This window comes from Mixophyes fleayi, chromosome 7, assembly GCF_038048845.1.
Source record: "Mixophyes fleayi isolate aMixFle1 chromosome 7, aMixFle1.hap1, whole genome shotgun sequence".
NCBI lineage: Eukaryota > Metazoa > Chordata > Amphibia > Anura > Limnodynastidae > Mixophyes > Mixophyes fleayi.
Genome location: NC_134408.1, coordinates 143,370,527 through 143,442,615, shown reverse-complemented (window position 1 = coordinate 143,442,615; position 72,089 = coordinate 143,370,527). Strand labels below are relative to the sequence as shown.

The 72,089-nt window shown below is 40.9% G+C and overlaps 3 protein-coding genes across 6 annotated transcripts in view; 2 read left to right on the top strand and 1 right to left on the bottom strand.

The window, feature by feature from the left end:
• The first annotated feature begins 3,056 nt into the window (after positions 1–3,056).
• Positions 3,057–25,095, top strand: CCNT2 (cyclin T2). Of its 4 annotated transcripts, none has more exons than XM_075180958.1 (10): positions 3,061–3,305; positions 4,604–4,685; positions 6,635–6,763; positions 7,420–7,480; positions 7,702–7,764; positions 8,026–8,071; positions 10,493–10,656; positions 11,256–11,326; positions 11,780–12,908; positions 24,926–25,095. In XM_075180958.1, the coding sequence occupies exons 1-10, from the start codon at positions 3,148–3,150 to the stop codon at positions 24,946–24,948; spliced, it is 1,926 nt and encodes a 641-aa protein (XP_075037059.1). In that variant the 5' UTR covers positions 3,061–3,147; the 3' UTR covers positions 24,949–25,095. The 4 variants fall into 4 exon arrangements, 3 of the variants coding, with proteins under 3 accessions (XP_075037059.1, XP_075037058.1, XP_075037057.1); XM_075180957.1 differs by lacking the exon at positions 24,926–25,095 and adding an exon at positions 13,004–13,197; XM_075180956.1 differs by lacking the exon at positions 24,926–25,095 and having other exon boundaries at positions 3,062–3,305; positions 11,780–17,900.
• Positions 25,096–32,569: 7,474 nt separating this feature from the next.
• Positions 32,570–60,476, bottom strand: MAP3K19 (mitogen-activated protein kinase kinase kinase 19). The gene is made up of 14 exons (XM_075181404.1): positions 60,249–60,476; positions 57,020–57,319; positions 55,246–55,437; positions 54,819–54,973; positions 53,005–53,120; positions 52,751–52,866; positions 48,583–48,640; positions 48,079–48,157; positions 46,932–47,185; positions 46,456–46,490; positions 42,824–45,034; positions 40,116–40,250; positions 39,261–39,958; positions 32,570–32,657 (listed from the first exon to the last, which is right to left on the bottom strand). Exons 2-14 carry the CDS (start codon positions 57,200–57,202, stop codon positions 32,591–32,593), a joined length of 4,299 nt encoding a protein of 1,432 aa, XP_075037505.1. The 5' UTR covers positions 57,203–57,319; positions 60,249–60,476; the 3' UTR covers positions 32,570–32,590.
• Positions 60,477–67,151: 6,675 nt separating this feature from the next.
• The window catches only part of LOC142097084 (rab3 GTPase-activating protein catalytic subunit-like), a 12,755-nt gene continuing 7,817 nt past the window's right edge, over positions 67,152–72,089 (top strand). The window contains exons 1-4 of the mRNA XM_075178677.1: positions 67,152–67,232; positions 71,484–71,539; positions 71,729–71,804; positions 71,952–72,089. The exon at positions 71,952–72,089 is cut by the window's right edge and continues 1 nt beyond it. Coding sequence (XP_075034778.1) covers positions 67,215–67,232; positions 71,484–71,539; positions 71,729–71,804; positions 71,952–72,089 — 288 coding nt within the window. The 5' untranslated portion in view covers positions 67,152–67,214. The remainder of the gene's footprint in view (positions 67,233–71,483; positions 71,540–71,728; positions 71,805–71,951) is intronic.

Genomic DNA, 72,089 nt, shown 5'->3' with positions numbered 1-72,089 from the left:
TCCCGCTAGTTGAAAAAACCGGAATATGATACATTTACCCCCTGATCTGGTTTGAAGAACATTTCTGCATATTGTACCGTGGTCATAAATACGCCCCAAGCATTTAAAATACGACTGTTGAAAGCGAAGTTGGATGATGTTTGCAAAAATGTTTAATCAAAATATAAAGTGCCCATGATAAGTTTTATTTGGAATATATCTAGGACCTTTCATTTATGTGACACCTGTGGCTCCCTTGTAAGGCCACTAACTTGCATTTAAGACTTGTGAGAAAATCATTGAACAATTCTGCAAATATTCACCATATATAGTATTTAGAAGGGCCACAGGGGTATCTACTGAATGTGAACCATTCTGTCCATGTAGGGTATAAATATGAGAATTATAAATATCGCTAAGAACCAGTTAAACAGACGATTTAAATAACTTTAAGAAACACCCAGTCCTGGGAATAAGATGGTTTTTGAATTGTTACATAAAGATCCTCAATCTAATGTTTACACAATTAAAACTAGCATCTGCATTACAAAAGTATGTTAAATGCCCTAGTGGCTGTAATTAATTAGTTTCAGCACCACTTGTGCAGTAGGTCATGAATGTTTTATATGCAACAGTGCTAATCAACTTTATAGTATTGTGTTTATCTTCAAAGTAGCAAATGTTTAACAAGTACCCCCCCACCTCCCGCTTTCTCAGTTTATACCTAAACAAGTATTCATAGTATCACCTAATTTTGTTTTTCAACAAACTTGACTCAAAAACAATTTCTGTTTAGGAAACCTTTTCTGCATGGTATACAATTACAGCTACTGAATTATTTTTATACATCTGTAATATTTAATCCCAGATCAGCAATTATCTCTCCGAATCACATAAACATATTGTATAATTGTAAGTTTAAATAAACAGTATTTCTGTGTCTTATCTGGATTAGCGCTATTGTTTCATATAATGGAGCCTAGAGGTTGGACAACCATACTGACAAAGGAGAAGATGATGGAGCGTTAAAATTCTAGGTTTAGACAAGTCATGGTTCTTGCTTATGGCATAACACAGTGTAATGTGCACACACTGGAGAGCTTGGAAGAATCAGTCACCCACATTGAGTGCTTAATCTAAGATATCAGGATATAAAGTACCCATGATTAGTTTCATTTGTAATGTATCTTGGATCTTTTCATCGCACTAAGTGAATACATGTAACACCTGTGGCTCCCATGTAAGGCCACTAACTTGAATATAAGACTTGTGAGAAAATCATTGAATGCCACTTGCTGCAGAAAAGACAACGTAATATTCTTCCTGTTCATGCATACCAACCCCTTGTACTGACCGAGCATACCTTACCCACAGCAAAAGCAGAGCGGATACTGAGATGCACATCTGCGTATTAATGACATTGACCCAGGAGAAATTACATTTTCCTACAATTTACTGTTTACCAGTAAGTCTCTAAACATGAAAGGGAAATTAGTTGGTAGTTTAGTTAAATCATTAGAATCTGTTCCATGTGACCAACAGACTTATTGAATAAGGCAACAGATAAGCTTAGTGCAAACATGTTCATCTATATGGGTCCATTCACTATGTAGTGAAAAACCCTACTAGGCCTCTATCAAGGGCTATCCCTATGTGATTGCCGGGTTAGCCGGCTAAGAAATTTTCCGCATGTCTCCAGAGAAAGTTTCCCGGGAGAAATTAATTAGCATTGTGGTCGGTATATGTATTTTTGTATAAGTGCAACATCACACACTTGTGATCCACCAAGTTGGGTCATAGATGCATCCAGGACTTACTGATGAAATGGTACAATTACTCTTACCGCTCAATATCCTTAATAACATATCAGCAGACATTTTAAACAAGAGTTATAGCAAACATATCTGACAATACAACAGGAAAGAGCTTGGGGCAGCAGGTGAAGACTCTCTTGTTCTTTCAACTGTTTTGTATACATCCAATAGTAAATTATCTAATTTCCTGTACACCTTAGTACTGCAAACCTTCACCATTTACAATATTAAGCCAAGGGGGGGGGGGGGGGGCAGAGGGGTATCTACTGAATGTGAGCCACTCTGTCCGTGTAGGATATAAATATGAGAATTGCATTACCAATATTTTTAAATAAATTAAAATGAATGTATATATTGATATATAAAGCTCAAATGAATATGCTTGGATTAAATGCACAGAATAAAAGGAACTGTATTGAACAGTTAGTCAGTATTAAAACCTAGTAATATTTCTGGGGTCAGAAATATTACTAGATTTTAGTTTCGGCCATCTGTGGTCCGTGTGCCATGTTTGGCACGTGTATCATGTCTGGCACGTGTGCCGGGGGTTGCCAACCTCTGATGTAGGGTATAAATATAAGAATGACATTACCAACATTTTTAAATAAATTAAATTGATGTATTAATAAAGTTGAAAGGATGAGGATTGGTAAAAATACACAGAATAACAGGAATTGTATTGAACAGGTAGTCAATATTACAATTGAGGAATATTTCTGGAGTGAAAATTTTAAAACCTTCGACTGTTCTGGAAATTAGGAGCAATAAAAGGCTCTGAATTCAGTTTTAGGCTGATTTCTATAAATGAAACATTAATCCAGCATATTAGTCTGTCCCCCATGTGCATAGCCTGAGGTGGGCTTTTCCTACACAGGTAGAGGAGAGCATAGGGGTAGTAAGGACCCCCTATAATTCATATATTGGAATATTTAATGTATGGATAATTCGGATTTGGGTGAAGTTATTATGTAATGATGTTGTTGGGAGTAATACTGTGACACTTTGAATTTCCCATTAAAATATACAGTTGATTAATAGATTGAAATGCATTTAATGTGATTATTACCACAAACTATAAACATGATTGAATTACTATAGACAGAATGAAGCCTATTCACATCAGTCCTTTGTGAGGTAGAGCTCCGCCCAGTGGGCGTGGCCTCCCTTTGTTGTCAGGGGTTGCTATGTATTCCGGCGCCCCCACAGCACCGCGGACTCCTACAGACAGAGGAAGAGAGCGACGGTCACCGGGTCACGTGAGGAGCGCACTTCCGGCTCAGGCTCTACGGCATTTCCGGCGATTGTGACGCATCGGGTTCGGCGGCTGACGCTCGGCTCGGCTTTGGCTTGCGGCATGGCGGACGGCCGAGCGTCGACCTCCGGCTGGTTCTTCAGCCGGGAGCAGCTGGAGGACAGCCCGTCCAGGCGCTTCGGGCTGGAAGCAGACAAGGAGCTCTCCTATCGGCAGCAAGCGGCCAACCTGATCCAGGAAATGGGGCAGCGGCTCAATGTGTATCCTTCTCTGTCAGCCGGGCCTAGTGCCGGCCGTGCTGTGTGGTGGCTGGGGGGAGGCGGGGGGTTCTGTGAGGGCTGGGGGGAGGGAGGGCTTGTACTACAGGGGAGGTGGAGGTGTCTGCGGCCTAGTAGCCCTTTGTCTAAGCTTCATCCATGAATGTGTCTGATGGGGTTGTGTGTGGGAGCCGGTGGCCTTCTCCTAGTACACCGGGCCCTACACCAACAGGGCCTTCTCTTACCCCCGGTGTCCTATCATAATTGTGCCTTCTCCTCTTACCTCCGGGGTCCTGTACCACTGGGGCATTTACCACAGGTGTCTTTATCCTCTTACCCAGGGAGGCCTCACCCAGAGGTCCTGTACCAATGGGGCCTTCTACCCCAGGGTACTGTACTAGCAGCTCATCTCCTAGGGGGCATGTCTTGTGTCTGGGGTAGATGAGTTGCTCTCTGTAGAAGATTAGATATTGTTTTATTTAAGCATTGTATAATTTAGATTCCTGGCTTTTCCAAAACCATTGATTACAGATTTATTTTTACTTGGTGTGGTGGAGTATAGGTCTCTAATTTGACTTCATTGCAGTATGATTGCAAATTTATTTTTACCTGCTGTCCTGTGGTGGAATATAGGTCTCTAATATGGCTTTATTGCAGAATGATTGCAAATGTATTTTTCCCTGTTGTCCTTACTAGTGGTGAAATATAGGTCTCTAATATGACTTTATTGCAGAATTATAGCTTCTCGTTTAGTTGAGAAATCTATAAGTACAGTGTTGAAAATGTATTACTGTGGCTTGTGTTCAGATAGGGTAGTGTAATTCACTCTTTTTCCATGTCCCTTGGTTTTGAAGTAATTTAGCATAGTGTTTATCAAATAATCTTATTTAACTGTCATCAAGTTATCATGCTTTTGGCTTTATAACATGTTTAATAGTTAGCTTACTGTAATAGTAATTGTTTTTTTTTGCTTTGCATTAGTATTTCAAATATGTGCAGTGGTTTCATTAATATTTTTATTTTTCAATGGATTAATTTTACTTCTAGCATTAACCAGACCTTGTATTACAATGTGATGGTGCCACAACACTTGGATCTTTAATGTGATTATTGTTAGACACTATAGACATGATTGAATTGCTATAGGACCCCATGGAAGGATTGTTTTTATTCTATTGTATTAAAAACCTTTTTTCACAGGTCAACTTAGCATAACAATAATATGCATGTGTGTGTCTGGGATTCTTTTGTTTATGTTGTTTTCAAAACAATCTGCTAATTTCCTTGACACAAGTCTACAGTTCTCAGCTAACCATCAACACTGCCATTGTTTACATGCACAGATTCTATATGCACCATTCTTTTACCAAATACCACAGAAATGTAAGTATACCTTTTTTGTTTCTTTGTGTTGATGCATTAATAGCCTCTCCCAAGTATGCTTTCAGACATGTGTTCAAGGTTTATTTCCATTTTATTAGGTGGTAAGGGATGCTCTTATCTATCTATATACATGTTGATGAGATTGCTGAATAAAGCAATATAATCTGACCTGTTAATGTTATTTTCTTAGTGACTGGCAGGAAATTACATCATGTAGATAGTCTGGTTTCGTTTTTTATTTTTAGCTCATTAGAAATGCACAATAAGCCCAATTTCTCTGCATTCATGATTTACAGCGCATTTTGTCTAGACACAATGTAAACTACTATTTTGTTGAGTATTCCATCTATCTATTTAAAGGAACCAGTGCAATAAAGGTGATCTATTCTTTACTATAATTAATGGGTGCCATACTTTCTCATGTAGGCTTTGTGAAAAAATATTCCCCTTTGGTTATGCAATGATGTAACTCTTGCACTGATTTTCAATAAAAAATACTTTGAGAACTCCTTTCAATCTAATTTACCTGCAGGACTATTCCTGAAATGCAAATTGCCTTTAAAAAAAGAATGGATGGTCTTTCTTTATAAACTCTTCTAATTTCTTTTTACATCTTTTAGGGGGGTATTCAATTGTTGCCGTTAACGCGCTAAAACAAAAAAAACGAGCGCTCTAAAAATATTAGCGTTAATACGGTAATCACTCGCTAAATTTCATCTCGCAGCGAAATTCAGCGAGTAAACTACCGCATTAACGGTATTTACGCGCATATTACCGTATTAACGCTAATATTTTTAGAGCGCTCGTTTTTTTTCTGTTTTAGCGCGTTACCGGCAACAATTGAATACCCCCCATAGTGTCCATCTAATGTCCACATTGCCTATAATTTTGGATTAATTCAGGACTGCATATTTGTTTCGCAATCTTGTACCAATTATTGACCTTGTGTAGTTGCAACGATTGTAGACTACTTCCATTGTTGCATCACATTTATTTTAAAGGCTTAGGCCTTAAGATGCAAGTTACATTTAATAAGACTTACAAATCTATGTGAAAAATAGCCTTACTTTGTCAGTGCTTGATATGTTTGGTATTGTATTTACATCTGCTATGTGTCAGCCATATAACACTCTCAGGAAATGGTAATGAATTAACAGTAATAATGGGATTTATGTACTTGTGTTAATCCGTTTTGCCACCCCTGAGGACCAGATCACTAGGAATAGGTCTTGGACAAACACGCTATGGGGGCATCCACCATTAATGGGTATTCTCATTTGTCCATTTTTACACTAGACACGGATGTTGCGTCTGTAATTTGCATGATAACTGAAACCTATGTTCATATTTTGTTTACATTTCACTAACAAGTATAGGAATAAGGGAACTACAAGTCCATTGCTGCCTCATCCTGAGGGGAGAACTTCACTGCACTGTGGTAGTTGAGGTGGAAGTAGAATCCCTTCTAAAGGGATGGGTTATGGACTGACTTTGTTTCCCGAGCTTCTCATAAACACCCCCCCCCCCCCCCAGTAATTCATATAAAATAAAACACAATAAAAAAACTTTGTATAGACTGGCAGTGCAGCTAGAGGTATGAGGTCCTGCAAACCTCAGACACATGATGTAGAAAGGAAATCCACCAGTGCTGATCTAAGTCAACTAAATTAATATATGATCTTCAGCCAATGCAAAAACCTCTAACAGGGCTTTAATGCAAATAAGACAGGTATAAATACTGTTATAAAGGTATTACTTGGCATAGAAATAATTGCTTATTATAGTATTACGATTGTAAAGCTATTCTTTTAATGCAGAGTAATACTTTTATACAACCCTGTGAATATGTATCTGCATAGCAGCTTGTACTTTATGTTCGGTGGCCTTCAGCTGTAATGAGGACCAGTGAGAGAACTGCATTAATCTTGCTGTGGTCCTGTGTTTCACAGATAATCTCTCCCACTGCGTTGTTCCTGGCCGCCAAAGTGGAAGAGCAGCCTCGTAAACTTGAACATGTCATCAAAGTGTCTCATGCTTGTCTTAATCCACCAGATCTACAGCTGGACACAAAGAGCGAAGTGAGTGCATTGCCTTTCCTTAGATCAGACCTGTCCAACCTGCGGCCCTCCAGATGTTGTGAAACTACAAGTCCCAGTTGATAGCTAGAAGGGAATCTTCCAGCTATCAACTGGTTGTCTACAAGCAAAGCATGCGGGAGCTTGTAGTTTCACAACACCTGGAGGGCCGCAGGTTGGACAGGCCTGCCTTAGATGAATACTTATCAGAAGCCAGTTAGTATGTGCTTTTAATACAGGCACAAGTCCTCCTGTTGGAGTAATGAAGCCTGTAATTTAGATCTTAATTCTCCATGCTTTCAGAAGTTACGATGCAATAATTAGTTGATCCTGTAGCTTTGTTCATATGATGAACATGGTCAGTTTCCACTTCTGCCATCTCTACTTTGAGGTTTCAGCTTTTTGACCTGCAGTTTCATTATTGTAGCCACTGTCTAATGTTTGGGGGATGTGGTGTAAAGTCTGGGCAAGACTGACAGTACATTTTACTATGGCACAGAGTTTAGTTGCCCTTTTGCAAATTACTTTGTAATTGGGAAGTCTATACTCTTATGCATACTCTTTGGCAGTATGGCTTATATTGGAAGGGTATGGTACATTGGAGATGTCTTCTGTTTAATGACTGCTAGATACATATAACCGTGGTCTTTTATTTATAGGCATATCTACAGCAAGCTCAAGAGCTGGTAATACTTGAAACTATACTGCTACAGACCTTAGGTAAGTACTTGTAACCTACTGGGGTGTATTGTTGTGTTAACTGGTTATGGAATTTTTATTGTAAACAAATTTAATGTGATGGTTGTATGTTATATCCAGGTGACTCGCCGTGGGTCCACCTTCTGTTAGTAGTGATGCAAAGAATGAAAATGGTATGAAGTCAACAAAGCGTTGTCGTGGATGACTTGCTGGTCTAAAATCTATCACCTTTTTGTCCTCAGGCTTTGAGATCACTATTGAACATCCCCATACAGATGTCGTTAAATGCACCCAATTAGTGAGAGGTTTGTAATATTACTCTTCATTTCTTCCAACTATTCTTTAGTGACAATGTTATATTATAGTGTTAGATTTTATTCAAGCGATTGCTGTGTGAGGCTAAGCTAGCAGCCTGTATGTTCAAGATAGTAAAGTCTGCTCCTTTATATATGAAACTTGCATGAAAATAATTTGTCATGCTATGTAAAGATATTTAGACATTATGATTTTTTATTTTCACTGTAGATATATAACTCTCGTTTCCCTCTCTCTCCTTTCTCTTGCAGCAAGCAAGGATTTGGCACAGACCTCCTATTTCATGGCTACCAACAGGTGGTTATCCTGAACCTTTATTGCACTGTCACAGCACACTAGTTTTCTTTACTGCAGGGTCTCCTTCCTGTGTCTTACTAGCCTCAGTCCATGGAGGGTTGCCGGGCTATATCTGTGGCCTGGTTTCTCCACTGCATCTTGCGTTCTGTAATGTAGACAGGCCTTCGACACACAGGGGAGGATTGCAGAACAAGAAATGTAGTGTTGCTTTCTGATCAGTTTCTTGATTCTGAGTGCATTTACTATATTGGTAGCCCCGAATAGCATCTAAAGAACTAAACTTACCCTAGAACATTTTGGTAAGTATAATGATACTTAAACTTATAATTTTATTTTAAAAAATAAATAAAAATAATACATCACTATATATATATATATAATTCAATTCTAAATAATGATACAATTTGAGAAATTACATTCTCATACTTCACCTGGCATTAATATGCAGAAAGATTATTTTCAAACCAACTATACAACAAAGATGAAAGCTTGATTAAAAATTCTAAAGTCATCTTGCACATATTTCATATCCCACATACTAAAACAAGGGACTCAGAATCCAGATTCCGAATGACAATTTTTCGCTACTGTGTAATTGGCAAAGTATCCTCTCCTTGGGTTTAATAATAACTCTGTTTTGTTTTTCCAGGAGATTGTTAGGTAAAGCGCAGCCATACGCGCTAGCAATGGCTGACGTGGTTCACTTTGGATGCTAAGCGCAATCACAGGACAGCAATCTCCCACAATGCTCCTGTGTGATGGGCTCTGGGCCTGATTCTTGTGCCCCGCTCCCCTTACTTGGGAGCGTGCTAGCACATAGTGTTTTCTCTTAGAGGACCATGGAACAGTTATTATTTTTTTTTGTTCTTTTTAAAAAAATTATTTTTCTAAGGAGCAGCTTTTTTTTTTTATTGTTCCTATGCGGTGTTTAACTATCATGTGTTCTGGTTTTTATTGTACTACTTATATATCCTACTTTATTTGTTTTCCATGTGTTCTGAAATATGTTGGCCTGTTTTTGGTTTAGTTGGTTTGAAATTGTTTAACGTGGCATTTTGTTGTCTTATGTACAGAAAATATAACTCTGCTTGATGATTTTATTGCTTTCCAGGTGGTGTTTGCAATTGGAGCAACTTGCTTCACACACACAAAGTATAGAACATTTTACACACAGAATGAAATGGGTTCATATTGATTTAGAGATTTTATTCCAAGCTAGAGTTTGTGAAATGTTCCTGAATGTTTAAAAATTGATGTGAGCCTTTATCATTCCAAGAAAGGAGAAGTCTGTTCGATATGTGGGCCCCGTAGGAGCCTTGTGAGATGCACTTGACTGGTTTTGCGGCTGAGCGACTCAGACCTAAAACTTAATCTAGATTAATATCCTGGGTGAAATATACAGAGCAGTCATTGTCATTTGCACTGAAATATATTCTGGGAGCCTGAAAATTGTTGCTCCACCATATGCAAGATTGTTTTTCATTTGTCTACTGGTTTGTTTGTTTATTTTTTAATATTGTGTTTATTTCAAAAGCTTTGATTTACCCTTGTTCTGCTGTTTTCTTAAGACCCTTTGTAGCACATTATAAATAATTTATAATAAAAGTACGGTGCTGGGTAGCTGACTCTCATAAAGGTCTTGTATCTCTTATGAAGAGACCTGGAAGTGTGCACATAAAGATTTTTACCAAAAATAGATTATTTCATAAATTAGGACATGGCCCACTTTTCAGTACCCATGTTTCTAGTCCATTGCAAGCTATATATGTGTCTGCATCAGTGATTAATGTGAGCTGCTGTCTCCCAGTTCTTAGAAAACGAAACATGGGTGATTCAGAGCTGTTTGTGTGCTAATGGCCTAGGAGCCAGATTGGTATAAAGGCAGACTGAGTATTCCATTATGAATAGTGCAACATTTCAAATGTACAACTTTATTAGTTTATTTTTTACATATATATGTGAATTTGCACCCTTCCATCTGTATTTTAAAGGGACTCCATCAGCATTTTTTTTATATATTTGCAATGAGTCTATTTTATTTTTCTCTGTATATCCTTGTTGGAAATACAGTTCTTACCACAGCATTTATTTTGTGTCACGTGACCATTCATGTTTTTCTCTGGTATTATGGGGCACAGTGGGCTCAGTGATTGGACAAATGGTGAGATTGTGGTGGCCGACTTCTGTTTTCCGCCAGTTGCAATAAGTACAAAATAAAAATAGGAACTTTTTGTTTTTTTGTAATGCTGATTACAGAACCTCAGAAAGGAAAAAAAAATCATGATGGTGTCCCCTTAAAATCTGTTTCTTTGAGTTAAAGTACGTTTTTACAATTTTTCAATGGAGTGAAATGTTTCAACTAACATTCTTTCTTTTTTTTTTTTTTCTCTCTCCTTTCTCTCACTCTCTCCTTATCTGCAGCCTGCACCTTACAACCTTCTGCCTTCAGTACAAGCCTACAGTAATTGCCTGTGTGTGTATTCACCTGGCCTGTAAGTGGTCCAACTGGGAGATACCTGTATCAACGGATGGAAAGCATTGGTGGGAATATGTAGACCAGACGGTTACCTTGGAATTGCTGGATGGTAAGAAGAATGCTTTTCCTTTGTTGCATTTTGGTGCAGGTTTCTTTGTCCTAACATCTGTGATCAATTAAATACAAGGTAGTAGTTGTGTTTCTAGGAAGGTGATTTACTTCATTGTTGATTAGACACAGTACGTTTACAGTGTTACACTTCCAGTCTTGAGCTACACACAGTGGATGCATAGTCTGCATTCTCATGTATAGTAGCTCCATTCTCCACTGTGTAGGTGACAAGTGAACTTTAAACAGGAAATTAGATCCAGAACTGGTCATTACCATTTTCATTGTGCTGTTATGAAACAAGAATACACATCTAAGTGCTTTGTAATGCCAGTGCCTTTTAAATGTAAGTTCACCATGCTGAAATGATTTTGTTTTCAAATGTTCATTAAAACAGATATATTTGAAGATCATTCTGCTCATAGAATTTGCATGTTTCCCTTTAAGGGCAATACATAAATTGGTGAAATTAGTTTGTATTTCTGTGACCGGTTTCTTAACATTCCCCATGTTGCTCTAACTTCACTGTTGTACATTTTTGGAAGACCCAAGCGTCCCCTTTTTGTTCAATCTTTTTTTTCTTTTTGTGTTTCTTTCCAGAACTAACACACGAATTCCTGCAAATTCTGGAGAAAACACCGAGTAGATTGAAGAAGATTAGAAACTGGAGGGTAAAGAGATTTACTAAATAATGTGAACATTATAATTCAATTTAGAGACCACTTTTCATTGTGGGAGCAGCAATAGAGAAATCACAAGTCACTGTGCTCCCAGACGTCTGTCTAGATCACCTAGCGTGTGTCCTATTAGTCTGGTCAGTTGATGTGACCACAGTTATCGTGGTCACCGGCCCACTGCTTTTCCAGACGCACTGGACGTCTACCGGTACTCGGTGGAGGCTCGTGCGCACAACTGATTTTCAGTAACTATTTGTCTGTGGAAATGGCCATGTTTGCTCTTCTTCAGACTTTAGGTTGATAAATTAGGCATTGTTTCCTATAGAGCTTGTCACAAGAAGTTTTGAATAATTGGTTTTCGGGCACTCCTGAACAAATTAACTTTATTTATATTTGAGTGTTTTTTTCGTTTGGTTTGCTAAACTATTTACTTCTTTCTTAATTAAGGCTATTCAAGCACGGAGACCCAAGTCTGACGGACAACTTGACAACACTCTCCTTGGCGGCTCTCTCCAGAATTCTATTTTGATGGACCCAGTTTCTGGTATTGCTGCAAGTGCCAGTTTTCCCAAGACGACGTCCTCTGCATTTCCTGCACCGCCGGCTCTGAACTCGGGGAGCATTCAGGCGCCCCATAGCAAAGAGGAACTGGCAATATTGGCAATCCCTGGTACATCCTACACGATGCCATCCCATCACGAATGGCCTCAACATCAGGAGCAACAGAGGACCGATCAGGTGTACAGCCAGAAGCAGGATGGTTCCCTGTCGTCTGCTCAGTATAATATGTCTGCCATTCCCCTCCACTCTGGCTTACATCATCGATCTGACAAGGGTTCAGAGCATCCGGTTAAACAGGATCACGGCCATAAGCCATCGAGCAGCAAACACCATGGACAAATTTATGTTCCGTCAATGGCGGCGTCTCACAAAATGTCTTTGGACAAGTATAGGGAGAAGCGCAAACTTGAAATCGTTGACGTGGACATCCGGGACCAAATCCCACCAATCCACGTGGATCAGCAGCTGCAGCACAAAAAACACACACAAGCCCTCGGCAGCAGCTCCGTCGCCTCCCCTCTCAAAATGAAAATTCCACTTTCTAATGCCGAAAAGACTGAAAAACATTCTTCTGAAAAAAAGGATAAGGGCGGTCCGCTGAAACTTCGGATCCCCATTCCCCCAACGGAGAGAGGCTCCAGCAAAGATGACCTGAGAGTGAAAATAAAAGTGTCTTCCGGGGACCGTCACAGCTCATCTGACGAGGGCAGCGGGAAGAGCAAGCACTCGAGCCCGCACATGAGCAAAGAACACAAAGATAAGCACAAAGATCATTCTTCCAACCGACACCATGGTAGCCACAAACATTCCCATTCACACTACAGCAGTGCAAGCAGCAACAACAACAGCAATAAACTTTGTATGGACGGGATGCAAACAACTGTTTTACGGAGCCCTGTTGGCGTGCCCAACGATGGTGGTACCTCGAGCTCCAGCTCTTCAAGAAAGAGGCCGCATTCCAATGACGCCTCTTACAACCACCACTCCAAAATGAGCAAAAGCTCCAAAACTTCAGGTAGTTCTACTAGTTCTTCCTCTGTTAAGCAGTATATATCCTCTCACAACACTGTTCTTAACCATCCCTTACTCCCTCCCCCTGTCACATACCAGGTGGGCTACGGGCATCTCAGCACCCTCGTGAAACTGGACAAGAAGCCAGTGGAGATCAACGGCCCTGATGCCGATCACGAGTACGGTGCAAACAGCCAGCATATGGACTACAAAGATACATTCGACATGCTCGATTCGCTGTTAAGTGCCCAAGGAATGAACATGTGATTAGCGCTTTTAATTTTATTTTCCTCCCTCCCTCCCTTTTAATGTGTATATAATTATATATATATATTTTTTTTTTAATTTAAAACAGAAAACAAGTTAGTATGGAAAAAAAAAACTTCCTTATCTAACCAATGGTAACGATTGTTGCCAGATTCAATACATTTATAAGTGCTGCTTTTAACCCTCGCTCTAAAAAAAAATAAAATAAAAAAAAGAGGTTTAGTGAAATGTCTATCTCCACATATAATAGTGTTATAAATACTGTAATCGCATGGAAGGTGCAAAATCTCAGTATTTCTACAATTCTATGAACATAAGAATGGATGGTTGCTTCTAAGCCTATAGATTGCTTCAGCCCTTGTGTATTCCGCCTTGGGAGCGGCACAGCCAATGGTTCGTTGACACTTAGGTTTTTTGGACAAGTGTTTTGTTTTTTTTTGTTTTGTTTTTATATATATATATATATATATTTAAAATGTATGTATGATATGCATGTCTCATAGATAAAGGGATGAAAACAGATTATACTGACAACTGTTTACAAGAAGGTGGAGAAGAAAATGTACATACATTTTTGTATGTTTAGATATAACCTTACAATACTCAGGTTTGGAGCTGCTTGTAAGAATAACAATATACAGATTAACTTTATTTTATCTCGTCAAAGTCCATCGAAATACTAAACAAAACCAAGATGGCTTTGTCTTGTCTCCTAAAATCCTTTCTGCGCTACAGTGACCTGCACCTAGCTTGCTGGCCCTTGTGGTGATAGAATGGTTAAACTGTAGGCCTTAATGGGATCAACTGAAAACCACTAACGAGGACATTTTGTCGTAGACCATGAAGCAGACATTCTGTAACTCACCAGAGCTGCAATAGAAGGGAGTCTTTGCCTCGGTTGAATATGGTGACTTGTCTGGCTTATTGCATGGTCCTCGGGGTTTGCAAAGTAAAAGAGGAAAAAATAAATAAAAAAAAACAAAGTTTACATAAATAATCTTTTGCTGTGAAGTGCATTTAAGTGTTCATTGGCTTGATGCAGTAATATAGACAGAGTTGCTACTTAATAATGGTAATTGTAGATTCATGTAAGTTAAAACATTCAAGTTTGTAAAAAGAGAAAAAAACAACCTTGCATAGTAAACTACTAACTTAGTTTCTTTTCTTTTAAAAACACCAAACGTTATTTTAAGAGCTTACTGCATCACGGTTTTGATTAGTGCCAGAATGTACCTGTCTTAATGCCTACTTTATTTTATTTTTTTCTTTTCAAATAAATGCAGTCTTCACACTAAGGGGGGTATTCAATTGTTAGCGTTAACGGAAAAAAACAAGCGCTCAAAAAATATTACCGTTTATACGGTAATATTGCGGGAGAAAAGCGTTAATACGGTAGTTTACGCGGGGAATTTCAGCTCGCCGCTCAGGGAGCAGCGAGCTGAAATTCCGCGAGTAATTACCGTATTAACGCTAAGATTTTTTGAGCGCTCGTTTGAGAGCGTTAACGCTAACAATTGAATACCCCCTAAGAGTTCAGTATCGTCACCCAATCTCCTTTTACTTTGTTTTTTGTTTTTTTTTGTTTCAATCGGAAAATCGATCGCTATCACTGATTTACGTTGTATTTGTGAGATTAGGCTTTGAATTCGGAGGGTACATATTTTGCTTTTTAAAAAGCTAAATTAAAGCCACTCCTCTCCATTTTTACCTGTTTGTTAGACTCATGATATTTCTTGTACATAATATGTGCAGTCTTTCTGTTTAAACACAACTGTAGAATTTTATATTAAAATCTGCTATTGCATCCTGAAAGTTCTCAAACATATTCACAGTAACAAATCTACGTCACTTACTGTATATGTACTCAATGCTGACAGACCATAAAATAAAAGGTATATTTTTTATTCATTAATTTGTATTTGAAAGTACTGTATGCACTATTGTAAGTCACTTTGAAGAACTGGAAATTGTGTGCTATGTTCTAGCTAAGGTGCTGGGCGATTTTTACAGGTCACCAACCCAAAACATAGGCAGCCATTCTGTGGCCTGAACCAATATTCATTAATCTACCGCCTAGCAGTTCCTTAGGAGCTAGCGAAATTGGAGAGGCATAAGGCACAAAAGTTCTCGTGCCTCATAGATCTAAATTGATGCATTCTTTTGGACATTGGATTGACCCACAGATTGGGTGCCTCCCTGTGTAGAAAGAGTTGGTTGAAACAGGTTTAATGTGCCCTATTGCTTTGTAGAACACAAAGTATCCGGACTATAACACTGTATACTTGGGGCAATTCATGCTTCATCCTAATGTTGTTCACCTGGACATTATCTCATTGTTTGTGGCAGTCTGTTAGAGAAGGGCGGACAGGCCCAGACGGTCTGGCAGGTATGCAAACCATCTCATTTTACCCTGGGCCCCCTTTGCTATAAACCAATGACTACTTTAGCCTTACAGTGTATAAGTGTATTATTGATATTGTTAAGCCAGAATGACAATAAATGAAAAAGCTACATTGCGCGGTAACTTTATCTGCGTTGTTTTATATGTATGCTCTCCTTTTAATACATTGACCAATTCTATAACTAGCTGTGCTCTTTATAAAGACATATCTTATGAGCTGTGCAAAATATAGCCACTGGCAAGTGACACTGTCCATTGATCCTTTCACTCCTGGCTGCTTATAACAGTTGCCTCAATCCATGTTATATTTTCTGTAGACTGAGAAACGCGAGTGTGAAATACTGCATTATATCTGTATCCTGGTGCACCCACCATTAGCACCTTTATCTTTTACGTTTTAGAATACCTTGAATCTTAACGGATGTGAATCTGATTACCATACTTTAATGTTCTGCTATTTTACTTCTGTATATTTTGATGACGGTGTAACTGGTGTATATGTCAGTCGTTTGTACTGTAGATAGTCTATGAATGTATAGTCTGTTTGAGGTGATAGATTTCAGATTAAATAGATAAACGTTGAAGTTGTGAACAAATGAGAACTATGAAAACTTTAAGCAGAGGCAGCCAATTTGCAGACCAAAGCAATGTTCGGAAGGCTGAATTAGTGACCTCATGGAGGCGAGAGGCACTTAGATCCTATGGGTTGAGGGGCTGAATATTCATTAAGCCCACAGATTGTCTGCCTCCTCTGTATGTGTGTAGTTGATCTGCCCACTTTAACATGGGAATAATTTGTCAGAAATGTTGCATTTGTCGAACGTTGTACTGGAACACGGTCAAACAAGGGTTATGCAGCTCTAGAAATTATATATAGCTTTTATATATTTATATCTCAAATATGTTGATCAGTGAAGTCTACCTTAAAGTGTAGTTAAAAGGGAATTTGTATATAATAACTTATTTTGCTGGCTGTAGATGGTTTACATGTAGATAAAAGTATGTTGGGTTTTCTAATTTTTGGAATATTTGTAGTGGTAACCTTTGCATATAGTACCACCTCATCCACCTGAACAAACACTGTTAACAGTCGGGAAAGCTAATGAAAGGAAAAATAATAATGCACCGTTAGTGTGATTTTTGTATATGAAATCACACTGATAATGTAAACAGGATAATTGTTTGAAATGTGGGAGGAGACAACTGTTTTGTTGCACAGCTGAATTGAAGATGTCTTGTTAGAACTAGATTTTAAAGAATATGAAATTAAAAAAACTTTTTTCACTGTCCCGAGAAGCTTGTAGTGACGGCTGACTATTCTTAAAAACTATATTTGGCAATGCATGCTAATTTAGTCTTGGGGCTAGATTTACTAAACTGCGGGTTTGAAAAAGTGGAGATGTTGCCTATAGCAACCAATCAGATTCTAGCAGTCATTTATTTAGTACATTCTACAAAATGACCGCTAGAATCTGATTGGTTGCCATAGGCAAGAGCTCCACTTTTTCGAACCTGCAGTTTAGTAAATATACCCCTTGGAGTGTAGTCATGATTGCTTAACCCTTTTGCAGCCCATGAATCATATTGATTGTATTCACAATGTATTCTGTACGGGGAACAGAAGTTCTAGTGCAGAGTAAGTAATGAATTGTTCAGGAGCTAGTCTATGGGCCAGCAAAGAAAAAGGTATCTGCATAAGTTTAGCAAACTAGTGTGCCGAGAGGGCAGATAATAATCAATGCTTAGTTTCACCCAGCTCTTTAATATGTTATCTCCATCCCCAGATTTGTGTCTGATCCCCAAAATTTGGAAGCCATCAGTCATATTTCAGTTGCCTTGCTTCCTGGCTACTAGGGTTTTTCATGGCTTGTATTAAATAGAACTTTAATTCCCCTAAAAGACCAACAAAGAGATTGTTACATTGATGCAGTCTATCACTGTGTTTCTGTCTGTAGTTTTAATGTGTTTGTAATAAACATATCAAGTGGGAATTGCTATACAGTGGTGGCATAAGACCAAAAACGGGACAGGCAATATGTTGAACTTATATTTGGGTAACATGGTTACAATCAGGTGTGTGATTTCCAGGTCCACTTTTTTGTTCTAGATCCAGTGTGATCAATAGAAAGGGTTATAATGGTCTATACGGTACGTGTTGCTGTGCCATGTTAGAGTTTATAAACTAGCCAATACACCTTTCTGTTGAGTATATGTATTTGGGAGATTTGGCGTTGTCTAAAACCCAGTCTTCTTTTTCTTTCTTTTTTTTATATTGTAATTCAATTTTTGAGTTGTGTTTTTGCAATAAAAATATATTTTTCAAAATCATTTGTGAAATTACATCTTTGCCTTTTTTCCCCTTTCTCCTATATGCAGCTACTGTTTATGAAAATGTAATGTTTCAATACTTCCAAGTTTTTTGGGGGCTAACTCCTTAAGGCCTGGTTATGATAAACTTTTTTCCCAAATACATTGTCATCGGATGCTCTTATGAGAACAGACCTCTTCCAGGAATAGTGCACACCTAGGGCTAGATTTACTAAGCTGCGGGTTTGAAAAAGTGGGGATGTTGCCTATAGCAACCAATCAGATTCTAGCTATCATTTTGTAGAAGGTACTAAATAAATGAAAGCTAGAATCTGGTTGCTATAGGCAACATCCCCACTTTTTCAAACCCGTAGCTTAGTAAATCTAGCCCCTAGTGTTACTGTTTGCAACAGATTTTCTGAATTGTCTTCTGATAACTTTTCTATATTGCAACTTTAAGATCTATATCTGCTTTGCTAAGGTGCTTTAAAATAGTTTCTAATTACAGATATTAGATCATTGGCCAGCACAAAAATATAGTTCAGACACCATAGGTCTAAACATATACTGTGGAAAACAGTATTGTTCCATTGTATCCAGATCGTCCCAAAATAGAAACTTGTTGATCTTGCCCACCTGCATCTCTACCCTCTTCCTCCCTTATAGTCCGTCATTGTCACCTACTTCAAAGACAAAATCGACACCATTGAACAAGATATTTCCTCATGCTAAATTCTGCTCACTCTACCCACCACCTTATAACTCCCCAATCTGCCTTCTGTTCATTCTTTCCAGTAACTGAAGATGAAGTTCTGTGTTCCGTCGACCCTATTTCCACCCAACTTCTCGGCTCCCTCTCCCCCACTGCATGCTCATCTCTTTATCATGTCTGTCTCCACTGGTACTTTCCTATCCTTCATGCATACATGCATCTCGCCAGTTGTAAAGAATGCATCTTGATCCATCCCCTCTCCAACTACCGCCCTATTTCTCTCTTCCCCTTTACCCCCACACTACTTGAGCGACTCATGTACAACTGATTATCTCATTCTCCTCTCACTCCATATTCAACTCCCTGCAGTCAGACTTCCACCCCAACATTATACAAAACTGCTCTCACAAAAGTGATCAATGATCTACTTATAGCAAAGTCTAAGGGTCACTTCTCCATACTCACCCTCCTGCTGCTTTTGACACTGTTGCTCACCCTGTTATACACACTCTTCACTCCATTGGCCTTTGTGACACAGTTCTATCCAGCCTCCTTTAGGGTCTACCTTTGGCACATTCTCCCCTCCACTTTCACTATCTGTTGGGGTATTTCATGACTTCCTTGTCCTCTACTTTTCTCACTACTCCTAATGGGCAACTAGTTTGCTCATTCGACCTTCAGGTACCACCTCTATGCTGACTACACTTACACACAAATCTACCCCCCCTGTATCTACTGTACCGTCATGTAACCAACTGTCTCTGCTGGCTCCACATGGAAGTCCCAATACTACCTAATGCTCCATATGCCAAAACGGCTCATCAGTGCCAACACCTCCCCTCCAATCTCACTGCCAATGACACAACAATTTCCTCAGTCTCCCAAGCACGCTGCCTTGGTGTCGCACTTGACTCTGCCCAATGCTTTACTCATCGCATTCAGACTCAGTCCGATTGCCTTGACCTTAGAAGTATTGGCAGAATATACCTTTCTCTTACCCAGGATGGTACCAAAACTCATCTGCCTTGACTATGGCAACCTCCTGCTTTCTGGCATTTCCTTTATTCACTGCAATCTATCTTAAAAGCCACATCGATCTTTCTCTCTGTCGCACCATTTTCCAAATCCCTACACTGGCTCCCCATGTCCTCCATAATCCAATTCAAATTACTCACCCTTACCTACGAAGCCCTCAACAACCACCTTCATACATCTCAAATCTCGTATCAAAATTCTCTTGGTTCTACTACTGAGGGGCACCTCGTCTCTGATAACCACCTCTCACTTCCTGCCTACAAGACTGTTCTCTTCTCCTTACCACTTATGGATTTATCTACTGCGTCTATTTGATTCTCCAACAGCCATCAAATCTAAGCTGTCTCATTTCTTTCTTGGAGCTTACCCTACTCTATGATTCACACTAAGGCACAACTGCCCTGTTATGTCTGCATATAATTTGTCTAGCGACAGAACTGGGAGATTATGATTGTGAGGAGTTAAGCATTGGGCATTGTGACACCAAGGCAGCGTACGTGGGAGACTGAAGAAATTGTGGCGTCCATGGTAGTGAGGTAGAATTGAGGGGAGGTGTTGGCACTGATGAGCTCTGATTTGGACATATGGAGCATTAGGTAGTGTCTGAAAACCCATGTGGAGCCAGCAGAGACAGCTGGTTACATGCCTGTACAGTAGTGTTAGATTATGCATCACTGTGTAATTGTCTCCTGATTTCCTCACTGTACAGTGCTGCAGAGCCCTTTACTAATTTGCCTTAATGTATTAAATGACATGACCGTTTGTTTACTTATATTAAACAACCTACTGACCTGCAAACCAACATTGCTGTGTGACTGGATGGTATAGCCCCACTAAGCACTATATCAGAGGCCCCAGGACCAGGAAGAAGATAATCTAGATGGGCAGCACGGTGGCTTAGTGGTTAGCACTTCTGCCTCACAGCGCTGGGGTCATGAGTTCAATTCCCGACCATGGTCTTGAGGAGTTTGTATGTTCTCCCCGTGTTTGCGTGGGTTTCCTCCGGGTGCTCCAGTTTCCTCCCACACTCCAAAAACATACTAGTAGGTTAATTGGCTGCTCACAATATTGACCCGTGTGTGTGTGTATATTAGGGAATTTAGACTGTAAGCTCCAATGGGGCAGGGACTGATGTGAATGAATTCTCTGTACAGCGCTGCGGAATCAGTGGCGCTATATAAATTGATGATGATATCTTCCCATTGCAATCTGGCTGGACCAATCTGCAATCTATTGCACTTAACCTCATGTGAAATTCCGATCTTCCTACGGGCTGTAAGCTTATGAGAAGGGCACCTTCTTCTGTTAACAACCAGTCTTGTTTTATTACTGGGTGGTATTCTGTTTGTTCCCAATTGTGAAACGGTGCGTAGTATGCAGGCGCTCTATAAATATGGATAAATATGTAATGAAACTAAATGAGGTCATTGAGCAGGTGGTTAAACCAACTTTTGAACACCCATCTCTTTTCCTTGGTAAAAGCCAAAATGATAAATGGTTACTAGAGAGGTGGGGGAGGCATCTGTATTGTATCATTGTCTATTGGCAACAAGAAGGGACTCTGGGAGTTGGTTTGAACCTGCATAGAGCTTCACCCCCCCCCCCCCCCCCCATATTCTGTACTTTTCCCAATGCATACTGTAGACTGACTTCATTTACCTGCAGCATTCACAAATGGCATGGTGGGAAGCCAGAGGGGCGTTTGCCAAATCTCACATTCTAGAGCTATGGTGTACAGTTGAAGTTTATAGCTTCCATAGAGAGTACAGTTTAGTGGGGGAAAAGATTTCCCTCCTTCATATAACTTTATTAGCCTGTGCGTACCATGCTGGATTCTTAATATGTACCTTGCTTATTTCTTCTAAGCGTATTGGTCATGTACTTTTATAACCAGATTCTTTGTATTGCCCTGGGTCTGGCTCTGCTGTTGTATAATGGTTTCCATATTAATTCTATAAATTGGCTGATAAACACCGGATGTTTCTGAAGACCTTAACGCTTAGGGTACACATCTTCTGCGGTCCAGAAACCGTACTATGCTGTAAATCCATAAGTCACAGGAATCGTATAACACTTTGACAGGGTTTGTGTATGAACAATATAATTAAGTGATATCTGTTATACTAATGGTGTGACTGGGTAAAAAATAAATACTTAACAGTCGTTGGACATTACACTTTACTTTGTACCATAGTAATCCTACATGCAGAGATATTTAGTGATGCTCAAGTAATGAGTCTTGAGCAACATGGGGTCTTGTAAGAGCTTGATGAAGCATAACCTTGACGTATAGACAATAATTTTAAAATGACAGATTTGTTGCTTTTCTTAATTTTCTGGTCTTCAAAAAAAAATAATAAAGAGGAAGCAGTATGTTGTCATTTTGGTCCCCTACACCAAAAATCAGAGAATATGTCTTGGGTAACCATTATGCACCAAGAATGGACTTCTCAATTTTGTGTCTTCATCATTAGCTAATGTGCTTTTAAATTGTTGGTTTCAGTTAATGGAGAATGTTACGTAAAAATCTAGGTGTATTATCCTTTAGATAATATCTTTGTAAGCAAACTGTTCAATGTCCTCCCTACAGTGTTCATTCAGAAAACTTGTGCATTGGAAATACGTGCGCACTGTAAATTATAACGGATATTAGAAGTGCCTCTGATTTTGTGATCTGTGAGCATGTGTAAAAATATATAAAAAATACAGAAGTTTTTCAATTTTAATATCCATACTTACAGTAGGGAGTTGGCTATGCACTGTGGTGTCTGATTATAGTTTTGTCTACTATAATAACTATGTTCTTGCTGCTTTGTTCTTTTTTGTCTTCCATAGTTTTATGTTCAAATATTTTTGAGCATTGAATGACCTTTTGCATCAGTCACAATGGGGAATTCAATTCCCCGTGATGAGCAGCCGAACGTCGTCAGTATGCCCGCCTACATTAGGGATTTTCCTGCACACCTCTATGGGATGCAAGGAAAAAAATCTGATGTTGCATCAGAAGTACCTTCATGACCGTTCTGGTGGTAGTCAAAGGCACATCGCGGTGGACTGAATTCTCTGTAGTCGTTGCTGGGACAACACAAGTCTTACACTACTAGTTGTCTTGTAAGAGAATGCTGGTACTTTAGGAATAGGTTTCTAATGTAGGAATGTGTCTGTAAACCGCTTGCTGGTTTAAATCAGTGGGTGCACTATTGTGGCTGCTCAATTTGCCGATTGAAATGGTCTAATTTGACATGAACTGGGATACAGCACTGTTTTTAATTTTTCATGGTATTTGGAAAAAACTATAATAAACTTCTTCTATTTGGAGAAGTATTTGAGGTTGACAAATGTTAATAGTTCCTCCCACACTAAACAAATGTAATTACTAAGGTTTCTTACCAGGAAATATTTATTTAAAAAACAGTGAAGGAGACAAACTAGTAAAGTTGTTTACCAATTGCAAGTTTTTTGTTCGTCGCTACTTCAACTACTTGCTACGTACAGTTTTTTTTTGTTTTTTTTGTGATTTTTCGTGGTTGCCAGGACAAAGGTAATGTCATCTGTGACGTTGCAATCCTTTGAGCTTGGATTCCTATTGGCTGCTCTGGTTGTTTACTTCCTGGTTTCCATGTTGACAAAGACACGGTTGGTTTTCTGACAATTGTGCAGATTGTCGTTTTTCCACCTCAGGTTAGATAGAGCGGCAGTATGGCATCCTTGTGGTGGATATGGGGTTCATTGTGCAGTATAATGTCCACATGGTGGGGAGATGAGCGCAGTACAGCCTTTGCTGTGTGTGTATGCGATAATATACATTTGTACAGTCATGTAAAAAAAAACTAAGTGCACCCTCTTGCAAATGTTTGCATAGCATGACCTAATTATCACAGTACTAAAACTAGATCAACCTAATCTCAAGTGATAACTCATAACTGATGTCACTTTGTCTTTATTCCGCATAAAATAAGCCAACATGAAGAACCCATTTATGAAAAAGTAAGTACACCCTAACTGCTTCAATATCAATACATTTACTTTGACCACAGAGCTGCTAATCAAGTGCACATCATTATTTAGTCAGGAAGCGCTTCCACCTCTTTGTAAAGGTGGTTTGGACCATTCAGGTTTGTGTTAGTCATGCCAAGAAGAAAAGGCATCTGCAATGATCTGAGAGGCACTGATTGCTGCCCATCAGTCTGGAATGATTTCAAGGGTCATTTCCAAATAATTTGAAGTCCGGCATTCCACAGTGAGAGGTTTACAAATGAGGAGCGATGACATTTCAAGTTGCTGCCAATTTTCCCAGCAGTTTGTGTCCCAGCAACGTCATTGAAGTTCAGACTCTCTTGTGCTTTATGAAATTGCAAAGAACACAAGCTGCATCCAGGGATCTACAGGCCTCTGTCTATATGATAAATGTTAAAGCTCATGGCACCAGAATTGACTGTACAAGTTTTACTTTTCTTCAAATGGGTATCCAGGAGAAAAAGTTCTGCAACAATATCCTGTGGACAGACGAGACCAAAATTGAGTTGTTTGACTTCTCTGCACAAAGCAACCAATCTCGGCGTATCTCAACCAGAATCTCATTCCCTCCAATGACAGTGGGGGTGGATCATACGATGCTTCTCTTCATACCAGAGTATTCTATTAGAATGTGTGAGGCCACCTGTCCAAAAAACTGAAGCTCGGCAGAAATTGGATCCTGCAACAAATCGATAAACTGAAGTACATCAGCAAATCTACAACTGAGACTAATTTGCCAAAACCTGGACTATTTTATTTTTAAAAGTCCTGGCATCAACACTATAGAGAGGGCGTCGCGCTGGCTGCTTCTATTGCCTTACCTACTGAAAGGGAAACCATTTACCTTATCCGCTCCAATAGGATCAAAGTCAGATGGAGCACTAGATAGGTAGTTGGCAAGACACTATTAGATTTACTAGCTATATATATTCACTGTGGCATTACAGGTGAGCTAGGAGGTCAGCGTTTGCTGCACTACTAGAATTTTTTTTTTTTGCGGCTTATAATAGACAAATGCAGCAATCCGTGCATGTTTTAATTGCTAATTTCCCTTATTAATTTGAATATAAGGCTAATAGGGCAGCCAGCGTTATTTTAAAGCACACAGTTGTTTTATGGTTTATGGGATATCCCTATTAATATTTTGCTGAATTTATACAGCTAATAAAAGTTAAGTTTTATTTAGTAGTTCCATTTGTTTCATAAGTATTATGAGCCATGAGAGAGCATCAGTGCACCTAATATATCTTCTCTCTTGTTTTTTCTGGACTCAACACTATAGATGCTGTTCCAGGACCTTTTTAAGAGCTGTGCAAAAACGGTCCTCAAATGTCGCTAAACTGAAGCAGTGTTGTAAGGAGGAGCAGTTGATACATACGTAACTGGCGCTAAAGCGTTTTCTACAAGCTACGGAATCATTCGATATATTTTATTTATTTTTTCACACGTTCTTCATGTTGATTTTTTTTTTTTTTTGCTGAATAAATGACCAAGTAAAATCTGTTGTGTTTGTCACTTTGTCAAATTTGAGGACTTGAAGCGGTCAGGTAATTGTCAATTATATAACATAATTAAGACTATAATTTTTAATGACTGTATAGATTCTTAATGGGCATTGTAAGAAAATAAGTTGATCAGGTTTTTGTAATGTATTGTTTTATTATTATTATTATTATTATTATTATTATTATTATTATTATTATCTTTAGGTGTATGACTTATGATGTCCTCAATATCATTAATTCCTTAGTTACAGTAATTAGCGTTAAGGGCTATTTTATTCCATTTACAGAGTGGACACATTTTTAGGTAAATCTACCGAATTGCTAGTTGTTCCCCTATTTGATGTTAGAACTATATTAAATCAAAGCACGGACTTCGTTGTCACAAGTGCAGCACAGGTACGTTGGTCAGGCTGACTCCAATGTGCCCCTTTAGTTGTTGCACATTGGTGCTGGTTCTCTACTCAGATTAGATTGTGTAATTGTGTACCAGATGCTCGATTGTTTTGAGATCTGGTTACTGGTAAGAGCACTTGTCTCTTGAAATCATGGTTATGTTCCTGAATCCATTCCAGGACGTTACCAGTATTATAGCGTTGAGCCTTGGAGGCCAGCCAACAATGGAACTCTGTGTGTCATGAAAACATTGTTGACACCTGGTAGTGTGGATCAATAGGTTCATGCGGTTTAAACCCTATCCTGGCTTCAGCTATTGGTGTGAAACAGTAGGGAATGGTATTCATCCGATCAGCCGATGGTTTACCAATGCCCTAGTGTTTTGTGATCATTAGCACACTGCAATCATGCCACCTTGTTTCTTGCAAAGGACTGGAACTCCTTTGAGCCATATCCAATCTTTGCCAAGGTATGATGTGGTGTTTGTTCTGTTTTTTGTTGTCTGTAGCCCTCACAAATAGTCTACCTCCATTGGACCATTTCATCAATTGTCTGCTGTTGGCTGCATGCTTGGGTCCATTCTCATTCCACCCTTGACACAGGCTGAACACCCCAAAAGTGTTGCCATTCCTGGTGTCTGGTTTATTCGTTAACTTTGGATACCTGTCTTCCTGCTTCAAAGCATTTTCTGCACATATGGTCCTGTTGATGAATAAACATTAAAGTACATGGAAGGGCAGGTGTGTATAATATAGTAGCCACTCTGTGGGGGGTAGTTATGAAAATGTGCTGTAAGGCACCTCAACGTGTCAGGTGTTTGCTATCGTTTTCTAAACTAATGGGAAAAGTAAATCTAATGGAACGCTATTGATTACGTGACTCTTTCTTTGGTTTCAGTGTATCTCATAAATTTCATGGACTAACTCCTTGGTCAGCTGAGCAGAAGCAAGAAAAGTCTCCAGAGGGTTTATAGTGTAATGATGCCTGTTCCTATGTGTTTTTTTTTTTTGGTTTTTTGTTTTTCTTTCCCGTCTCTTCTGAGCATGCAGTGAACGTGTAGAGGTAATTTATTTTAAATATGCAGGCTTGCCTAAAAGTCTGGAGCGATAGGGAGGGCCTGGGGGAATGCTAGCTGTGGACAGGAGTGGCTTCTGGATCACTAGCTATCACAGGTTATTCACTGTTTTCACACAGTGCATAGTGTCATGATGCAGACTGTACTGACTCATTGGGATCATCTGGGTCAGTTGGTGAATGTATTTGAGGAAATTGAATTACAAACCTCACAGGAGTCTTGTTTTGTATATACCAGTTGGCAGAGCAGCACAGCTGGGTACCTTTTTGGAATCAGAACCTGCCCCAAAAAAGCCAAAGTCCATTGACCTTCAGTAAGCCCCTAGTCGAGGGAGTCGTTTTTTGTCTCAAGATTAGTAGTGTCCTCTCCCATTCTGAGCCTGTAAGAGGAATAAATCTTGAGTTTGTAGAGCATGTAATCGGGAACCAGCTATGTTAGAACTGTCTCAATCTGAAGCCAACCAAGTGCAAACTCCTGAGCAATTTAAGGAGTTGGTGAACTGGGCGAGTGACCTTTTGTGTGACAAAGGAAGGGTTAAGGAGAGTCAGATCAGACCTTGTGTGGATCTGGAGGATATAGGATGATCCTCTACTTTTAGATCTTTAGATACGTTAGGGGAATAGAAGTTTTCATACGATTAAAAATTTGACCAATAAGGAATGGCAATAGTAGACTTTAATCCTGTCCAAGGAGTCTTGATCATCTGTACCCTTTCCAGGGTGATGAAACAGCCTGTGGGATTCAGTATCTAAGGTTGACAAAGCCGTAGCTAATTTTTTAGCTAGAAACACAATTCCGCTGGGTCATTGAAAAATCCAATGGGTATGAAGAGAAGAGAAATGGCTAAAACACCTCCTGATTCCTCAGGAACGACAAGTAAGTCTGGAGTGCAATAGTCTGTTTCCAGCACACTCAGGATTTGGACTAATACTCTGCAAAAAAAACAAAGCCCAAGACTGAGTTAATAAAGATTAATCACTCAGAAATATTGATATTATGAAGAAATAGTTGTGTTGTGAAACTACAATCCCCAGCATGCTTTGCCAGTAGACAACCAGTTGATAGCTGGAAGGGCATGCTGGGACCTGTAGTATCACAACACCTGGAGGGCCGCATGTTGGACAGGCCTGCTGTAGATAGTATGGGGGTAATGCTTCTAAACATTCCTTTCATCCCACCTGAGGTTAAGATTCAAAAAATACCCAATGTCTAGGGTTGACGCAACCTCCAGCTAGCCTGGTGGGTATTGGATCTCAAATTATGCCCATGTTTGGCCACTCAGGATTACTTAGTATGGGGCATTATTGACACTGGACAAAATACAATTTCATGAAATACTCAAGGGATATTTTTAGTAATCACAGAAACCAGCTTCCCCAGTGCAACTGAAAGCGTTTCCCAGCATTTTACACATGTTGATGAAAAAGAGTCGCCGGGTTTTACTCAAGATCTTTCTAGTACAGAAATAGGAGATTTTCGAACTGTCCTTGAGCTAAGAAGATTTAATCAATTTGTGAGGACAAAACATTCTTGTATGCAATATGTAATCTCTTTTCTTCATGTAATTAGAGATTGTCATATCCATAGACTTATAGGATCTACAAGAGGCAAGATCTACAAGATCTACCTTCACCAAAGTACTAGTGTTACGTAATGACTGGCCTCGGAGATAAAGAAATTGTAGTCTGGTTCTACCTAGACCATGTTCTAGTGACCGAAGTCAAGGTACATGATCCAAGCCAAGACAGTCAAGATAATTTCTTTTCTACACCCATCACCGGCGGTTTAGTGGTCCAAACTGCCACATTTACTATAGGGCTGCTTGAGGCTTCAATTTAAAATGACTGGCGATGTATGGCGGACTGAAAAAGCTAAACCGCCGGCAGTTTGGATGAAACCGCCATCAAAACCGCCATCCAAAATACAGGACAGGACAGTTTTAATACCTGCTTCAGAATGGCTTGATAGCTTAAACAGGCTGTTTGAACTATTTTGCCATTCAGAACATAAGAGAAAGCACCATTGACACTTAAATTATGTTGGCAATCATTATTTATTGATTTAAGGGGCAAAATGAATTAAATATTAACTTATGAGGGAATAAAAAATTTTCATTATATTAAGGGGATAAATTACTTAATTATTATATTATTTGGACGATATGTAATGACAAATTGTGCAACATAAATAATTATATCCACCATTAACAATCAGTTAATAATATTATATATTCACATTTTCTACATAATATAATGCCATAATAGTTTCCCTTTAAAAAAAAATATATATAAAAAAAAAAATTCTCTCATAAATTAATATTACATTTATTTTGTCCCTTTATCAAACAATAATGATTTTCCAAATGATTAAAATATCAATGGTGTTTTCTCTTATGTTCTGAATGGCAAAATATCTCAAACAGCAGCTGTTTGATCAATCTCGCCTATTGCAACCACCTCGTTCATTTTGGCCGTTTGGATGGCTGTTTTGCGGCGGTTTTGAAAACCCCAGCTTAGTAAATCCGGCTGTTTGTATGGTCATCATTGTTAAAATCGGGGTGGTGGTTTTGAAAAATGTAATTTCTTGCCGTTTTGACGGCGGTTTGGGCTTTAGTAAATCCGCCGCAAAACTAGCCGAAAACTGGCGGTTTGAGCAAACCACCCTTTAGTAAATCTAGCCCCTTGTGTCTTAATAGCTACAATTTCTGGGGTGCAGATGGACACGGCAAAAGTCTCACTGTCAGAAGAAAGTGTTCAAAACCCAAGAACTGGCGCAGCAGATTCAGTCACAGCTGTTTTCTATAGGGGTCTGTCTCTGACTCTTAGGAATCCTCCTCCTTGATATACAATTTTCCATGGATAAGTTACCATATGAGAAACCTTCAGAGGGATCTCCTTAATCGGTGTGATCACTGTCTGAAGACTCTGTAAACACTCATTGATCAGGGAATTACCCTTTCAGAGCCAAAATGAATGATGTTAACAACCAATGTCGTCTCCAGAGACAGGGGTTGCCCATCTGCATACAGAAATGGGGCAGGGAACATGGCTTCAGAACAAAAGGAAGCAAGATGCAAACGTTCTGGAAATACGAGCAGTGAGCAAACGATTCAACACTTTCTGCCTCTTTTTATATCACAACCACCTCAAGATCTTTTCTGACAAGCACACGGTAGTAACATTCATAAATTTCCAAGGAGGCACAAAGAGCAAGTCCATGATACAAGAATTGGCAACAATCATGTCTTGGACAGAAAAGAATCTGAAATTCCATAGCAGACAAGGATCACAAGGTTGGTGGATCATATGAGTCCTTAGCAGTTGCATCTGGCAGTATGGGCATAGCACAAAGTGTGTTGAACCATTGGCCAACAAGTTTGGACTTGGCAACAGAACATGAAGATTGATTCTACTTTTGTCGCAGTGTTCAAACTGAACAGAAGAAATAGATACCCTGCTGAGTTTGCAACTTTCATGTGGGATATTTGTCCCCTCCCTTTCTTTTCACCTCTCTGCATGCACTTTGTGGAAGATTGGGACAGAAGCAGCAGAGGTGCTAGCAGTCCTTCCATTTTGGCCTCGCCGGCCCTGATTTCGTGTCATGGGAAATGTTCTTGGAAAAGCCTTGAATTCTACCAATGCAACCAGATATTCTGGGACTGATGTATGGCACATCATTGATGGCGTGGAGATTGAGCGGTTGTTGTCCAAGTGCTGGGGACTACGGCAATCTGATGGACATAATCATGAAGGCCAGAAAACGGAATTCTTCTATCTATTACCAGATCTTTAAGAAATATATTCTAGGTTTGAATTTACAGGGAATAATCCAGCCTCTGCCAGCTTTCCTTAAGTTCTTGATTTGCTTAACGAAAGGGACTTACTCCTAGTACAATAAATGTCAGATATTGACACTTGGCGTCCTGCTGGACAGAAAGATGGCAACTAACGCTCTTTCAAGCACTGAAGAGAATTCACCCATGTATCTGGTCCTTGTGGCACCTTGGGATCTTAATCTTGTTCTGTAAGCATTGGTGTCCAGTCCTATTGAAGTGTTACAAGAGGCCTCGAGTGGCTAACGTCCAAAGTGTTTCTACTAGGAATCACATCTGCCAGGAGAGAAGAATTACATGATTTGTGGTATGAAGAACCATTTCTGAACATTTTCTGACTTCTTGCTGAAGGTAGTATCCACTTTTCATATTGATCAAAGATTTTACTTCCATCGCTCTGCCCACAACCAGCCATTGAAAGCGAAAAACTGTTACACTCCCTGGACCTTTTTGAGGGCAATTTTGATTCCTCTTCCTCTTGCCAGAAGAAAGAAAATTAGAAAGCAGAACCAGCTCTTTCTCCTCCATACAGAAGCAAGACAAGGACTTTCACCATTTAAAGATATTCTTGCAAGCTGAATCGGAGAATCTGCTGGCATATAGAAGGATAGGATGTAATGTGCCTGAGTGGACACTCAACAAGGGCCATAGTAACACTAGTGGATGATCTCTGTGAAGCAGCAGGATGGTAGTCCTTGTATACCTTCATTAGACATTATTAATTGGATGTTGTCCTCGCCTGATGTCCAGTTTGGAAGGAGCATGCTTCAGGCAGTGGATCTATTGGCATTGCAAATTCATTGTTTACTTATGACTCGCACTATGTTGATACTGCTTGGGTACATCCCAGTGTAAGGGTTGCCATGGAGTCTGAAGAGGAAATTGGCAAATTATGTTGGGTTTACCGGTTAATTTATCATCTTCGAAGACTCCATGACATTCCTGATATTCCCACCCATGTTGTCTATTTATATATTCCAGGGCCAGCTTGGGAAGTTATTAGAAGACCCCTATGAAAAGGAGTCTTCACACTATATACCCTCTAGAGGTGTTTTCTGTTTCCGGTCTCTGCTCAGCTGACCAAGGAGAGAGCCCATTGTAAGGGTTTACCTGGAGTCTTCAAGGAAACGAAAGTAACAGGTAAACATAATTTGCCTATTTCTGACACACTGATGAAACAACTCTTATGAATGGTGTTTGATTGTTAGACTATATTTCGTGTTTTCTTGTAATACCATACCTCTTTGTCCTGAAGGACAGCACGTCAAGCAAAGTTAACAAGGCATGTCTGCTTGGTGAAGATGCATATACATTACAAACCGCTTTAAAGAGAATTTTAAGCGGCTATTTTTCCTCCCATATTTGTTTAACGTGAACCTATCCCATAACCAATAGAGGCAGCCATTTTGTGGTCTGAATCAGTCTCTCTCTCTCTCTCCATGATGTCACTAGTTCTTATTGAGTTGATATGTTTCTTTCTCTTTAATATCGCTTCAGTTTATAAAATGGCTGCCCTCAGTGTATGTGCGCAATAGGTCTACTTATTACGGGTCTACAGTAAATCATAGCAAGAAAAAAATTAAGGGTTGTAGCTAAAAATCAAATGGATTATGTGAGAGAAACACATTCTAAGTATTTCTGTACCTCGTTTGTTTTTTTCACAATTGCCCCTTCTGTTTATGTATGTAAAATAAAAATAGCCCTTAATCATTCTCCATGGTTTAGATGTCAGTTCCAACCACTTTGTTTGTGTCTGGCAGACAGCTGAGAGAACTTAACTACAAAGCCATAGGACACCAAATAACAACCCCACCATGGGGATGGTTTTCAGTGAATGGCTTAACGTTTGAATTAAATTAGTCTTTACAAAGTGCTTGTTGTCGATGGTGTCTAGTGAAATGATTGGTTGCATTTCATAAATAATGATTCAGCCCACAATGTCAGCGGTGCCCCTATATCTGTCTGTCACGGCTCCAGTGCCTGCTTATGTACAATAACGTTTAATTGAAATGTTGAGGACGACCAGTCCTTTACATGGAGCAGGGTCATAAACAGGAACTGTTTTTCATATACAATTTTTATTGAATATTTAGTAGTTTTCCTCTGGATTTTTTTAATTTCTACGATGGCACAGTGGTAGTTTTAAGTTTTCTGCCGAATGAAGGAGTGTTGTAGAAGCTGTTCTGCAAATGGGCGATCTTCCTGATCCCTGTCAATCATAGAGAAAAACGGTTAGTCTCTGAAATAGGAGAATAAACTTCTAGTTAATGCTATTTACATGGCTTCAGTTTCATGCTAACCTGCACGGACAAGGTCGAAACAGGCTGGCTGTAAGAGGGTGTTATGTCGGCGCAAATCTGTCATTGCTCTAAAATCTCAGTAGGTGAAGTGCTTAAGAATGTCTGTCTACTTTATGAATGGTGTTCTCTATTATAAGATTTGTTTTTTTCTAGAGTAGTATTAACACATCATCCTTTGTAGTGCAGATTGGAAATCGGCAATGCTTATATTGAAGTGGTATACAGAAGCTGCCAGCATGATAATTTAGGGCTAAATACCTTTTGTCCCCATATAAAGATCTTATTTCTAGGATACCAGATTCCCCATCCCCAGTGTTCAGATATCCATAATCATCATTTATTTATATAGCGCCACTAATTCCACAGCGTTGTACAGAAAACGCACTCACATCAGTCCCTGCCCCATTGGAGCTTACGGTCTAAATTCCCTAACACACACACACACACACACACACACACACACACACACACACACACACACACACACACGTCAATTTGATAGCAGCCAATTAACCTACTAGTATGTTTTGGGAGTGTGGGAGGAAACCGAAGCACCCGGAGGAAACCCACGCAAACACGGAAAGAACGTAAAAACTCCTCACAGATAAGGCCATGGTTTGGAATCAAACTCATGACCCCAGTGCATAATGAATTTATAACATAAGGGGGGGGGGGTTTAGGAGAATCGGTTATCTGAGAAAAGTTAAATGGCAAACTAAACTCCCCAAAGCATTCTCAAGGGCCTAAAACCAGTCACCTGATCCTGCATATATAGATTTCTTCCATCTTATACTTGGCCCAGTGGTTCCCAAACTGTGCGCCTGGGCTCCCTCTGCCAGGACCAGTAGTAAGCAAAGCAGGGGGGACTACTTGGTAATTTTGACTTGGGTGGTGCCTTGAAAAAAATGATGGATAGCCTAAGGGTGCCTTGAACTGAAAAAGTTTGGGATCCACTGACTTAGCCCTATGAGAGAGTTAATTGCAGAAGTTTTGTGATGCCTGTAGTCCTTTTCTTTGGAGGCTTGTAAAATCTATAGGTCAATCTGCCCTTAATACATTTGGTGATTAGCAAACTGAACATGTAAATCACTAACAAATAAATAAACCTTTTTAATCAACCTGTAGTAATTCTCCCCATATCTATATATTTTTACTGGAGTGCGGTGCTTCACCTGCAAATAAGTGGTTGCCCATATTAAGTGCATTATGTCAGTTTCTTTTCATAATAGGTGTGAGTAGCAGACCCAGGACGTGATTAATGGTTCAGGCCACACTAGGGCAATACGCTGGCATTGCCCTCTCGGCTGCCATGTCAGGATAACGCACAGTAGCTAAAAATGAACTAATCATTTCATATCTATCTCCCTTCTCCCATTGCGTCCCCCCCCCCCCCCCCACACACACACACCAATCAGAACTGTGTGGTAGAATGGAGGCAGGAACAAGCGCTACCGAGGCTGTAGATTGGAACGGGGTAAGGGAGTGTCACGCTGGTGCCTGTTGCCATCCTTGTCTCTCCTCCTCGCACCCACCAATGGATGACTCCTCGTCTTCAGCCTTTACCATGGGAATACGTCAAGATTAAAACCGTCCTACGTTTTCTTTTTACTTTGGAGAACTATTCTTATATTTTAAATTCATTTCAGTTTATGCCTCTGTCACAATATTGCACCCCAAGAATTTTGCGGAAACCCTATTTACGCAGGCAGCCTTTAAGGCTTTGTAGGAAATAGTTTCCAAGCACAAATATACTAAAAGGGGTTTTATTTAGGAAATATGACCTATTAGAAGTAAATTCCACAGCTGTCGCTTTGGAGGAAATCTCTCCTCCACTCATTCTATTACTTTTAGTTTTCTGTTCAATAGAAGGGTAAGCAGGTGCCGTCCACTCTGTTAATTGGCAAAAATAAACTTTGTAAGAGATGAAGAAATATGTAACATGGGCACATTGTTACCTCCGCAGGAAACTGACAAACTCAATGTGGTATTTCAGCTTGGTATTATGGTGCAGTAAGGAAATTGTCATATAAATTATCCAAACAGGGTATCTCTAGATTTCCAGCTATTGAACTACAACTCCCAGCATGTTCTTAGTTGTCTCTAGTCTTATGACTGTACAGGCACAGGATGGATCGCCTGGTGAACTCAGGAGTGAAGTAATAACTTATAGGAACGTCAGACTTATGTAAACTGTCTCTTGTGCTGCAGATTGTTTCAGAAATGCTTAGTTTAGTTATTCATCTGTCTCCTCCCTTCTTGTTTATAGTTGCTCCCTAATCCCAGTGGATTCTATGCAAGAGATGGAGGAGATAGATTCAGCAGGAATTCTAGACTTTTAAAAACATGATTGCTGTAGTTTTGGGGAGAGAGGAATGGAAAGGTAATTACAAAATGTATTTTGTGGTTTGTTTGTTTTTTTCAATCATGGTTCTGACAACAGAATCCTGATTATTCTGCATTTTTATTTTATTTCATCCTTATTTAATGTCCCAAATTGGGGCAGGGGGGCATGGTGATCAGACTATATGGTCATTTCCTGTAACTGCGACCTGATTGGGCAGTTTTAAAAGGTGGGTAAAGTTGTTTGTTTTTTATTTATTTTTTGGGTTTTGTTTTGTGGTTTTTTTTTTTCTCTGCCACTTATAGATATTTCTAGCAAATTGCTATATTTTTTTTTTCTTGACTTGATTTTTATTTATTTTTTACGTTTCAATCTTGTGAAGTCCCCTTTTATTTTAAAATGCATATTACAATTTAGATCTGGTTTTTTTTTCTGTTTATTTTTTTTTTGCAGGATGGTTATAAAAAGGATCTGTAGTTCGATTTTATACCTAAAATCTACAATTTACTGAATCCATAATTTTTAACACTTAAAAAGTGGCAATAATTTAAACGGACATAATTCATCTAATTTATTCAGAACAGACAATCATTAAGGGGGTCACATTTGTAGGGACTTTGTGCCAGTTTTGTCTACAACTGGTAAGATGAAACTTGGCATGTATGCAAATTTGCTTTATTATGTGTTAAAGGAAGAACCTCTAGCAAAACAATATTGGAAGAAAATTAGTCTTATCCCCTTTCTTTTTGTTATATCTACCACTGTTTACTTGCTTTATTTCAGTTCTGTTTCTTGTTTGTTATTATGTTGTCATAGGAAAACCGAGGGGGTTTCCGAGTGCCTGGAAATCCCCCTCCAAGCCTGGGGCACTGTATAATTGAGGTGGTTGGACCCTGCTCCCACTTCACACAGCTCTGCTTGAAAAGGGAGAGCTGTGTGCACCTAACAGTAGTGCACACAGCATTGTCCATGTATATTATGGGGATAGGAAGAGTTGGAGAGCAGCCAAGTACTGTCTATTATAACCACGCCCCCATGCATGCTGGTCACACCCACTGGCGGCGTGGTGTGGAAACCCCCCTCTACAAATCCTGCGTTTGCTCCTGATTATGAACATTGAAAAATAAAATGGTTAACGCAGTCCACTGTCTTTATGTGCCACTGTAGAATAACTGGTTTGTCTATAGGATGGACACTGGTCTCTTTTCAATGTGCTACAGCTTATCAATGATTGGATATTTACTATGTTCATCCTACCCCCCCACCTACTTTTCCTTTCTGTATCCCTCCCCCCAGTCTGTTTGCTGAAATTCTTTAATAAACAGATTACTACAGGAAAACAGTCAATTATTCAATTTGCTCAATTTAGTTTATACGTGTTTTGAGGAACTATTGTATTTTAACGAGAAACAAGATAACAAAAAATTATTAATCACCCAAAATCTGTGATTTTGTTTTATTTCATGATTGATTGTATCATGTATCCAAATGTTTTGCTTTCTGCTGCTCTGTGTTAAATAACAAAAAAATCCTTTTTTTATCCTCTTGTCATCTTTCCTTTCAATCAATTACTTATGCTGACCATTAGCTGAATCCCAAAGACCTACAAGATAGTCAGGCCGATGGGGGGGGGGGGGGGTGATAAAGTGAGCCTGTAAATATTCTGTTGGTCAGGACCTGGTTGAGTTGAGTCTGTCCTAGGTTAATTCGCTCATAGCGCCCCCACACCAGGCTAATATACGGTAGGTAAAAACTAACTCAGCCTTAAAAATTGGCTCCTTCAAACACCCCCCCATAACCACCAATGTTTATATTCCAGTGTTTTCCACACTCTGCTCCACTTGGCTTTTTTTTAAAGGGCCACGGCAATCTGTCAGTCATTTCATGTTCAGTAAAATCACAACCGTAGCAGTACGGAGGAGCGAACAAGCGCTACGGAGATGGTAAAGAGGGAGGGGCTGTCTCTCCTGCCGTTTATCCTTGTCTCTCTTACTCGCTTATCCCGCAAGCGTGTCTCACTGTCTTCAGCTTTTACCATGGGAATAGGTCAACATTACTACATTTTTCTTTAATGTTTTTTGTAGCCTATCGGATAATCAGACCATGTTGCTGGTCTCCCCCATATCAATATTGGGTGCAGCCAAGCTGCTGCAGGGTCCTAGCGACTGCCATATTGGAAGTACACACAGTCAGAAGATTAGGGTGTAAGACGCAGGGGGAATTTCTGTCACTAAGTGCAATTGTGAGCTGGCTCCTCTGCCCTGCATGATACAACCGTCAGAAAAGATCTATAGCGATGTAATGTGTAAATTGACACAATGTACTTGTACACTCTGATATGGATAATTATGCATCGTTAATACAAATATAGCCCCCTCCATCTGCAGCACATAGAGGTGGAAACTAAAAGCGTTTAATAAAAATCAGACTAAGGAACTGCTTTATAACTTTGTATGTTGGCTGTTTACTATGGTGAATGGTCCACTTAATAATCTGTTTATGTAGTATTTGTGCAGCTGTGAGTTCACTCTCTGGGTTATTTATTTTGATTATTAACCAAGTAAAGCTGTTGTTGGAGCTATAATGCTCTTGTTAATTACTCATCTATCTTTTACTTGCTAGGTCATCTTGAGATATTTGAACTGCCGTCCTCTATGATGCTTCCTCCTCAGTGACTTCCTGTAAGTGTTAACGCTCCTGAATTAAGGTTTACTGGGTACTGTAATACACAAACGCTCTACTGCTATCCTTAGACACACGACCCCACTATCTTACACTATTACAACCTACTTATTATAAAAGGTTTGCTCTTGATAGTGCTCCTGTTGCTCTAAGCACAGTGGAGATGTCCGTTTAGTTGTAGTTGGCCGCTCAGAGGCTGATTAAGGGGTCAGGTCACGCTGGGCTAATATGCTTGTAGCGCCAGTTCGCCTTCCAAACCAGTATAATAAGCGGTAGCTAGTAATGAACTCGACCTTAATTTAAAATCCAGCTTCCTTTATCGCCCACCAGTGTTTCATTGTTTTTGAAACTCGGCACCACTTGGCTTTTTAGAGTCGCAGCCATTTTTGTCACTACTTTTTCATTAAAATCAGTAATGTATAGTACTGGAGGTGCCATCCTTGTGTCTCACTAGCTCAGGCGGTGACTCGTTGTCTTCAGCCTATACCACGGCTATACGTAAAGATTAAAACCTTACATTTTTCTTGCTTATTTTTTTATTTTATTTTTTATTTTGAAGAAAAACTATTCTCTAATATTTTAAAATTTCAGTTTATCATTTTCCCTGAAACAATTTTGCAACCCCCCCCTTTCCCCAACCCTGCAGCCTATTGGATATTCGGGGGCTGTGCTCGCTCGGTTTCGCCCTGTATTTTTGGTCTTTTGACTACGTTTTTTAAATACAAAATAATTACTTAAAGTTTAATAAGTAAAGTAAACATGATGGGGATTTAGCGCTAATACATCCATCTAGATAGTACTGCGTATAATGTACTTAGTTTCCCTGAATATTATGTTGGCACCTATAATTTTGCACTAGGTACTCTGTGATTTGGGGCAGCACGGTGGCCTAGTGGTTAGCACTTTTGTCTTACAGCACTGGGGTCATGAGTTCGATTCCCGACCATGGCCTTATCTGTCCGTGTGTATATTAGGAAATTTAGACTGTAAGCCCCAATGGGGCAGGGACATTACCCCACTCCTGCCTCCAAGTCTTCTCTCTACCCCACCTGGCCAGACTCTTCCCCAACCTTCAATCGTTCAAGTGCTCTCTGAAAGCTCCTCTTCACTGCAGCCTATCATATCCTCACCTGATACTAGATACATGTTTGTGTCACTTGTGTTTTGTATGATCTGTCATTTTGACAGTCTACTACTGCAGAGTTGTGTAGAGGTGTTGTCTATACCAACCAATCAGATCCTAGCTGTCATTTATCCAGTGCATTCTAGAAAATGATAGCTAGAATCTGGTTGCTATGGGCAACACCTCCACTTTTCCTTTGTAGAAGGGTTGATAAATCTACCCCTTAGGATGAGGAATGTGCTGTGTGTTCTAATGAAAAGTTTATAACCCCAATGTATTCAGTATGGCTACAACACTGCCCAGGTGGTTTTAATTCTTGACTGACCTCCACATTTTATGTATATAATGTATAATGTCTTTACATACCTGGTTAAACACAGATCAACGAAGGTTCTAGCTCTCTTAGAGAAATGACCAGGGAGAGTCGGCATGAGCCCCTTCTTGCTACCGATATAGAACATGGCCGCCAGCTTATTCATGTGAGCCAAGGGCGGTTTTCCAGTCGCCATTTCAAACACCGTGCACCCAATACTCCAAATGTCCGACTTCTCCCCGTGTCCCGACTCGCAGATAACTTCTGGAGCCATCCAGTATGGCGTACCGTGCATGGACTTTAACATCTCCCACTGGGTCCCATTCATGCTCAAACCATTAAGACGTTTGGCACAACCAAAATCGATCAGCTTGATCACCCCGTTGGGCATCAGCATGACATTGTTCCCCTTGATGTCTCGGTGCACGACCCTGTTCTCGTGTAGATAGGCAATGCCTTGCAAGATGTGACTGGTGTATTTGCTAATGACGCTTTCTTGCAGTGGCCCGAAATGTCTTAAAATGCTGGAAATCGAGCCGCCGGGGACAAACTCCATAAAAATAGTCACCACGGTGTCTTGGAGGCATGTCCCCAAGTAGCCAACGATGTTGACGTGTTTCAGTGTTTTCAGCAAATCCACCTCCTCTTGTAGCTTCTTGTATTCCTTCTCGGCTACCGCGGGGTCTGATCCGTGTAATGTCACCTGCTTGGCGGCAATGAGTTCTCCTTGACTTGTGAGGCCCCGGTACACCTAGAACCAGATTAGTTTTCAAAGATTATCGTATAACTCTGTAAACTAGTAAAAGGGATGTACACGTTCTGTATCCTGCTAGTTAGACATGTCTCCCTTCTCCCATAAGCCCCTTAGTATTTCCCCCTCTAAGTTGTGTTAGAGTAACAGACTTTACCGTTCCGTATGCGCCTTTCCCCAACACTTCTCCCTTGATCCAAAGGATTGAACTGTCATTGTTGCTCCGTTGCGAGTGATTTTCCGTCAGGTTGGTATTTGCGTTACTGTCTTTAAGACTTGTGCTTCTGCTAAACTGAAGAGACGAGAGATATGAGAAAGATCAATCATTTTGTAGAAATAAAAGCAAATACATAGTCAGGTCAACTTGATGAGTATCTAGATCATTATCATCATCATTTATATAGCGCCACTAATTCCGCAGCGCTGTACAGAGAACTCACTCACATCCGTCCCTGCTCCATTGGAGCGTAGTCTAAATTCCCTAACACACACACACTAGGGTGAATTTTGATAGCAGCCAATTAACCTACTAGTATGTTTTTGGAGTGTGGGAGGAAACCGGAGCACCCGGAGGAAACCCATGCAAACACAGGGAGAACATCCAAACTCCACACAGATAAGGCCATGGTTGGGAATCAAACTCATGACCCCAGTGCTGTGAGGCAGAAGTACTAACCACTAGGCCACCATGCTGCCCATCTAGATTATCTACTTCCTGGTCTGGGGGCCTCTGCTCTTTTGAAATGCAATGAACATAGTGCGTGAGGTATGGAACCTTATTTGGGGTTTCTGTTCCGTCACATCAGAGCTTAAACCCCAAAAGGACCCATAGGACAGCAGACATGTGCTCTGGAAGGCCCCTATACACACATTAATTGCCATTTGACCCTTTGAGATTTTGTAAGTATATTTGGTTTATATCAACATTACCTTGATATTCATATTTTTACTATGCTGTTTCATTATACTTAGTACAGTAAACTCTACGTATTTTAATATTAATTTTTTTATCCCCTTAGCTGCACTTATAACGAAAGCCGAGATGGCAACGAAAGTCTTGAAATCCCCATGGGGGATGAGAATGAAGTCAGGGACGCTGACAGGAAGCAGTGACTGTTCCCTGAAACTCTACAGGAAACCACGCGGACTTATGGGCTATACTGACCATTCTGGATTTTTAATTTTTTTGCTTTTTATCACGTGATCAATAAGTCCAAAGAGACGTTTAGGTGACTATTAATTTTTTTTATGTATTTTTTTTTTTTTTTTGGATGGTCCTTGGAGCGGAACACCTGGAGTTATCTTACCTATAATGTCTTTAATGTAGGTCGGTTCAAAAGAAAGAAAACTATGGGTTGTCGGTTTTCAGAAGTGAAAACGGACAGTCTGTCTGCAGAGCTAGCCATCATAGCACAAGCTACCAACTCAGGATATTTGTTCTAATATTTAAAACGTGGCTGATAAAAAGATTAACAGATTTTGGAAATGTTGTCTTGATTATTTTGTTGTGCAAGTGCAGCCGTAGACCTAACACTGTTTGTTCAATGTGTTCCCTGATCCTATGACGACCAACTCGACGGAATCTTCCTGATAAAGTAGGATGAATTGCAGGTCTATTTATGTTTTCCTTATTACTTTGAGCTAATAGGAAACCATTTCTATTACTGGAATATATGCTGCAGGCCTCTGGTTGTGACATGCGTTAAATATCACAAATAATAAATCTCTTGATCGATACATGTGGCAGTACTGTTGGCTATGAGGATTAGTCGCTGACTAGTAGTCTAACAGGTGCTGCCATGATTTCAAGAATCCACAATTATGTTTGAATAAAAAAAATAATAATTCTGGATCTATATATACGTTGCCAGAAAAATAATGCTTTTCCTTTACTGACCTGGAACCAAAAATGTTGTGGTATGGAAAATATACTTGCCAAAGGATAATTTGGCTTTTTAGCACTTTTGTCCCTTTTTTTAATTGTGGTTTTTGTTTTGTTTTTCATATGAACAGTTATGTATTGAACATTAAGGCTTTTATAACCGACTGGCTGTTTTGCTCCCTAGTTGACAATAACAAAAGTTTTTGCTTAAACGGTTTTCAATAACACAATAATGTTCCATTTTTGACTCAAGTTTCTTTATTGTGGATTTCTTTCGTACTGCCCAGGAGTATGGATGATGTTTCTAATTACTTTTATTTACTAAAATACCATTTCTTGGGAACATATCACAAGTAATTTAGAATGGGGTTTCAATTGTTCTGTACCATCATACTGTTCTGATTACAGCAGGGTTTTCCAAATCCAGTCCTTGGGGAACCCCTAAGAGTGCATGTTTTCCAGATCTCCTTGCTACAGCACAGGTGTATTCATTACTTACTGACACATTATAACAGATCCACAGGTGGTACTAATTCACTTGTCACCTGGAAAACCTGCACTGTTAGGGTTCCCTTAGGATTTTAATTGGGAAACCCTAGACTAAGGCCACTGAAAAATGTTACCTTGTTACCACCTTAACGAACTTGCATGACCTGTCCCCTAAACAGTGGGTACTTGATGACCAAAACCAGTTGCAGACTTTAAATTCTTTTTTGCAAATTAAGTTATTTTTTTTTTATCATATTTTGGTATTCGGCTAAGCTTGTTAATAAATTCTTATACAAACTATAATTAGACACCGTGATGGAGGCCATATTTTAGACTGAACGAATATTAATTTACTAGGGCATCAATATCTTGTATACAAACTAAACTGTAAAAGTTAATTTGTCTCAATCCATCATTTATATTTAAAAATAAAATAGTTTATTCCTTTTAAAACCTGTAACTACCATTACAACGTACTGTCTATTGATTTGTACCTGTTTCAGATTTGACGACTGACCGTGGACTTCAACATCTTGTTGGTCATGAACGTTTAGACTTTGATAATCTTCCCCTCTTTGGCTCACCAAAGATTTTGCGTCGCTGGATTCGTTGAGTAACACTAGATTCTTTTCCAGATGAAAAATGAGGTCATCCGTCAACCGTTCACTATCTGCATAGTTGTCAATTCTTTTGAGAGTCTGGGAAAGAGAATTCTCTTGGTCTAAGTTTTTTTCATTTACACTGTTCTCAATCAATATTTCCGTCCAGAAATTTTCATTGGAGGCCAAGTGTACTAAGGTTGATTCTGGAATTACCTCTGATGGTTGCTCATCACCATAAAGATTCTGAAATGATTGCATCAGACTTACTGCTTCGGGGTCTTGGACACCGGGCGCATCGTCTTTCTGCTCATTGCTGTTGATTAGACATGTGCTCTGTTGAATACCACCTGCTTTAATGGTCTCCATCGGGAGAGTGAGAGCTGAAGGTTTAGTTTCAGTAGACTCTACATTATTACAACTCTTCTTCAGCTCTTTAAACATTTTGATGAGGGTTGCTTTGGCCGTCCCGTTAATAGTGAGCGAGTTCTCTATAGTGGCTTCTTTAATTATGGACAAGCCAGAATGGTTTTGTCGGGTAGGGTCTGTGATTCCATTGAACTGACAATTTATGTTTCCACTAAAAGCCACGTTTTGTTTTATGGTTTGGATCTCCCAGTCGGTGCCAGAAATAACTATCTTCTCTGTGTTCTTTTCAACATCCTCTCCAGCCACCTGCTTCGTCACTGAATTTCTGCGGCGATGGCTTGGCGCCGATGGAATTTTTTTGTTTTTTAACTTTGGCTTTTTTGAGGCTCTTGCGCTGCTGTCCCGTGAAGAACTTGCGCTGGTACCTTTAGAGGAACAACTTCTGTTGGATGATGCGGAGCTGGCGTCTCTGCAGGGCTTGGAAGTGTTGACGTAAACTGGGGTGGCGAACATTTGGCTGATTACCGGACCACTGTCCTGTGCTTTTATCTCCACAAACATGTCGCTGTATTCTAGGCCTTGGAAATCCAGGGAAGTCTTTGCTCTAGGAGGTACGGGCGTGTTCACTGATGAGGTTAACCTCTTTGTTGTATAAACCGATGACTGAGTTTGTGAACGTTGCCTACTTCTATGAATACTGCTCGACTCTGAGTGGGTGAACTTTTTTGACACTTTTGACGGTAATGGCACAGAAGAAAATACCATGGCAGGCAGAGGAACACCCTTGTTGCTGATGGAAAGAGGTCTTTGCTTTGTGGCACAATCGGGAGCTGACATGCTCCTGGCCTTTTTACTTTTCTTAGTTTTTTTGTTGTCTTTCAGAGCATGTATGTTGAAACTGTGGCTGACGTTTTGAGATTGAGACACCAGGTTGGTCTTCCGTGTCGCAAAAACATGTCCTCTTTCTCTCTTATTGTCCCCTTGCTTGGAGAATGTGATATGTACAAAGGGTACAGGATCCAGTCTGGGTGTTCTGGATATATCGCCTTTTATGGGCTCAATAAATGGAAGTGTCAGGAAAGGAATTGCTTCAGGATTCTGGACTATGTCTTCTGCTGCTCTGTTTTCGTTGGTCAACCTTCTGCTTAATGAGCTGCTATCTTGTTTCTCCAGCTTGGTCTTACCACTTGGATCTGGCACAAGTTCTCCCTCCTCATCAGGTATGTTTCTCATTATTCCTTCCCTGTCTTCATGTATCTGTAACTGTTCTCCTTGTAAGGAAAACTCAGATTCAGTAGCGCTTCTCATTTGTGTCTGGTCATTAACATGCAATTGCGACATTCCATTTATACAGCTATTGTGCAGTCCAGCACTGTCCAAATTCTCGTAGCGCTCCACGATTTCTTTTCTTCCAGAACCAGTTCTAAGACTCTGCTGTGCGATTCTTAATGAGAGATCATTCACAAGGCTGTGTGTACTTTCACAACCAATTAAACTGGCAAAGCTAATCTGGATTAGATCTTTAGACAAAACTAGGTCTTCTGAATTGTCCATTGCTTTCTTAATGGTGTTATGGCCACAGAGTAGTCCATTGGCTCTCGTTTTAGTAAAAGGATCTGAATTTAGAGCATTGTTCGATATCTTGATTTCTTCTTTACTTCTCAATTTGGTTCTTGATAACGGAGTTAGTCTAACAGACTGAGAAGATCGAGGGGAACGACTTAGTGGTGGATAAGTCTAAAACAGAAAAGGGGGAAAAAAGTTTGTTATAGTACTCTTATTAGTTTTCCTGCTTGTGTGTTTAGGGTGTTTTTTTGTTTTTTTTTATTTTCCCCTCTCGCTATCTTAATGAATGGACAGTCCCATGAATTTCCCCCAAGTCTTCCCACGTCAAGATACATACTGATCAAATTATATTACTCTGCTTATTGTCTTGCATAGTTCGATCTTCCATTTAAACCTTACTTTACTGGTTTCAATTCCATGTAACAATAAACCTTGTTCAAAGGTAAGTGAAGATTTCAGGAGATCAATTAATGGATCTCACGAATATGTCTTTAAAAAGAAAACTAAGAAATGCACTTTTATTTACCACTGATATCATCTTCCTCCAAACATCTGTACCTATATATTTTTACAAAATGAAATCGGTGTTGCTAATATACTCCTTTTTAAGGCTTTACTAGATTCCATGGTGCGGGTTGATAGATATAGATTTTGAAACTGTAGAGGGTGAGAATTTAATCTGTTAAATGAGCGTCAATGTAAAATGACTCTCTAGCAACCGTTGTAATTGTATTAATATGGACCATTAAAAATTCTGGAACTGCCTAAGCCCAACAGCCAATTAACTCTTCAATGGATTTTAATTTAATTTTTAATTTGAAAAATAATGTCAAATGCCAAATCTTTTAAGCACTACAATCTAGCAGTGGTACCAAGTCAACGTTTTGTCAGGGGAAACTGCGCTACGGGAGGGCTGAAGGTTTCCGCATAATATCGCCAGCTTTTTCCTTTCAAACAACATTGGGTAAATTATGAAGTTCGTTCACAGGGTTCTATGCACAGAAAGTGGTGTTGCCCATGGCAACCAGTCCCATTGTGTCCAGAGTACAGTTTTGAAACTCAAACTAAATGTGTTTATTGTTATGGGTAATGGCCCCTTTTCAACTGATAACTCTGGAATAGTTTTCATAAATGTCCTAATTTTCTTTTTTTTTTCCCCACTGTTATGTTTTGTTTTCTTACCATTATGTTACACTGACTAATCTATTCTAATTGAAAACTGCCTTTGAATACGCCTGACAATGAGAATATAACCTGTATTTGCCTCTAGAAGAGGACAAACTACACATCCGATGTCCAGTTTTGGAATGCTGTTAATAACGGTGTAAAACTGCCATTGCTATGTCCTTAAAATCCAGTTTAATTTTGGATAAAAAGCTGTCTTTCAAATACAGATTTGGAACGAAGCAAAAATTTATAAAATATATATATATATATATGTTGAATTGACCATAGCCCCCTGCCATTCCACGGCTAGGCTTCTGTTGCACCAAAACAAAAAACATCCAACGCATTTTATACAGACTGTAGGGTGAGCAAAACACAGACACAGCCAGTGTGTTACTTGTGGTCTGCACTTTAGGTAAACTTACCTGGTTATCCCTTGAGGATTCCGCTGAACCAAGTCCTTTAAAAACACAAAACAATCTAATTTTAGTCTGTAATAGTTATGTTTACAAATCTTATACAGAATAAGTGCTGTCAATCTGCTGTTAGACTACTGCCTTTAACGTACTCTGGAAGAGAATCAAGGCTTTGTAAGGAGGCTGCAGGAGAGAGGAGATGACTGTAGATTGTGCCTTGGGATTTAATCCATGAATCACATTCTATATATTGGTTATTTAGGCCTGTCAGGCTAAAAGTAGATTTGGTTTGATAAAATGCTCAAACAGCCCCTCACGGTTTTTACTTGTTTTAAGCATGAATGCTGATCCTGTTTAATAGACTATTTGTTCCATTTAACACTTTTAATCTTTCGTGACCAGTGTGACGTTGCATGATCCTTCTATCCATTGGATAACCTACGGCCTGTTTGTAATTGTAGATTTATATATAGAAAATTAATTACTTTGCCTTATGTTTTCCTTTATGTATTTTATGTTCCGGAGCGGGTCTGTTCTTAAGTGCAATTCTGAAATGTTGGGTGTGGAGTGAGACCCCTCGACCAGGTACCCAAGCCCCAGACTCTCCATCTGGGAAACATTCTCATCTTTCTTCATGTGAAGAGGCGGAAGTAATGGGTATCTCATGGTGGCTGGCTGTAGGGACAAGTGCTCTAGGGATGGGTCAGCAAACCGGTGGCGGGAGAAGGAATTCTTCTTCCTAAAACACAAAGAAGGTGATTTAAATAGACGTCTATATAGTAGTAAATTGTCAGCTCTCAAGGGAATAATATCAGTTGGTACCTATTATCATTATCTACAGACTTAGGACATATTAAGCCACTTCACATGTTAAATAATATGGCATTTTGTTCCTGCAGTCTTCATTGTCCTAACATGGTCTTGTTGAGTAATGTTTGATGGATCATTCACCATCTCAAATTAGGCTCCGTAGAATCATCTGTGAATTCTTTAGTAGAAGGACCATTTCTCCACTAACTTTATACCCTTCTATGTCTAGAACAGTGTTTCTCAACTCCAGTCCTCAGGACCCCCTAGCAGTACATGTTTTCCATATCTCCTTGCTGTAGCACAGGTGTATTCATTACTGACTGACACAGTGTAGCAGGTGGTATAATTATTTCACTGGTCACCTGGCAATCCTGCACTGTTAGTGGGTCCTGAGGACTGGAGTTGAGAAACGCTGGTCTAGAAGAACTTAATGTGGAACGCCCTGTCCTACATTACGACAAGGGCAACAGGAAACGCATTACCTCCAGTTTTTGGAGCACATCTAAAGCAATTTAACATTTACAATACACTTCTAAAACGTCAATCCTTTCACTTTAATGGAATGTAAAAATCAAATGAGGGAAAAAAAAAAAGAATTGCTCAAATACATATGTTTGTATTTTTAAGAAGATGCCTGGTACAGGTAGGTAAAACTAGGCTGGTCTTATGCTTTGTGGGGTACTTACAGTACGTCAATTTCTGAACTGTGGTCACCCTGCTTGGTAATGACACACACTCAACCTGCTTCTGTATATACCCAACCTTCTCTTATTTTCACTTCTTATTAAGTATATTGGAATTAAAGCCTATTTCAGCACTCACTTTCTATGCATATGGTCTGCAGTTTCTATAGCAGCTGGAGAAGCGCTTTCTTCTTCGGTGTCTGGAAAAGTCCTGATCTCTGTAACAAGATACAAACATATATTGACATTTATTTATTTCTTTTAAACATTACACACTGTCTGGTTACAAGACATTAGTTACATATACAGCCATTACTTTCTAGTGTCTACAAGTCATAATTGCAACATCCAGTATTAGTGAATGGAGGGGGCTTGCATTCACCACATTCAGAGCCTCAGAGGACTGGAGACAGAACCAGTGATTGCTTATACAGTGCATTAGTAAAGCAACCTGGACATACGATTGGTCAGAACTTCCCGCCCACTCTCGGGCATTTCCACATGTTTCGCTCAGTTACACAACGAATTCCAACTCTACCTGTCTCCAAGAGTGGCCCAGGGGCCGTTCGCCTTCCAGCTCCATCTGTCAGACATCCCTTAACCCCAACGTAAATATATGATCCTTTAATAAAACTGACTATACCTGCTCCAGGATCCAGGTCCTCGCTTACACCATCAGTGTGAGACCCGCCACAGCTCAGCTGAAAATGAAGAGAACCACAGATTTGTATTTGGAGGTCAATGGAAATTAATTTCTCTTAGAACAGGTTATTGAAGCATATGTTGATTAGGGTTTTACATTAAAGAGATAACAAAAACAGCTTATGAGGCCCTACCTGGCCCACTTAGACAAGGACCCTTTTGCCCTGCATTTTTCCCCTCTTTAAGTATTCAATTTTTAGAAGTGATGATACTTTGCAGACATTTATTAAACATCCTGCCGGGACAGGGCGTCCGATAGGAGGCTGTCCCAGCAATGACTTTCCTTCACTAAATACTCTGAGTTCTGACCCGAAGTCTTTACTGCTAATGTAATATCTTCTTCCTCATCATTTCTCGTTTCACAATATCTGCAACGCGCAGATCCATTTTCCATTACTTAAATAGGTCCTTGTAACTTTTAAATATGTTTTTTACTGGTTTGAGTTGTATCTAATCAGGCTGGATTCTGGGAGCCTCCAGTGCACTTAGAACCAAAGTCCTGATCAGAGGCCTAATGCTTACAGAGCATGGGAGTGTGTGTATTTGGGGGGGGGGGGGGGGCACAGCACTGCTGACTTGCCCCTCCAGGGCCTCCCATAAGACCAGTGTGGAGGCCTCTTTCCGGGCAGGCTTACGCTGGCTGCAAATGCTCAGAAGAGGCCCCAAGCTTTGAGCGGGGCCCCGGGAGGTGAGGGCGGCCCCTACCCAACAGCGAGTCACTGTTTTGCTCCTGGTCCTGATTATACTATATTTACTGTCAAAATTGACCATCTGCACAGTACCACTGTCTTTTTGTTCCAGTTCTCAGTATCTGATCTAATTCTGCATGGTGTATACATTAATAATTAACGCCATGATCATGTGAAGAGCCTCCCAGAAGCTCCCCCCCCCCCCCCCATCATGTAATTGGATGTATCAGCATTTTGTCCCTGGAAATTATATTCAAAGTGAGGAAGCTGCATCTGTCTTTGCCCTGTGAAATTAAATAGCACAAACTCCCATTTCACAACCTGTTGAAATGGTCCCATTCTGCGAGGCAATTAGTCATTGTACAGAGAGGTGGCTGTGCCAGTCATCTGTTTAAACACGATACGGCTGAGTGATTTTTACCCAAGAGGCAGGTGGTGCAGTGTACGCTGCTGACAGCTTCATGGAAAACAAAGCAACTCCATCTGCTTGGCCCAAGAGCATTGTGTCCAAAATGTAGAGACACACAGTGCTTGTAAACGTACCTCCCGACTGTCTCTACTGGACCTAAATCCCCTGCTCCTCATTCATTCTGTAAACGACCGACTGCAAGACGTGATATGTTCCTAAATTCAATGCAAATACTTTTATACCTTTTTTTTTTAATTTTTTTTTAAAATGTTGGTGTTTTTTTGCTTTATATCGTTACTTACCCTCTTGTAATTCTGCTCACATTATTTTGCATGTGTGACAAAGCAATGAACGGGTAATATATACAAATGTAAGGTTATTGGTATCGTGATCATTTATTTCTATAGTGCCACCAATTATGCAGCGCTGTACAGAGAATATTTATCACTCACATCAGTCCCTGTCCCATTGAAGCTTACACTCTAAATTCCCTACTGCACACAGACCTTAGGTGCTCCTATTTAGCCAGTTGAAACATCAGGGGTTATAGACAATTGGTGGTCAGGATGTGGTTGGTCTAGTGGTACAAATGAGATGTAACCACCAGAAACAAGCTTAATGTAAAAAGTTGCTAGCAGGAACAGAGTTCCATTAATGTGGATGCCAACTTAAAATATAAATACATTCTTGAACGTTTCAGTTCTGTGATTAGTCTCATACATGGTGCAATCTTAATATGGGACCCAGTCCAATAGATAATTGATTATAGATCTTATTGATGGAATGGTTGGTTGTTGTTTGTGTATTGTTCTTTAAACTTGTTTTTGCAAAAAAAAAAAATGTGCAAAAATACTTTGTAATTTTACAAATAAAGAGAACAAAAGTCATTTAGAGAATACTCACAGCATTTCTATAAGGTAAACAGTTTTGTGTTTATAACAATTATATTTGCATTAAAGTTTTCAAGCTAATACACAATCTGGTATCACTCTTATTGTCATGGTTGACCAGCAGGAGTGAAGAGAGTGTTGCTGAGAGACAGTAGATCACGGGGGCCCTTCAGGATTAGGTGGAACGTGGGACCCCAAGTAAATAACATTCTGTGATCGTGTATAGTTTGGAGTTCTGCTTTAAGGTTCAACCATACACATTGGGCCTGATTCATTAAGGAAAGCAAATAAAAAAATGAGTAACTTTGCACCTGGGCAAAACCATGTTGCATTGGAGGGGGAGGTACATTTAAATGTGATGGCAGATTTATAGTTGGGGTAGGGCATGTCCTAGATCAACTTTAAATTTCAGTGTACAAATAAAGCTATCAAGTATTTGTGTGCTGCATGAAAAATCAGTCATAATTTATCTTATGTGCAAAATACCTAAATTGCACCCCTTGCATTGTAACATGGTTTTGTCCAGGAGAAAACTTACTAATTTTTTTGCCGTACATTCCTTAATGAATCAGGCCCATTATATTTACTGATCCACGGTTATCATATTTTAGGGTAGACACATTGAGGTAGATCTATTTTTTTTTTTTTATAGAAGGTTTGATAAAAGTGTTGCCCATAGCAACCAATCAAATTCTAGCTATCATTTAGCTAGTCCATTCTAGAACATGATAGATAGAATCTGATTGGTTGCCATGGACAACACCTCTTCTGTTCGTTTTTATAAGGCTTAAAACATCTACACTGGTGTCTAGTATGAATAATCTGTAAAATTATTAATAAACAAGGCCAAGGTTAGAAATAAAGCAGCCTAGGAATGCTCAAGTACACGTAATGCCTGTCAGATTTGAAGATGTGGCTCCTATTTGAAGCCCTGTATCTCCGGGTCCTAGCGACACTTATCCTCTGTGAGGTTTCCTGCTCCGCTAATCATCTCATCATCTGAACTTCTTACACACTCTGCCAACCACAATGGGGCACTCTGCCAACCACAATAGGGCACCAGCTGCAAAAGTCACTTTCAGAAGTCACTGGAAAGCAGCAGTTGTTTCCCAAGAAGAAACAGCTTTCGAAACCATCCACATTCGAAACCATCCACATTCGAAACCATCTGAGCAGGTCAGAGGCTTTCACAGAATCCTGTCATTACCATTTTGTAATGGGGGCATATATCACACCTTAAAAAAAAAACTTTAGAATCATCTGTGCAACAAAATCTGCATTTCTATATAGCCTGGAATGTCCAGTAATTGTATTGTACAATATTAGTATTAATTGATCAGTCAATTTGCTTTCCTTTCTCTCTGTATATATGAAAGACTTAGGAAGAACATTCTATGTACAATAAATAAATGATATGTCTGCTATGTACAAAAGTAGCCACACAAATTCTACACAACAAAGTCTAACGCCTCCATTTATTAACTCTTAGTATAATATTCCTTATAGTCTAACTCAATGAAGTCCAACTATTTCCACGGCGATGGGTGCCTATAAGTACAGGGCTTGTGGGATGAATTGTATTAAACAAAATAATGTTCTATTTAATAGAGTCTGATGAGGTTGTCGGAGATTACGGGGGATACAATAATAGTTTTGGAGGACCAGCAGTTGGACAGCACAGACCTAACTAATAATTCTTTGAATAGAACCCCCCACCTACCTCCGATAGGTACTGATAGGTATTTTTAGGTGTCTGTATCAGTGTACGTTATCAGCAAGCTTCCTGCTGGCCTTAATTAACAACAAGTGCCTATACCCTACTGCCAGGGCCATAACTAGGGCTATGGGATAGGGGAGACCACCCATAGGGGCAACACTGAAGGGGGGCACAGTTTATGAATATTTTAGGTTAATTTGGTTAAAATTAAGAGCTATTGGGCCGGCATTTTTCTTTCTTGACTCCGGCGCTAAAATTTCAATAGCTCTGCCTAACTTACCTATAACTTGAAAAGTAAAGGCGTGAGTTGGGGGGAAGAATTGTTAGTTAGGGTAAAGGGTAAACTATATTCAATGTTACAAAAAATTGGAGTCTTAGATTAGCCCTTGACAAGAGCATCTTACCTCCTTCCCGGGGACTTCGCTGTGAATGTTGGGACTCTTCAGTCTAGGCAGAGGTGTGTCGTATAAAAGAGGCTTTGTGTCAGGACAAAAGTCACAGCAGGCTCCGTCTTGTGTGTCTGAAAGCAAACGTGAACCACACAGGCCTGTCATGATGAATAGTTTATAAGTAAAGATCCTGGGGAAGTTTTATTGTGTATAACAGTGGTACACTCGTTGTGTGCCGTATGTCTGTCCACTACAATACAGCCCTTTACCTGACGGAGGTGGGGACTTGTCCAACAGGGCTGTCAGCTGCCCTCTCAGGGGACTCTGAGTGGCTGATACGTAGTTTATGGCAGATTTTCCGCTTGCATCCAGGAGCTGAGCATCTCTGTAATTTACAATTAAGGTTACATATGATCTTTTCTTTCATCACATTCATTGTTTTTAAGGGTTTTGTCAGAGGCAAGAAGTGATTATGGCTTTCACTGGATCTGTACTTAATAAATTAGCCCCACCCCTTTTTGATTGCTGTCACTTTGATGGAAATATCAAGATTAAACTGAATTAATAAAAATATCGCTAATGTGAAGTGGCCGAGTGACAGGGAAACATACAGGCAAATAAAACATGGTCACAATGAAACACACTCTCACATAAAAAAAAAAAAAACAATTGAATACACTTTCTCTAAACAAATGATAAAATCTGTGTACAGCTCAATACATAGTTTTGGCAGAGCCCTAATACAATTTTGTCAGACCAATAATGTATACCCCGTCATACTGGGAAGGGTTTTTATGGAATGAGCATCTGTTACGCTCTGTTATACAATGAAGCAAACAATATCTTCAGGTCACAGTGAAGATCCATTCGGGTTAGTAAATTTTTTTTATGCAATGGATGGAGACAGCCATAGAGCACTTACCAGCTGTTATTGTGTGTTTAGTTTCTGGTACGACTTAATTATCAGGGAGTAAAAGTATTAATCTGCGATTTCTGCCCTTAAAGACATTGCCGTTTTAAATATAGCTGTCAAAGTTGCTGAATTCGCAGATTAATACATTTACCCCCAGGTTGGGTGGGACACAGAATAGGTAATCTCAAGGATCTGGTTTGATTATTTATTATTGTTTATTTAAATAGCACCACCATATAGTGTAGCGCACAAACTCACCTCCGGATGCTCTGGTTTCTGCTGACAGTCCAAAAATATAGTGGTAGGATGGCTGCTTAAAGAAATGGTTCTTTAGTGTGTATGTGTGTGTGTGTGCACTTGTGTGTTAGAGAATTTAGGCTGTAAACTACAATGGGACAGGGACTGATTTGAATGGCTAAATATTCTCTGCACAGTGTTGGGGGGCATCTGCCCCCCGGGCCAGTCCCATATTGGGCTACCTTCAGCTGGCACTGGGCCACCTGCATATTTGTCCTTCTGAGTCGAGTCTTGCCACCCAGGCTAAAATTTGCCAGCCCTCCCCTGAGCTCTGTGTAATATGGTAGCACTATATATAACCAATCAATAATAAATTAATAATTAAACCAGATTCTACAGCTTAATCGGTGCCATCCAAAAATGAAAGACTTTGGCCCAAAATTCTTGAGCTGAGGATCAGATCCACAACACATTCTCCATTGAGTCTCATCTCATCCTCAAAAACATCAAATCTATCTGGAGCTCTGTTCCAGTGGGATAAAACCTCATATATGTTTTTTCTTATTAAAGTGCTAATACAATTTTTTGGGCTGCCACCAAATTCTTTGATCTTTCCTGTTGACATCCTGAAAAAAATGCCAATTTTTTAAGGCTTCACGTAAAAAATAAATAAACCTGAAAAGTAATTTGGTGACAGTTTGCAAAGACCAAATATGCCACTTTAAGTTTCTTATTAGAAAGAAAGATAATGGTTGGGCTGTTGAAGAGGTAAATCGTTTATGATTGGAGTCTGGAAGGAAACATGATGAAACACAGAATTATTTTTACAGGCACAAGACTGAAATGTAACCATATCCCCAGTGGATTTTGTGCATTCTACAAAGACAACATCATATTTTCCTATGTTGTTTATTTATAGTTCAGCAAACTCACCCGTGATGATTCAGAAGTTCCCGTAGCACGTCTACAGGTCTGTGCTCGGTCTCCATGGCCAGGCCATCGAAGAGGTCTACGTCCCGTACCGCCAACATCACAGGCGTTAGGCCTTGTTCATTCATGGAGTTTACATATTGGCAATGTTCTCTGGACTTAAATAATAAACAACACACCAATCAACAAAGGGGGCATTAAAAGAATGGCTTCATGACAATATGACTTTAACTATGGAACCCATTGGTTTCCGAACCTGTCCTCAGTCCTCATTGTCACTAGTAGTTAGTAAATTAATGAACAGCATTCTCATAAATATTGATTAATCCCAGGAAAATGCCTGCATCCACTACACCCTAAGCTACGCTGTATTAAGATTATTTAAGATCTTAGTCATTGATCTCTATGGATGCTTTGTAGGTCCACTGACCAGCAGGTGCTGAATGACCTCCAGGTCTCCTTGCCAAGCGGCCTGTGCCAGCGTTAGCTGTGGAAATTCGGTTCTGGTAACGGCGGTTAGCAGCTGCGTCCGGATCACAACGTTGGCGACGTGTACGGCTGTCTGGTTGCTACAATTGTACAAGGTGACATCTGCTCCGTGTTCCAGAAGAAGTGTGATGACCTGAGAGAAGAGATGCGAGAGTGATGACATTATATAAATGATATAAATGTTACTATCTACCAAAATTTGCATAACATTTTCTGGGATACTTTGCTACTAGATATGTATATAAATGCATAATGTAGGGTGGACTCTGTACAGCCATCATACATTTTTGACAGAGTGGGTAGAGAGATTTGATTCTGACCCCAGGGGCTATCTGCAATTAGCGTCATCATCATCATCAGCTATTTATATCGCTCCACTAATTCCGCAGCGCTGTACAAAGAGCGCACTTATGTCAGTCCATGCTCCATTGAATCTTACAGTCTAAATTCCCTAATACACAGGCAGAACGAGAGAGACTAAGGTCAATTTAATCACAGCCAATTAACCTACTAGTATGTTTTTGGAGTGTGGGAGGAAACCGGAGCACCCGGAGGAAATCCACGCAAATACAGGAAGAACATACAAACTCCACATAGTTAAGGCCGTGGTTGGGAATCGAACTCATGACCCCTGTGAGGCAAAAATGCTAACCACTGAGCCATCGTGCTATCCATTTGTGTTTTCCATTTTCATGTGGATTTTCTCTTAGTGCTCCAGTTTCCTTCCAAGGTTCAAACACACACTGATGGGATAATTGGCTTTTGACTTAATTTACTCTGGCTCAAGTTTTTGTGAGCTTGTGGTATGGAAATTAGATTGTAAGCTCCATGGGGCAGGTACTCATAATTTGATTGTAAAGCTCTGCAGAATATGTTGGTGCTCTATAAATAAAGGAAAATAATAATAAATAAATAACTATCATTTTAACATTATACTCAGGGTCTATTTATCATTGGGGGCGCTAACGATCATATTTTTATTGCTGCAAATTGCAACGGCACAAAGTACTGACCGCTATTTACTTTGTTGGGGCTGTTCTGGGAGCCCTGACGAAGACCCATCTCCTTATTAATACTCATTCACCAACAGCTTAATGCTCCCAGCCAAATGAGGAAGTGCTGTGCACATGGTGCTTTGACCCATAAGGGATCTAGAGAAGCCGGAGAGGGTTCAGCTGGATCTCATGTTGAAATCAAGTTACGTCATCCTGAGGCGGCGTTAACAGCTGTGAACAGTTGACCTTTTTGCAACTTAGTAAATTGCCTCAATCCACCGTCCCCATAGAGGTCTACGCGGACCGTGGTAAGTGACGGTAAATAGGTGGTAGAAGAGCCCTTTGCTCTTGCCTCAGTGGCTCTTCACAGCTTAAATATACAGAACCCGATGATACTAAGAAATGTATCCAGTTTAAAGAGCAAGAGACGTTGTACTCTGCACTTCAGTAAATTCCCAGGAATAATATTCTTCACCCACTGGGACTGTTTTTGAAATCAGGGACAAATGACAACATTTATTATTATTACTATTATTGTTATTAACATTGATATAGTGCAAGCATATGCTGTAGGGCTTTACAATAGAGCGATGACACAGTTCAGTCCCAATTGCTTCATTAAACCACTGCAGGACTCACAGAAGCAGAGACAGCGTTAAGTGACTTCTGCTAGTTCACCATAAAATTTAATAATACAAGATTTGTATTTCTTTGTTTTACCTCTGAGCGGTTTTCCTCAGCAGCCGCTATGAGAGGCGTGTTCCCAGACTCTGGATGCTGAGCGTTGATAAGTCTGGGGTCAGTACTGAGACTTGTGATTACTGCCTCCAAGTTCCCCGACGCAACAGCCTCCAGAAAGACCAAACGCAGTTCTCCATTGTCTGCGGTCCGCTCCATGACCATTACCTAAGAAATATTCAGTTTTGTCATCTGATTTAGTTATTGTGCAATTTCAGGAGCTGTCTGTCTAGAGCCATTCAAACTGGTCACTGTGTGAACTGATTCATCTTCGAACGCAACCTACACACAAAAAAACATATTCTGTAAAATAAATGAACAACTCATAATACTATAATCATTTATAAAAATATGTGTTTAAATAAAATAGATTTTTACATTAAATACATAAATCAGGATGTTTTTAATACATATAGTATATACAATCATAGGCAAACCGAGGAGGAGGGGTTCCTAGTGCCTGGAAAACCCCCCTCCAAGCCTGGGGCACTGTATAAATTGAGGTGGCTGGACCCTGCCCCCGCTTCACACGGCTCTGCTCGAAAAGAGAGAGCTGCGTGCACCTTACAGTAGTGCAGGCAGCATTGCCCATGTATATTATGGGGATAGGAAGAGTTGGAGAGCAGCCAAGCACTGTCTAATATTATAGCCACGCCCCCATGCATGCTGGTCACGCCCACTGGCGGTGTGGTGTGGAAACCCCCCTCTGCAAATCCTGCGTTTGCCCCTGACAATGCGTTTTTAGTTTCTCTTCCTTTCATACACATGTTCTGTGCACACATACGTGTAGTTTTTAATACAAAGACTATGCTGTGTCAGTGATCACTATCAGTCGGCACTTACACCTGCGCTGTAGCTGGTTCAAATGATACTGCTAAAGAACACGTACTTAAGAAGCGATTCTCCTGACTGCTGCGAGCGCGGATGTATTTATTTCCATTAGATATAACTAAGTAACCAAAGTTAGTGCTGCATCAGGAAAGTTCAGTTACATGACGATCAAGCCATAAAGCCAGCGCCATTATCAAGCTAAAACATCAAACTACGTCATAAATGGATGTACAATAACCATTCGTTAAACCAACCAGCAATATGAGCAAGGTACAGAAATATCACCTGACTTTATTGAATAAGGAAGGTGCGTGTATACATTACCAGCAGCATTCCTGCTGCTAACGTGCTTTATCTTAAGAACACCTGTCTCCCACATACAAAGGAGTCAATATTCATGAATGAGGCCTATAATTTCATTAAGAACCATCCATGCAGAGCAAGATTATTAAATTGGAATAATTGGAGGGTCAACAAACCATTTTACAAGTCATTCAGTCATCATCATCAGCAAAAGCGTAGTCTGTCTGATAATGGGTAAATGGATCCTTCATGGCTTTATCTACACCGCATTTTGTTAGATGATTTGTGGTATTATTGTAGATAATCACTGTATAGTACACAGGAATTTCTAATATAGGTATAAACTCCTGTAAATAATAAGCAGTGAGCCCTGATGTCACCACGTCAGTCGTTAGTCATCGCAGTCTGACAGAAGCTACCGAAAGCGTCTTTCAATAGGATTACAGACATGAAGTCTGCAGAGCATGGGGAAATATCTTCCCCCATTGTCACAGCTCTATCTCAAACAACCTACTAAGATGTTTACATACAGTATATGTCTTTGATGTCGACAACATGCTCTATACAGGATCAATATGTCCACCAATGTTCTATAAGTGGTTGTCACCTCTTTAAGATTAAGATGAAGTAGGAAATATTTAATACTGACTCCATGTTCCAAATCTCCTTTACTTAACATGTTGTACATTATAGTCCAATGCTGTTCTCTAAATGGCAGGTAAGGAAATGGTCCAGATGAAACACACAATCGTGGCAAGATGTATAATCATCTCCCTTGTTAGGTATCGCACATATACAATAGGAACCATCAGGCTAGAGATCTGCATAATACCCTTCTACCACAGACAGGGTACGTCATGAACATCTGCCCCAGATATCCACCTCCACCGAGGTATTACCGAAGTCAGAGAGGGACGACTCTCACTCCTGTTCCTCTGGGCTCACACTGTGGTAAGTAACTCAATTGGGAACTTGTACAGCTTATTCAATGGGGGGTAACTCAAAACCAAACATGGTGGCAGCTCAACCCCAGTAATAGCCAAGCCTGACAAAAGCTACAGGGCCCAGAGTCATAGTACTCTTTATAATACACCAGCGTACCCAGTGGTTGAAGTGGGCTGGTATATAGTGGTATATCATACTGCCACTTCTCCTACTGACCTCATTGTAACACTATCATGTTCCAGTCACTTACATAATATATATATATATATATATATATATATATATATATACACAGTTGTGGAAATGGGGGGTATACGTTGTATGTCATACTGCCACTTCTCCTACTGCCTTCATTGTAACACTATCATGTTCCAGTCACTTACATTATATATATATATATATACACAGTTATGGAAGTGGGGGGTATACGTTGTATGTCATACCGCCACTTCTCCTACTGCCTTCATTGTAACACTATCACATTGCAATCACTTACATTATATATATATATATATATATATATATATATATATATATATATATAATTTCATATTATTTATATTAGTTTTGTAAATTTTCCAGTGCCGAGACGCTGCTGTCTTTAGAGCATAATAAATAAAGATGTCAGGGTTTCACTGTGGAAGGGAAAACTAATCCTTAACCCAATGCTTCTCCTACAATAATGTAAAAATAACAGTATGCACAACAAACCCCAATGACTTTAATTCCAAAAAATAAAATGCTTTCTTCTGTCTAAAGGACAGACAGTTACGCTCAGGACAGGTCCTGGCTGTTTCCAAATCAGACATAGAAATATCCATTTAATTTGCGGAGAGCCGGGTTCTTGAGTGGGCTACAGATTTTTTTTGGGGGGCGGGGGGCTAATTGGGGCACCGTACATCAATGGTTGCTATTCCTCTAACAACAAGTAAATATGTGGTAATACACCTCACTCACTCTACTTGTCCAAAAATTGCCAGCCGCCCCATGTTAAGTCTGTAATCATATTTATACATACAGTTCAGTGTGACTCTCCACCTGTGACTAAACAAGTTTTGTTCTCCAGTTTACAAGACACAGCAGCTGATAAACATGAGACAGGTGTAAGCGAAGGTAAAGTGACACCAATTACCTGTCTGGGGATTAGGTGATGTCAGCCAGAGATTACAGCTGTCTGCAGAGTGACAGACACAGGCTGTGGTCCAGGGGTGCAGAGACCATCTCAGCTCTGCCTTCTTGCCCTGGTCCTGTTCTTGTTGACGTCCTCAGGTTGTGTCTCTGAATCATGCAGCCCCCACACTAACTGACTGAAAGGACTTTCTTGAGGCTGATGGACGTCTCATACAGGCGGATCTGGCCACTGAATGGAAGCCTTTAGTTTACATACTGCTGCTAGGACAACCAGCAGTCAGCTGAGTGCTTGGGACTGTCCCCAGGGGAGGAGGTAGATTCACTCAAATAGTATTATGTAATCCTACACACACACATTACATGGGTCGTTAATGTTGAGCTCATTTTAATGGCCAATTATTAATAGCAAATGATGATATCATAAAAAGATTACTGGCAAAACCAAACCGAACTACTGACATCATCAATATTACAAAAGTATATAAAATAATTTTAAGCGGGTTTAGGCAACCAACACCTCTGCAGTTGCTGTTGAACTACAAGTCCCAGTAAGCCCCGGTAGTCAAAAAAATGATTCTTGTTGAAGGCCGCCAGGGTTCGCTGGGACTTGTAGTTCCACAAAAGCTGGAGAGCCAAAGGTTGCATACTCTTGATTTAAAAGGGCACCACAGATTAAGCATACATAACGAATTTAGTCGTTGTTTGATTGCCATTGCTGCTATGAATTAAAATCATACTTGCCAACTCTCCCGGAAAGCCCGGGAGACTCCCGAAATCCGGGTCGGTCTCCCGGACTCCCGGGAGAGCTGGCATTTCTCCCGCATCCCGCAATTCCCTTGTTAAAATGACGCAATTCACCTAGAATTGCGTCATTTTGGACCCCGCCGCCTCGACAAAACGTATTTGTACTTGTGGGGGCAGGGCCAAAATTACGCGATTTGAGGTGCCCCTCTCCCAGACATTGTATGATTAAAACAAATTTTTTACTACTTCTCAAAGGCTTGCGGTGCATGCTGGGATCTGTAGTTAAAAATTAAAAATCCAGATATTTATATTGTTAAAGGGTATTTTTGTACCAGGAAATCTATTTTGCCGGCTATCAAATTGATTTTGTGGTTTAAAAACAAAACAAAAAACAAACTATTTTATGATCGTCTGGCCCAGAAATGTGTCAATGTGCTGTCGCTCACAGCAACCAATCAGACATTTACTTTCATTGTCTAACTTGTAGTAGATTATTAATTATTTATAAGGCGCCACAGATTCCGTAGCGCCGGATACAGAAGGAAGTAACAAATAGATGGGGTAATACACATAAGTAGCACAGATGAGTGTGAGTAATGCTATGGGGACTCACACAGAGTGCAGTAAAAGACGTGACAGGACGTACGAGGGAGTCAGACAGTAGAGAGACGTGAGACAATAGGTAGAGAGGACCCTGCCCGCAAGAGCTTACATTCTAGAGGGAGGGGTGGTGAGAGACAGTAGGACCAACTGGGAAGAGATGAAGATGGCAGACGAGGAAGAGGAGGTGATGGATAAGATGGTTAGATAGGCGAGCTTGAAATGGTGAGTTTTGAGTGAGCGTTTGAAGGACTGGAGGTTGGGGGGAGTCGAGTGAGGCGCAGTAGGGAGTTCCAAAGATTAGGGGCAGCACGGCAGAAGTCTTGGAGGTGGGCATGGGAGAAATTAATGAGAGGTGAATTGAGGCGGAGGTGAGAGGCGGAGCGGAGTGGGCGAGTGGGGGTGTACATCGAGACAAAGTCAGCGATGTAAGGGGGAGAGACGTTGGTAAGGACTTTGTAAGTGAGGGTAAGGAGCATAAACTGAATTCTGAAACGGATGGGGAGTCAGTGAAGGGATTTACACAGAGGAGAAGCAGAGAAGATGTGGTGGGAGAGGAAGATGCCGCAGCATTCTGTGTGGATCGGGTCAGAAATGGGAGAGTCAGGAAGACCGGTGAGAAGGAGGTTGCAATAGTCGAGACGATAAATGATGATTGAATGGACCTGGATTTTGGTTGCTTCCTGAGAGAGAAAGGAATGGATTTTCGTGATGATACACAGGAGGAAGTGGCAGGATTTGGTGAGGGAGTGTATATGAGGGGTAGAGCTAAGAGCTGAGTCAAGGGTGACGCCTGGGCAGCGGGTTTAGGTGACAGGAGAAAGAGTGTTGTTGTCAACCAACAGGGAGATATTGGGAAGGATAGAAGGAGGAAAGATGATGATCTTGGATTTGGAGATGAAAGCAAATTGCTAATTGGTTGCTAGTTTCATATTCTATAACCCCACAGACAGGACGTGTATGGAAAATTATCTACTCCCTTCCCATGATATTATCTGGCAAAAAAAATCCTTAACGTCTGCATATAGTCAGATTTCAATGGTAGAAAATGTGTACATATATAATGTGTGGCTGATTTTATTGGTCCGGTGATAATGGTTACCAGGAAATGAAAATTAGTATCCCCCCCCCTCTGTTTTCCCAATGCTGCCTGACATAACATGTCTTGGTTTACGTCAGTAGGTAAGATCTCTATTGTCTCCCTAGTCAATAGCAATGCTCAGTAAACACAACAGGATTCATGTTTGTGTTTGCTACTTAGTTTTCTGTTGAATAATCTTGCAAACACAAGGCTATCTATTTTTGCCTTGATAAAGCAGATAGCGAAACGCGCGTCGGCGTTCGCCTCGATATGTGATTACTCCTTCTCTACTTATAAATAAATATTAATTATTGAACCGAAAAATAATCTAATTACAAATTAATATACATGAGTGATTGGACACGCCATATATGATTATTTATAATGTATGGATGACTGACCAATGAATAAATGTGAAACTGAAAGGACGTTATATAGTCCCTGAGATGGTTTGTTCTACACTGCCTGGCTGCTTTCATTGATCACTAATAGAGGTTATCAGGAAATTAAAATTAGGACCTCCCCTTTGTTTTCCCAATGCTGCCTGAAATAACTGACTTGAATTACGTCAATAGGTAAGATCAATATTGTCTCCAGTGTCAGTGCTCAGTAAATACAACTGGGCTACTGCTTGCTACTTCATAGTTTTTTTCTATTTAATGACCTTACAAACACAAGACTAAGGTGTAAGATGTATCCACCATGGGTTTGTTAAAGTATGTATATAATACAAGACTGGGGTAGATTTATAAAACATTCTAAAAAAAGTGGATGTTGTCCATAGCAACCAATCAGATTCTAGCCATCATTTTGTAGAACAGCGGTGGGCAACAGGTGGCCCCAAGCCGGCTACTCCTGATCAGGTTGGTGCAGCTGACCTCTGTATCACGTGACCTTCTCTGCATAGTGCAGGGAAGTGCTACATACCTTGAGGATTGGGGGATGTACTGTGCCCTCCATCCATCCTATGTGGGGCCCCTTTCATTTCAAGTTGGCCCTTACTGTTCTAGCTATGCAAAGTATGTTATACTTGGCTACTTTCTGAGACCTCCCGTCCCGGAGGGGACATCTCCATGCAGCTCCCCGTGGGTGTGGCCACACAAATCGTGTCTTTAAGTCCCGCTCCTCTGCTAAACCATACCTGTTTTGGCAAATTACAGCAGGGGGCAGGGCCAGGATGCAATTAGTCCAGTCCCCAATTATTTTCAGGGTTTATCCATTGCTCAGTTGGGTCCAACCACTTTCTAAGTGTAAATACAGAGTGGCATAGAGGTAGACTTGCTATAAGAGAGAGATCTATGGTTCGGAAACAGTCTTTTCATATTTTTCCTCCTCTACTATAAACAGCACTTTGGATCGGTGCTTGACTCTTGAACGGCTTCATAAAATATTTCCCTCCGGTGCCGATCCACATTGCTTCTCAAGATGTAGGGGTCTTGGTACCTCTTATTTTATTTGGTGGCATTGCCCAGTAGCAAATGCTTTCCAAGGTCATAAGATTTATTATACCATTAGATCCCAAGTTGTTCTTAGCAGTGCTCATTCCAAACACACTAAGTTCATCTTGAATCCCCCCTGTTCGATCTCTATGGGTTGTGCAATCGGGCTTTCATTGGAAGAGGAGAGAACTTCTCACACTCTCTGGATGCCCAAATATTCACAACATACATTTATTTACGTGCATGTACATGTTCCTCTTCAGCTTCCTGCTCATACACATACAATGTATAGGTCACCACAGTAATGCAACTAGCCATTACAATGCGCATTTGTGAGTGACTCAATAAATATGCTCAGCTCTGTACGTACCATTTATTTTTATTGTTACTGTAGATGAACTGTAAATTATTTTCATTCCACTATGATGCAACAAACAACTTTATATAAGCTCTAATAAACCCAATGGTATAAGAGGTCCTGGTTCTAAAGGCAAATATGCCACCAAAGGCTACTATAGTCTTGCTGCATATTACATATTCATGTTACAATCTGGGGGTAAATGTATCAAGCGGGTTTGAAAAGTGGAGATGTTGCCTATAGCAACCAATCAGATACCAGCTATCATTTTGTAGAATGTACTAAATAAATGATAACTAGAATCTGATTGGTTTTTCAAACCCGCCGGAAACTCTCAGCTTGATACATTTACCCCCAGATCTGGAAGCAATGTGGATAAGAAGAATGCATGAGGTTGAGGCACCTGTATCAAGTATTGTTGGGTTGATATGGATCAGATCTTGGTGGGTAAATGTAACGTTACTGGTGTAGGGCCATAGGATGGATTGAGGAAGTGGGGGCCCCTTTAAAAATGTAACTACAAAATGTATTACTAAAATTAAGGCTTTGCAAATTTCTTACTGATCCTTTTTATCGTTTCCACAACCAAGGGAAAAAGTTGGATGTATGAACATTGTATACAAATTCCCAGACCAGTTTTACAGGAGCCTTAAAGGACCACTCTATGCTGTAACATTTCAGTGATTGGATTTGAATCATGATGATCTAGCTTTGCTCATTACATACACACATAGTACACATACTACATGCAGGATTTGGCTAAGCAGGAATAGTCTGTGCTGTGGTCAACATCCTAATGCTCGTGTGTTACTGGTTGTTAAAACTCCGACCACTACCTAATTATCTGTTTTGGATGGGGGATGGTTGGGTACAGGGGAAGGAGGGAGTGAAGGCTGCAGGTACAGGGAGGGTGAGGGATGGTTGGGTACAGGGGAAGGAGGGAGTGGAGGCTGCAGGTACAGGGAGGGTGAGGGATGGTTGGGTACAGGGGAAGGAGGGAGTGGAGGCTGCAGGTACAGGGAGGGTGAGGGATGGTTGGGTACAGGGGAAGGAGGGAGTGGAGGCTGCAGGTACAGGGAGGGTGAGGGATGAATAGGTACAGGGGAAGGAGGGAGTGGAGGCTGCAGGTACAGGGAGGGTGAGGGATGGTTGGGTACAGGGGAAGGAGGGAGTGGAGGCTGCAGGTACAGGGAGGGTGAGGGATGGTTGGGTACAGGGGAAGGAGGGAGTGGAGGCTGCAGGTACAGGGAGGGTGAGGGATGAATAGGTACAGGGGAAGGAGGGAGTGGAGGCTGCAGGTACGGGGAGGGTGAGGGATGAATAGGTACAGGGGAAGGAGGGAGGGGAGGCTGCAGGTACAGGGAGGGTGAGGGATGAATAGGTACAGGGGAAGGAGGGAGTGGAGGCTGCAGGTACGGGGAGGGGAGGGGAGGTTAGGTTACAGGGGAAGGAGGGAGTGGAGGCTGCAGGTACAGGGAGGGTGAGGGATGGTTGGGTACAGGGGAAGAAGGGAGTGGAGGGTGCAGGTACAGGGAGGGTGAGGGATGAATAGGTACAGGGGAAGGAGGGAGTGGAGGCTGCAGGTACGGGGAGGGGAGGGGAGGTTAGGTTACAGGGGAAGGAGGGAGTAGAGGCTGCAGGTACAGGGAGGGTGAGGGATGGTTGGGTACAGGGGAAGAAGGGAGTGGAGGGTGCAGGTACAGGGAGGGTGAGGGATGGTTGGGTACAGGGGAAGGAGGGAGTGGAGGCTGCAGGTACAGGGAGGGTGAGGGATGGTTGGGTACAGGGGAAGAAGGGAGTGGAGGGTGCAGGTACAGGGAGGGTGAGGGATGGTTGGGTACAGGGGAAGGAGGGAGGGGAGGCTGCAGGTACAGGGAGGGTGAGGGATGGTTGGGTACAGGGGAAGGAGGGAGTGGAGGCTGCAGGTACAGGGAGGGTGAGGGATGGTTGGGTACAGGGGAAGGAGGGAGGGGAGGCTGCAGGTACAGGGAGGGTGAGGGATGGTTGGTTACAGGAGAAGGAGGGAGTGGAGGGTGCAGGTACAGGGAGGGTGAGGGATGGGTTGGGTACAGGGGAAGGAGGGAGTGGAGGCTGCAGGTACAGGGAGGGTGAGGGATGGTTGGGTACAGGGGAAGAAGGGAGTGGAGGGTGCAGGTACAGGGAGGGTGAGGGATGGTTGGGTACAGGGGAAGGAGGGAGTGGAGGCTGCAGGTACAGGGAGGGTGAGGGATGAATAGGTACAGGGGAAGGAGGGAGTGGAGGCTGCAGGTACGGGGAGGGGAGGGGAGGTTAGGTTACAGGAGAAGGAGGGAGGGGAGGCTGCACGGGACAATATGGATATACAGGGATTAATGTATGAAGGATAGATGCACACAGATACACAGATATTTAGGTGATGGGGACAGACAGGTGAGAGATGCAGGCACACTGGGAATGTATATAATTATAGTGATAATAATAGTAAATTAATCAAAGAAGGTTTAAGAAATAAAACAAACTATTCCGCGTGAAATGAATGCAACATGAAAAGATGGTGGAGGTTGGAGGCACAGGGGGAGAGTGTACAGATTGTGAGGGGAGGTTGGAGGCACAGGGAACGGACAGGGGCAGGCTGTACTGATTGGGGGATACTGGCTCAGTCTCCCGCACTGTCCGGCTCTCCGGGCTCCTGGAGCTGCCGGGTGATGTTTTGATTGTGTTCCGGGTACCCGGCATGCCCCGTGCTGACGTCACCACTCTCCCAAAATGGCGGCGGACAGTGATGTGAGTATCTGGCAGCTCCTAGGGACCCCTCTGCCCCATATACCCTGTCATCTGTCTGTCCCTCTGTATACCCTGTCATCTGTCTGTCCCTCTGTATACCCTGTCATCTGTCTGTCTCTCTGTATACCCTGTCATCTGTCTGTCTGTCTATCTGTATACCCTGTCATCTGTCTGTGTCTCTCTGTATACCCTGTCATCTGTCTGTCTCTCTGTATACCCTGTCATCTGTCTGTCTGTCTCTCTGTATACCCTGTCATCTGTCTGTCCCTCTGTATACCCTGTCATCTGTCTGTCCCTCTGTATACCCTGTCATCTGTCTGTCTCTCTGTATACCCTGTCATCTGTCTGTCCCTCTGTATACCCTGTCATCTGTCTGTCCCTCTGTATACCCTGTCATCTGTCTGTCCCTCTGTATACCCTGTCATCTGTCTGTCCCTCTGTATACCCTGTCATCTGTCTGTCTCTCTGTATACCCTGTCATCTGTCTGTCTCTCTGTATACCCTGTCATCTGTCTGTCCCTCTGTAACCCTGTCATCTGTCTGTCTCTCTGTATACCCTGTCATCTGTCTGTCTCTCTGTATACCCTGTCATCTGTCTGTCCCTCTGTATACCCTGTCATCTGTCTGTCTCTGTATACCCTGTCATCTGTCTGTCTCTGTATACCCTGTCATCTGTCTGTCCCTCTGTATACCCTGTCATCTGTCTGTCCCTCTGTATACCCTGTCATCTGTCTGTCTCTCTGTATACCCTGTCATCTGTCTGTCCCTCTGTAACCCTGTCATCTGTCTGTCTCTCTGTATACACTGTCATCTGTCTGTCTCTCTGTATACCCTGTCATCTGTCTGTCCCTCTGTAACCCTGTCATCTGTCTGTCTCTCTGTATACCCTGTCATCTGTCTGTCCCTCTGTATACCCTGTCATCTGTCTGTCTCTCTGTATACCCTATCATCTGTCTGTGTCTCTCTGTATACCCTGTCATCTGTCTGTCTCTGTATACCCTGTCATCTGTCTGTCTCTCTGTATACCCTGTCATCTGTCTGTCCCTCTGTATACCCTGTCATCTGTCTGTCCCTCTGTATACCCTGTCATCTGTCTGTCCCTCTGTATACCCTGTCATCTGTCTGTCCCTCTGTATACCCTGTCATCTGTCTGTCTCTCTGTATACACTGTCATCTGTCTGTCTCTCTGTATACCCTGTCATCTGTCTGTCCCTCTGTAACCCTGTCATCTGTCTGTCCCTCTGTAACCCTGTCATCTGTCTGTCTCTCTGTATACCCTGTCATCTGTCTGTCCCTCTGTATACCCTGTCATCTGTCTGTCTCTCTGTATACCCTGTCATCTGTCTGTCTCTGTATACCCTGTCATCTGTCTGTCCCTCTGTATACCCTGTCATCTGTCTGTCCCTCTGTAACCCTGTCATCTGTCTGTCTCTCTGTATACCCTGTCATCTGTCTGTCTCTCTCTGTATACCCTGTCATCTGTCTGTCCCTCTGTATACCCTGTCATCTGTCTGTCCCTCTGTATACCCTGTCATCTGTCTGTTCCTCTGTATACCCTGTCATCTGTCTATCCCTCTGTATACCCTGTCATCTGTCTGTCCCTCTGTATACCCTGTCATCTGTCTGTCCCTCTGTATACCCTGTCATCTGTCTGTCTCTCTGTATACCCTGCATCTGTCTGTCTCTCTGTATACCCTGTCATCTGTCTGTCTCTCTCTCTCTGTATACCCTGTATCTGTCTGTCCCTCTGTATACCCTGTCATCTGTCTGTGTCTCTGTATACACTGTCATCTGTCTGTCTGTCTCTCTGTATACACTGTCATCTGTCTGTCTCTCTGTATACCCTGTCATCTGTCTGTATGTCTCTCTGTATACCCTGTCATCTGTCTGTCTCTCTGTATACCCTGTCATCTGTCTGTCTCTCTGTATACCCTGTCATCTGTCTGTCCCTCTGTATACCCTGTCATCTGTCTGTCCCTCTGTATACCCTGTCATCTGTCTGTCCCTCTGTATACCCTGTCATCTGTCTGTCCCTCTGTATACCCTGTCATCTGTCTGTCTCTCTGTATACCCTGTCATCTGTCTGTCTCTGTATACCCTGTCATCTGTCTGTCCCTCTGTATACCCTGTCATCTGTCTGTCCCTCTGTAACCCTGTCATCTGTCTGTCTCTCTGTATACCCTGTCATCTGTCTGTCTCTCTCTGTATACCCTGTCATCTGTCTGTCCCTCTGTATACCCTGTCATCTGTCTGTCCCTCTGTATACCCTGTCATCTGTCTGTTCCTCTGTATACCCTGTCATCTGTCTATCCCTCTGTATACCCTGTCATCTGTCTGTCCCTCTGTATACCCTGTCATCTGTCTGTCCCTCTGTATACCCTGTCATCTGTCTGTCTCTCTGTATACCCTGCATCTGTCTGTCTCTCTGTATACCCTGTCATCTGTCTGTCTCTCTCTCTCTGTATACCCTGTATCTGTCTGTCCCTCTGTATACCCTGTCATCTGTCTGTGTCTCTGTATACACTGTCATCTGTCTGTCTGTCTCTCTGTATACACTGTCATCTGTCTGTCTCTCTGTATACCCTGTCATCTGTCTGTATGTCTCTCTGTATACCCTGTCATCTGTCTGTCTCTCTGTATACCCTGTCATCTGTCTGTCTCTCTGTATACCCTGTCATCTGTCTGTCCCTCTGTATACCCTGTCATCTGTCTGTCCCTCTGTATACCCTGTCATCTGTCTGTCCCTCTGTATACCCTGTCATCTGTCTGTCCCTCTGTATACCCTGTCATCTGTCTGTCTCTCTGTATACCCTGTCATCTGTCTGTCTCTGTATACCCTGTCATCTGTCTGTCTCTCTGTATACCCTGTCATCTGTCTGTCCCTCTGTATACCCTGTCATCTGTCTGTCCCTCTGTATACCCTGTCATCTGTCTGTCCCTCTGTTTACCCTGTCATCTGTCTGTCCCTCTGTTTACCCTGTTATCTGTCTGTCCCTCTGTATACCCTGTCATCTGTCTGTCCCTCTGTATACCCTGTCATCTGTCTGTCTCTCTGTATACCCTGCATCTGTCTGTCTCTCTGTATACCCTGTCATCTGTCTGTCTCTCTGTATACCCTGTCATCTGTCTGTCTCTCTGTATACCCTGTCATCTGTCTGTCTCTCTGTATACCCTGTCATCTGTCTGTCTCTCTCTCTCTGTATATCCTGTATCTGTCTGTCCCTCTGTATACCCTGTCATCTGTCTGTGTCTCTGTATACACTGTCATCTGTCTGTCTCTCTGTATACACTGTCATCTGTCTGTCTCTCTGTATACCCTGTCATCTGTCTGTATGTCTCTCTGTATACCCTGTCATCTGTCTGTCTGTCTCTCTGTATACCCTGTCATCTGTCTGTCTGTCTCTTTGTATACCCTGTCATCTGTCTGTCTGTCTCTCTGTATACCCTGTCATCTGTCTGTCTCTCTCTCTCTGTATACCCTGTCATCTGTCTGTGTCTCTCTGTATACCCTGTCATCTGTCTGTCTTTCTGTTTACCCTGTCATCTGTCTGTCTCTCTGTATACCCTGTCATCTGTCTCTCTGTATACCCTGTCATCTGTCTGTCTCTCTGTATACCCTGTCACCTGGCTGTCTCTCTGTATACTCTCTTTTTGTCTGTCTGTGTGTGTATGTTAGGGAATCTAGACTGTAAGCTCCAATGGAGCAGGGACTGATGTGAGTGAGTTCTCTGTACAGCGCTGTAGAATTAATGGTGATATATAAATAGATGATGATGATGATCTGTCTGTCCCTCTGTATAATCTCACTCATCTGTCTCTCAGAATCTGTAATCTTTCCTCCCATCCCCACCTGTCTCTCTGCCATATCTCTCTGTCTGTCTCTTTGGTTCAGTGATTTATCTGTGTAATTGTCTCTCTCTCCTCTCTATGGGCTAGATTTACTAAGCTGCGAGTTTGAAAAAGTGTGGATGTTGCCTATAGCAACCAATCAGATTCTAGTTATCATTTATTTAGTACATACTACAAAATGACAGCTAGAATCTGATTGGTTGTTATAGGCAACATCCACACTTTTTCAAACCCGCAGCTTAGTAAATCTAGCCCTATGTCTGTCTCTGCACTTGTATGTGTCCCCCTTCTCTGTGTATGTTCCTTGTTCTGTCGTGTTATCCCTTCCTACTGTCTATATGTCACTAGTCGCCCTCTGCCGCACACCCTCTCGCAGTAACCGGTATCTCTCTCCATCTGTAGCCTGAGTCCGAGGTGTTTGAGATCACTGACTTCACCACAGCTTCTGAATGGGAGAGGTAAGTCAGTGTTACTGCTACAAGTTATCCTGCTTGTCCTCCATGTAATAACCATAATGTGAATGAAGAATTTATTATTAAGCTTAGTTCATATTCGTCTCTGTCTGCAACATAACTCTCTACTCTGCCCCCTCGTTACCATCATTGCCACCATTAATGACTTTATCTCAACTGCCGTTCTCATTACAGATTTATTTCAAAAGTTGAAGAGGTCTTGAATGACTGGAAACTGATTGGCGTTCCCACAAAGAAGACACCTGAAAAGGTAAGTTTGCGCTTTATTATAAAAAAGGGAATTTTTTTTAATAATTTCTGTTCATAGCACCAACACCTTCTGCAGTGTTGTACAAATCTGTCCGTCCATCCTCCCACTATCCCCGGTACTGTGTTGTGACCATCTTCTGTCTTACAGGGAGAGTTTACCACCGGTGTGTGGGAGGAGGAAGGGTGCGAAGTTTTGTTTGCCGACTTCAAATTCTTCATCAAGCACCATTACTTTGTGCAAGAGTCGGGGGAGAAAGACGAGAAGGAAGAGGAAGTAGAAGGAGAA

What these genes read in the sequence shown, in the direction of transcription:
- CCNT2 (XM_075180956.1), top strand. Translation starts at nt 3,148, where the DNA reads ATGGCGGACGGCCGAGCGTCGACCTCCGGCTGGTTCTTCAGCCGGGAG. An exon ending in TATACTGCTACAGACCTTAG is followed by an intron (nt 7,481 to 7,701) that starts GTAAGTACTTGT and finishes TTTTGTCCTCAG; the next exon opens with GCTTTGAGATCACTATTGAA. An exon ending in ATGCACCCAATTAGTGAGAG is followed by an intron (nt 7,765 to 8,025) that starts GTTTGTAATATT and finishes TTTCTCTTGCAG; the next exon opens with CAAGCAAGGATTTGGCACAG.
- MAP3K19 (XM_075181404.1), bottom strand. Translation starts at nt 57,202, where the DNA reads ATGGTCATGGAGCGGACCGCAGACAATGGAGAACTGCGTTTGGTCTTT. An exon ending in AGGTCATTCAGCACCTGCTG is followed by an intron (nt 54,974 to 55,245) that starts GTCAGTGGACCT and finishes TTATTATTTAAG; the next exon opens with TCCAGAGAACATTGCCAATA. An exon ending in GCAGACCATATGCATAGAAA is followed by an intron (nt 47,186 to 48,078) that starts GTGAGTGCTGAA and finishes TTTGTGTTTTAG; the next exon opens with GAAGAAGAATTCCTTCTCCC.